Raw genomic sequence first — 72,089 nt, 5'->3', positions numbered from 1 at the left:
CGCACTCTATGCAGAGTACGTGGGGGCTTCTATCGTGCACATGTGCACGTTATGCAGAGTATGCGTGTGCTTATATCAGGTGTGCTTTACACAGACTACGTGGGGGCTTTTAACATGTGTTCTTTGCACAGAGTTTGTGGGTGCTTTAAACATGCACTTTATGCAGAGTATGCAGGCACTTTTAAATATGTCTGCTTTGTACAGAGTACGTGGGCGTTCTTAACATTGTGCACTTTGTGCAAAGTACGCATGTGCTTTGCACAAAGTATGTGGGTGTTTTTAATATGTCCACTTTGTGCAGAGAATGTGTGCAATTTATACAGGGTACGCACAGAGGTGCTTTTAACACATGCATGTTAAACAGAGTGTTTTTAACATGGGTGCTTTGCACAGAATACGGGTGCTGTTAACATGTGCACTTTACACACAGTTTGCGGATGCCTTTAATATGTGTATTTTACACAGTGTACAAGGGCACTTTAAGGTTTATGATTTACACAGAGCATGCAGTTGCTTTTAACGTGTGTACGTTATGCAGAATACATGGACACTTTTAATGTGTGCTTTATGAAGATCATATGGGTGCTTTTCATGTGTGCACTTTACACAGTATACACAGGTACGTTTAAGCTATGCCTACTGCAGAGAACGTGAACGCTTTTATGTGTGTACTTTACACAGAGTACATAGCCACTTTTAACGTGTGTACGTTATGCAGAATACATGGACACTTTTAATGTGTGCTTTATGAAGATCATATGGGTGCTTTTCATGTGTGCACTTTACACAGTATACACAGGTACTTTTAAGCTATGCTTACTGCAGAGAATGTGAACGCTTTTATGTGTGTACTTTACACAGAGTACATAGCCACTTTTAACGTGTGCACTTTATGCAGAGAACATGGGTGCTTTTAACATGTGCTTTACACTGAAAATGCAGGTGCTTTTTAACATGTGACTTTACACAGATTTTCAAAGTTTCTCTTTAAAAATGAGCAAATGCAAAGTGCAAGTGCTGAAATGTCCTTGTACTTTGAATCTGCTATTTGTGTGAGCAGTGGTGGGTGAGAGCAAAATAGCAAAATTGAATGCGTGTGCTCTGTTTTTTCCCTCTGACCCAATCATAGCACCAGAGAGATGTCTCCTTTTTCCTTAGATAAAAGTATGTGCAGTCAGGCCATTTTACTCTGGTAGATACCAAATTTAGAAGGCTAAGTTCCTTTGAATTTTGCCCTCATAGTAGTTTGGGCAATATTATTGTCTCTGTAGGGTTTTCTCACCTAATTATTTCTACTCACCATGTTAGATTTTCAATAGACTGAGACTGAAAACAGAGATCTGAAAGCATTAAATCAGTGCACTATTGTTTGCAAAGATGTATGAAATCAAAACCAGAAAAGATAATTAAAAGGATTTGAGTGAATTTAATCCTGATCCTCTGCTGGATGTTTATGAATTCCTTGGCAAATGCTTAGTCAAGCTAAGACACAGACTCCTCCAAGATATAGCACTTGGGAATATGATATTTCCTGATCTACAAATATATCGCCATGAAGTCTCCCAGCCTCCATTTCAACAGAGGAAGTTATCTGTTATCTAGGGCAGGTATGTGCGCCCTCACACAATTGCCCTGCTGTTTGGGAAGACGTTTAAACAGGAATCTCCTAAGCGGATCCCATGAAGCTGTCAAAAAGAGCTCAGCACTCTTTTCTAACTAAGCCTGCGATAATATACCTGATACGCTTCTCTCGTAACTAAAGGTACATTTTGTGTTTGAAGCGAACGTTTGCTTTTACTTTTTCCTGATCTGATTCATCCCTAAACAGCTTGCTCTTTCCTACCCCAAATGTGGAACAGAGATCATGCCAAAAGATTGGAAGAATAACGTGCACCTCTATTATCATAAAGAGCGAGAGAAGACTATAACAAAACATCATGGTTTTGAGAACAATGTTAGTGACTGGAAAACAGAATTTTGGGAATGGGTGATATGAGGTGCTGGTGGTGATGACACCAGAACACCCATTACCATAGATGGAAACATTTGTATTATGTATTATATAGCCACTTGATGACCCTCTGAACTGTATAGAGGACCTAACACCACATGCCTCGGGTGGCAGAAGTCACTTAGCTTTTAAGATCACAGACTGCAATGGTAAATAAGGACCATAATGCCCATCCAGTCTGTCTAGTTTCCTTCCCGTTGCACTGCCATAGATAGGGGTGTGCATTCGGATTGACCGCATTAGTAAAACGCAACTCATATTTTTTTTTTACTTAAAAAATTGATTCGACATAAACGATCGGATTTCCCACATATCGAACATAGATATGTTCGATATGTGGGAAATCGCGATTGTTGAGTCAAAATAAAAATATAAACCCCCTCACCCTCCTTAATCCCCCCCCCCCCCCCGACTTACCACAACTCCCTGGTGATGGAGCGAGGAGTGAGGACGCCATTTCTGCAATCCTTGGCGAGAAGCATGTGACGTCGGCGGCACGTCGAGTGACGCCGGCGTCACGTGATTCCCGGCTCGTTCGCGCCGGACGGCTCGTTCGGCCCAAAAAGAACTTTTGGCCAGCTTGGGGGGGCCTCCTGACCCCCCCAAGCTGGCCAAAAGTTCTTTTTGGGCCGAACGAGCCGGGAATCACGTGGCGCCGCGTCACTCAGACGCGACGTCACGTGATTCCCGGCAAGTTCGCGCCGGACGGCTCGTTCGGCCCAAAAAGAACTTTTGGCCAGCTTGAGGGGGTCAGGAGGCCCCCCCAAGCTGGCCAAAAGTTCTTTTTGGGCCGAACGAGCCGTCCGGCGCGAACTTGCCGGGAATCACGTGACGTCGCGTCTGAGTGACGCGGCGCCACGTGATTCCCGGCTCGTTCGCGCCGGACGGCTCGTTCGGCCCAAAAAGAACTTTTGGCCAGCTTGGGGGGGTCAGGAGGCCCCCCCAAGCTGGCCAAAAGTTCTTTTTGGGCCGAATGAGCCGTCCGGCGCGAACGAGCCGGGAATCACGTGACGCCGCGTCACTCGACGTGCCACCGACGTCACATGCTTCTCGCCAAGGATTGCAGAAATGACGTCCTCACTCCTCGCTCGATCACCAGGGAGTTGTGGTAAGTCTGGGGGGGGATTAAGGAGGGTGAGGGGGTTTAATTTTTTTTTTGCACATATGTACATATACCCAACTCATTGGATTTTTTTTATGTCCATATTGGCCGCAAGTGGGACCCCCTTTCGGACATAAAAAATATGAACATAAAATTTTGCTCTGCACATCCCTAGCCATAGACCCTACCTGAACTCCAGATTTATATTCATGTTCTTCCAATTAAGGAACCGCGTGCTTATCCCAGGCTTTCTTGAATTCTGGGACTGTTTTTACCTGCACAGTCTCAACTGTAAATAAAAGAACTAAACCCAGCATCCCAAATAATGCAGACTAGTGGTGCCAAGAAAATGTTATATAGTGTTACATCCTCTTCGGAAGCCCGCCTGAGCTGGATCCAAGATTTCCTCCTTTTCTATAAAGGTTGAGATTTGTCTCATCACTACCTTCTCCAAAATCTTGGCCAGGAAAGATACATTAGACAGGTCGATAGTTGTTACATAACCTAGAGTCCAGACCCATCTTCTTCAGGAGTCACCACAGCTCTTTTACAATTTTCCTGTACCTTTCCATTCTCCAAAGAAGAGTTAATAACCTGTTGCAAAAACTTTAAAACTTATCAAAGCAACCTTTAATCAGCCACGATGGACAAGGGTCCAAAGGATAGCTTGAAGACTTGACCTGAGACAAACATTGTTTCAGTTCTATCAAAGATATAGATTCAAATTCTTTCATTAATACATAAAGCCTATTCGCCTGCTCGGAGGTTAAGCCATCACTCTTTTCCCACAAACTGATTGGCACCAATTATTCCACCTTTTAGGTCAATTTCATCCTCGTTCTCTATCCCATTTACAGATCCTTCCAAATTAAGTTATAGACTCTTAACCACTGTTTCCATTTTATTTCCAAGAAAAAAGAAGACAGTGTGTGTCTATCAGTAACCACTTGCACCCATTCACCTACCCCCAATGTATTAAAAAAAAAATTTTAATCCCATCCCCAACCCTTGATTAGAATGCATGTTAAAATCGCCCAGAACTAAAAAATAAGGATATTTGGAAGCTTGACTTAAAAGAACTTCCAGTACCTCTTCCACTTGTGTACCATGAGACCTGGTGGACAATACCAAAGTGAATAAAGAATTGGAATGGCAAAATCAAGTTTTGCCATTCCAATTCATATCCTAACAGTGGGTCCACAAACAATTGCTTAAGAGAAAGAGAGATTCGGAAAATAATAGCCACTCCCCCTTCTCACTTACGTTTCCTATCACAAATAATCAACTCATATCCTTAAAGACAAATAAGTGATCTAACAACACCACCATAACTTGATAACCATGTCTCTGTAATTAAAACCAAGTCTAGATTTAAATAAAAAATAAGATCATGAACACTAAGCTAATTCTTTTGAATTGACTTAGTGTTTATCAATATACAAGACAGTTCCCCACAGATCCAAATTTATCCTCCCTCACTTTAAAAATCTTTTCATATCTTTATAACCTCCTCTAAAGTTCATCCTATTACTCCCCTCTGATATATTTATATATTTATTTATTTACAATCACACTTAAACCGCAAAATCATAGCATGTCAATGCTGTTTACAAATTTAAAATACAGGCATAAAATCTAAAACATAAAAAAACAAAATAAAAAGACAAACATTTCAAAATGCCATTCTGAGATCAACTGTTCAATTGTGCCCAAGAATCACATTTATTCGCTACCTCTGCCTAAGATACTACTATCCCAAAATGTCTCTGGAATAGCCAGGTCTTTAAGTTTTTTTTGAACTTAGGAGTTGATAGTTCACCTCTCAGTGATTCTGGCATGTTACTCCATAGAATAGGACCACCTATGGAGAAAGTTCGATCTCTGACCTCGCCTATATGTGCTGTTTTTATTGATGGAATTTCCAGCAGTCCTTTGTTCATTGATTGAAATGTTGGTGAGGGATATACATTCTCAAGGCTGCACCAAGCCATGGGGGTGCTTGCCTGATTAATTAATTTATTAATTAGCATAATCATTTTATATTCAATTCTTAAAGATATAGGCAGCCAATATAATTTCATAAGGACCAGAGTATTATGATCAAATCTTATGTTTCCAGATAGTAAACGGGCTGTTGAAATTTGTAAGAGATGTAATTGGTGTGTTGTTGAATCAGGGAGGCCAAGCAAAAGGGAATTGCAATAATCTAAATATGCCAGAACCAAAGATTGCACAACGAGCCTAAAGTCTGAGGGTTCACTTCTAACAGGGGTTTCAACCTCTTCAACACATGCATTTTAAAAAATCCGGTTCAAATCACTTGTTTAATATGAGCAGACATTGAGAGCCCAAAGTCTAGCATGACTCCTCTTACTACTGATGCAATCTTAATTGTATGACTTTTTAAGAGAAACTCAAGCTTTGCAGGGTCATCTCTAGCCCTAGACAGAAACAATATCTTTGATTTGGATGATTCAAAAGCAAATGGAACAGATTTTCAAATAATCCATTGCAGAGGGAATTGTACCCTTTATGGGAACCAAAAATTAAATATCATCTGCATAAATAAAAAAAGAAAGTCCTAGACCCACCAAAAGTTTACACGGTGGAATTAGATATATTAAATAAGGTTGCCGAAAGGGCAGAGCCCTGTGGAACCCCAATAGGAACTTTGATCCAGCTCGATGAGTGGTTCCCAATAGTAATTTGTTGGAATCTATCGTTAAGGTAAGATGCAAACCATTTTAATAGATAATCACCAATATCAAGTGCTTTTAAATGGTCAATTAGAATATTATGATCTAACATGTCAAATGCAGCTGATGTTCAACAGTATTAACAAAATAATCCTGACCACCATCAAAGCCACACAGCTCAGTACCGGTAATAGAGAACAATAAAGTCTCAGTGCTGCTATGTTTCCTAAAACTGAATTGGTTTGGGAACTATAATGAATTATCATCCAAGAAGTTTGATAATTGTGAAAAAATCGAGATTTTTTAACACTTTGGCAATAAATGAAAGGGATGAAATTGGTCTATGGTTATTGGGAGAGCATGGATCAAGATTCCCATTTTTAAATAAAGGCCTGACAATTGCTTGTCGGTCCTCATTTGACAAGGAGAGATTGGGAAGAGATGTTAAAAATGGCGCTATAACCTCTCTCACCATCTTTAGATGGCCAACAGAGATGGGATATCTACCCCAACCCCAAACAACATCAATAAATTCTCCCATAAGTTCCAGGAATATCTCTCAACTCATCTCCTAATGAGGATCCCCAAGAGGTGACCCACAGCAGTGGCTCTTCTTCAGCAATTAAAAATGCTCCTGCAGATGACATGGGCAGGAGAAGAGAGGCAGGTCAAGCGGGGCAGGGCTATCGGGTCTGAGTGACTGTGGCTTCCGCTTCCCTCAAGGGCCAATTTTAATGACAGCCGGGAGCCCTCTCACTCTTCCCCAAGAAGAGTTTCAGATGTCAGTTACCTTCCCTTCCCTCTCCCCTCCCTCCCCCAAGCATAATCATCTTCTCTTCCCTCTCCCTTCTCCCCTGCCTCTTCCATGCTATAATCATCTTGCTTCTCCCCCCCCCCCCCCACCAACTCCCGGTGCAGTTATCTGTCCCTCCCCTTGGCACATCCAATTTCTCCTCCTTCCCAATAATCTGTCTTTCCTCACCATTTGGCACAATCATAAATGTTTCTCCACATCCCACTTGCAGCCCAACTATCTGTCTCCCTCTTCCTACTTCCCGCTTCACAGTCATCAATTTTGTTCTCTTACCCTCTGCCCTCCCTCCTCCCCCCCCCCTCGCGCACCCCACGCTAAGCTATAGCACATAAGGTCCTTAACAACAGACTACACCTGGGCCCCTGGATAGCAAGGAACAAAGCAAGCCAATGCCCTGTGGCCACTTTTTCCAGACAATGCAGCTGCAGTTTGCACTCCCTTTGGGCTCCAGCACTTCCATCTCTGCTTGTTGAAGTTTTGACAATATATTTTTAGCACGTTTTCGAAAGTTACACCCCCTTCATCAGGCCCCCAGCATAATGCAAGGGATGGATGTCTTTGCTCAGTCCAAGGAAAAGGCCTCACCTGCAGCTTATTGGTTGACCCGTCTTTTCCTCCATATTTAGGTGACCACACTGGGTTCATTTCATGACAAAATTGTGAAAGGTGCTATTTTCTTTATGCATTTCTAAATTAAAGTGGGATAGTGGGTGAAACTTTGATTTTAAGTGCTGATTCCGTGCTAGCTCGTTACAACGAGGGAGGCCTCATTACAGCACCGTTGTTTGCTCCACTGAAATTCAATTGAAGGAAAAGGGGGCCAAGCCAGTGTTCACTATAATATAGCTTATTATTAGAGGGTTTTGCCCTATAGATATGAATCCAGCCTGGCTGTATCAGCTTTTCTTATTACTGAAAAATCACTGCTGCGCTACCTGGTCACACTTCCTATGGGAAAGGCTGTGTGGTTAAAGGGTGGAAGGAGACTTATCTTTTTCCTGTATTTTAATGCCACCGAAGTCAAATGAGAACATCTAAATTCAGACCCGGAGTGCGTTAAACTGTGTGACCAAAGAGGAATATGAAGAGAGTGGCAGGAAAGGCCAAGGCCACACACTGCACGTCTACTCATGAGTGGGGATCACTCACCAGTCCTCTTTGGCCTGTCTGGATGGCTGACCCCAGGGTCACAGAGGCAGCCACAGTCCATTCATGGGCAGCAGCCTTATTCAGCACACAGGGCAATGCTAAGGCAGCATTCTGCAGAGAACTGCAGGCCCGAGACCTTGCACTTCCACTGAATGCTTGGCAAGCACGTTCCATGCTTTCCTTCCATATTCTTGGTACCCACCTCATCAAGCCATGCCGGGGTTAGAGATATATGTTCTTATATGTTCTACTGCCGTGTGCTGTATTGGTTTAATAACCAATGTATGGATGCCCCATTCCTGGTAATTCCAGAAACCACTCAGCTTCAGTCAGATCCAGGGTTTGCTCTGGCCCCTTCACTACAGTGCCTGTATCCAAATGTCCAAATGTCCATCTGTAAGGGTTACAGAGCACACAGCTTAGCCCGCCTCTTACAGTACTGACTTACAAAATGATGGGGGGCTCGAGAGCAAAGGAGCCATTGTTCCTCCACCTCCCGGATTTTAATAACTAATTGTTTCTGTATCTGTACCTCTCTCCAAGATTTTGTGTTTTGACATCCCTGATTCTTTTGTTTTGCCCTCCTCCTGAAACGTTTTCCTGTGGACACTGATGCATGGAGGACCCATGTTGCTTAAACTCACCCCCCACCACACACACGCACCCACCGCAGACCACCTTCACCGCTCATTTTGGGACCTGGACCCTGTCACTTGCTCTCCCCGTTCTCAAATGTAGATTGAAGCTCTGTGGGGCAGGAATGCGAGAGCCATGTGGAGTCTCTTGCATAGACACATGAGGGGCAACCCGTCTAGCCCTGCACCTTTATCTGGGCTCGGGGGCCGGATGGTTGCTTTTCAAAGGAGGGCTGCCAGCTGGAGCGAAACGTAATTATCCGCTGCCAGCTCTTGCAGGCTTTGAATTTGGAGCCTTGCTTTCATGGTATTTTGCCTGCTTAAAAGACTTTGGTGAAAGTCCCTCTGCCGATAATCTGTGCCACCTTTTAATGAAATGTTAATATAACAAACCCATTTGTGTGTTTATGCACCAAAGTCACTACCTTTCCATTGAGGAGCACATGAGCTGGCATCGGCAAGGTCCCGCGCCAGGCAGGGGGAATTCTTGAACAACGAACAGAGCGAAAGCTGTTGCATGGTCTGCGTCTTGCCACAGTTGCAGCTGTTGGGCCTGCTAGAGAATCCCTGTGCTGGCTGGTGACCTGCCGAGGGGTATGGAGGCAGTTTATGGTCTTTCAGATGGACCATCCATCCTCAGCCCTTACAGAAAGCTGCTTAGTCACCCCAATGCTTACTGTGCCAAGATCTCCAATACCTTAATAATGAGAATTATTGAAAAACAACCCCTCCTCCCCAAAAAACAAAAAAAATAGATATACAGTATATATATATATATATATATATATATATAAAAACAAGGAAATGTGTAAACATCTCATGCTACCCAGGTTCCTTCTTTAGTATAGAAGTTTGCACATGGACATGACAATATTCGTTACGTGATTTTCTGTGTAATACGTACATTTTTAAACATTACAGATAGCTCATCCTGGTAGGCAAGAAATGGAATTAGCTGGTGATCACAGGCACTAACAAGTTGCAATCTTTAAACATTCTTGATGTCAGCCAATGTCAGGACAACTTTAAAAGTGCTCGATGAACATCACAATGTGCTCTGACCTCGCTAAGATTGCAGAACCAAACTCTTTCCCTATAGGAAATAAATAGAAGAGAGGCCTCTAAGCCTTAGTGGTGGCAGAGGCACATGAAAAAGTGTGAGCCTGGGTGCTTTATTATGTGGCAGAAATCTGAATGGAATTGGATGAACAGCTCAAAACAAGAAAAATAAAACACTTTAGTGGGGACAGACACACAAACGCAATGATCCCATAAAGCCACCTTCGCCATAGGAAACTAGGCTAACAATATTACACAAACATGGCTTTCCCGCTGAAGGACACCCTGGTCGGATCCCCCATCACTGGTTTTGAGTCCCTTTGTTCGTGTCTCCTATTCAGAAGCAGATGAAACCATAGCTGCGCATTAATGTTAATGTGTGTATTGTGCCTGACTTATACCTACAGCTGTTCTGCATATCATCTGTCAGCAAGTGCATTTGGAAATGTCATTTGGACTTGTGGGAAAGTTATGAGCTGAATACGAAACTGGGTGCCCGGCATGTGCTCTTGCTCAGCGGCAGTGGGAAAAATCAGAAGAGCCCTGTCCCGTGCCTCATAGAGAGGTCATGGAGAGAGAGTCGAGGCAGAGACAGTGAGCTTCGTGTGAGCAAGCGGAATGTGGGAACTGCAGAACTGAAAACATGCGTGGGCACCTGAGGACCGAGCAGTGAGTCAGCACAGAAAAAGTTTCAAATTCCTTTATTTCCTCACATTCAGGTGGACTGACATGGCAAGCACTCTACTTTCTCTCAAATATATAATATTAACATGGCAAGTGAGAAATAGTGTAAAGGATCGAGACTACCTGGAGTGAAAGCATCTGTGGAGGTGGCCAACGGGGGACTGTGAAAATCCAAGACATGAGTTAAAAGCTGGAGTGATTAGAGACAGGGAGCCATTCCATGGAGGGACATATATATATATATATATATATATATATATATATATATATATATATATATATATATATATATATATATATACATGGGAAGAAATGGGCCTCTGTTGGAAACAGGATGCTGGGCTTGGTGGACCCTTAGTCTGATCCAGCATGGCAATTTCTTATGTTCTTTTGTTCTTATGAGGAGAAGACACCAGTGATGAGGCTAAAGTCTCATTAACATAAGATTGGCACTAGGCAGATAGGAGATGCCAGGTGACCAGAGGTAAGGAAGTTGGAGAGAGATAAAATGGGATTATTGTTGGGAAACAATGTTTCCCCATGGTTCTCAGGGGAAGTGCGATTAGAAAGACACTGGCAACATTCTGGGCACAAAGATGATAGGCAGTTATGGCATGATAAAAATGTTGAATATTTTAGACAGATAGTTTTGAAGAAGAAACTGTATTTTACAGGTTTGATTGAAGCCACTCAGATGAGCCCTAATGTTCTTTTTGGGGTTGTGAATTCTATGTTGGGAGTTAAACCTAGGAAAATCCTGTTATATGAAGATCTACTTGATTCTGAAATACGGTCTTCTTATTTCTTCAAAATAAGGTGGAAACAGTGGTTAAGAGTCTAGAACTTAATTTGGAAGGACCCGTAAATGGGATAGAGAACGAGGATGAAATTGACCTAAAAGCTGGAATAATTGGTGCCAACCGACCCTCCCTTCTTCCTGTCCTCTCATCGACCTTCCCCTGGTTAATTCCCCCCCCCCCCCCTCAGCTTCACCACTTTCCTTTCTGCTGTGACTTGGTAAGCCAGATGCCATTTTTGACTCTCTTCCCTTCTTTATAACCTCACATTTTGACTCCTTGTGAAACCCAGCAGATTCTTTCTGTGAAGTGTTTAGACTGTCCAGGCTAAGTTCTCCAGCCTTTTTTTTTTGTTATTGTTTTTTTTTAGGTTTGGGGGGAAGGGTTCACTGTGATTGTCCGGTAGTATTTGTTTCTATGTAGAATATGTTGTTAGTATGTTGAAGTGTTTTATGTTTGTACATGTTTTTATTGTAATTCACTCTGGACTGGTGGAATATAAGATATTTTTGTAAATAAATAAATGAGTCTGCATGTTTTGCTCAACACATGAGCTTTATTCCTCTTTGGGGGAGGCAGATTAATGTGATAAAACACGTAAATCTCTTTGAAATGCACCCTTGAATATGTGCTGTCTTCTTTCATGTAGTAGGATAAAAAGTTGCCTTGCCGTGGTAAATCTTATTCACGTGTAGACAACATTGACAGAACTTTCCCAGCAAACAATGCGATTCCTACACATAACTGTCACATTTTACAGGCCACAGCTTCCCCCAAGCCCCCTCTCCTTGAAATCTCCATTGGACCTTCAAGTATAACCGGGAAGGGAAATCAGTTTGGGCGATGGGTTTATTTCTTCTAACTACAACTAAAGGTTTTTTTTTAAACTCTTGGAAATGCTTCACACCCAAGAAGAGTTTTTTAGAGCTGGGAAAGAAAGAGGTAAAAAATGTAGAGGAAATCAGTAAGTTTGTGACTGAATCTCTCATCACAATGCATTAAAAAAAAAAAAGACCCTCCAACTGGGAGGGTCTCGTTTACAACAGAGGAGCTGGAAGCTTGTCCTTTAAAGATCTTCAAGCTACGGATTTATTGGAATAAACTCATGAAAGCTTCTGGACAATATATGTGGGCATTAATAATGAAGGTGGATGGGAAAGCTGATTGATGAGGAGTCCCAGTCTGGTACTGCAATTGTCCTGCCATGTATCTTGATAAAAGACTTGAGTCATGAAGCCTATTTTCCATAGACCCAGAATGGGAGAAAAACCTTAGTAAATCTGGTCCAAAGTGAGCTACAGTAGACCATATGATCATCTTTCATTTACAGTAAATATATTTTGTTGCATGCTGTGGTTTTGTGTTGCAGGGGAGTAACATTTTTCAATGGACACTTGTGTATTTTTTTTTCTTTGTGAGTATTTGGACTTTTGCCAACTTAGAAGCCAAAGTTAACAAAAAAAGAAAAAAAAAGAAAAAATCCTGAATCTTTGAAGGCAGATATTCTTAGTAAATGAAACCTTTATTTGGCGTGGTTGCTTTTGTAATGACAGTCCTCTTATTGCTGGATATTCCTGTAACATAAGAAGAAAAGATATGTTAGAGCCCTCTGGTAGAATGACTGAAAATTAAAGGCATACCTGTGAGTGCCCTAAGCATTTCAGGCCATGGGAAAGTGAAGCTTCTGCACCCCTCACTCTGCTTTCCATATTTCAGTGCAAGTTCTTTGGAGGAAGGTGTGTAAAAACTAGGTGAGATAATTACTCCTGATGACCGAACAAGATATCCACCTGGTAGCTGATAACTGCGGAACCTGCCTATCTATGTTTTTACAGAGGACATTTTGGGATTAACTAGCTGTGGGCATGTTACTGTCTGCTTCATTCTTATTTCCATTTCTCTCTACAGACTGGAAAAACATATAAAAAAAAAATTGCTCCTTATTTCCCCTGCTCTTATACAAAACACCAGGAGCCCTCTTCATACAAGTTGCTTTCCCCTGGACACAGTATTGAAAAATGTGGACCCAGGGCTCACATTTTTACTCCAGCCTAGTTCTCAGAGCTCCCTCTTGGGAAGTTTGGCAGCTCAGGATTGGTTGGCTGCCACATCTACCATTCATTGCGTGACCTTAAGTAAATCATCCAGTAATCTCCCCTGTGGTCAAGTTTATTGTAAGAGCACTTTGGTGCAAGGAGTTTATCAATCTGGGAATTATTTTGTATAGCCCGTTATGCACATATAGTGCCATGGAAAGAGGGAATTGAATAATCATCAAAATGACTGGGAAGGTCATGCGTAGAACCAAGTGCTGTTATGTTTAACAATTATTTATCCGATGTAGCCATAACCCACAGCTTCTACTTATGGGCTGAAATCAGCAAAACACACACACACACACACACACATGCCCATACCTTATCTGCAGATGCATGTCATGGTGTTGTCTCCACAGACCAGCAATAGCCTCGTTCATCACTGCAGTCTTAAAAAGGAACAACAACCATGGGTCACAGTCAAATTTTAGTCTTTATAATGCTACTACCCTTAGTTAGCTACTGATGGGTGAGCATCTCTATTCACTCTACATAAATATGAAACTTTGTAATATGTTTTCTATAAAGAATTAGCCACCCACTCCTATATCATGTCCCATACCATGACCCAAACTGAAACATTCTCAGGAACCTCAGAAGAATGGGATAAGTGTCTACACTTCCAGGTCTGAAGGAAGATGAGGCAGTGACCACTGACACGAAAGCTTGCGAAAACAAGAGAGTCTTCTGGTAGTCAAAGTGGATGCTAGAACATCTTCTGAATGCTGCAAGAGTATTAGCAGGAAATATTACCCACAGATAAAGGAGGTTTCATCTCCCAGGTCCCTTCCTATTAGATTCACTCATTTGTTTTCATGACAAAAAAATTGCAGTTCAAAGTCTCTGTAAATGGCAGAATGTAAGTAAGCAAAGAAAAACTCTGCATCATATTTTTAGTGCAGAACTGCCCGGGGGAAATACTTCTTCTTTAAAGTGTACACCAATGGAAAAAAGTACAAAGTTTCAGTGTATCTTTGTAATACAGTAAACTCCCACGCTGTAGCTTTCAACCTTAATGGCCTATGAAACTTATTATTATATGTTTTGAGCATTGAATTTCACTCTGACAAGAGTTTATGATGTGAATTACAGAACAATGCTGCTAACCTAATCATATTAATACAGCAACTTTGCAATTTAATAGCTTCAAATATTGTGAGCAAGGCGGAGCTTGACGTTTGCTAAGAACTGCAGTAAAGAATAGACCCTCTTATTCACATTATTTTGTGATGTCCCCCCTTCCCTCCCCCCCTCCCAGTTGTGTGATAAGTTTGGAAGTTCTCACTGTGTAGGTTACAGATCCTTAGGGTTCTCTTTTCAAAAGTTAACAATGGGGCAGGTACTCGTTGGTATAAAAAAACCCAGCATCATTATTCTTAAAGGTACAGTACTGGCTATTCCCCTCAAAACACTACCTTTCCTGATTTCTTGGCTGCAGTGTGTTCCTTTTGGCCTTATTCCTATGGCTTCTTTCTGTATTTTATAGTAGCGAAACATTTTGTTAAGCAGCAGGGATTTTAAATTGTGCCTGAGCCAGTCTGACTGTACTCTTAAGATGCTTTGGATGTCTGGCCCAAATGGAACCTGGACGCATGAGCACCAGGGGCTCCCCGAGGTTTCTCCTGACCACATCAGTTTTAACTCTTTTCTCCCTGCCATCTAGCCATTGTAAGAGCCGCCTTTGGCCAGAGGCACAAAGCAAAGCTTGGCTCAGGAGCCCGGTATGCAAAGACTCCCTGAGCTTCACCAGTGGATGTCATAGCAGTGCAAGGGCTGCAGCATCCAGAGGAGCAGGCATCAAGCTTGAGACTCAAACTCAGCTCTTCAGCAAGGCAGCACACAGTACCACCACTGGGCCAGTAGGGAATGCCTATATTTTGGGAAAGAAACCCAGCTCCTGTCTGGCATGCTTTAACAGCCAACTGAATAATATACAACTATTGTACTAGCAGCCCTGTTTTATCTCTGAGTTTCATGACTGCTAAGCATAAGCACAGATCATGTCTATCAAGGCACATATATTAGCATGCACTGTGATAGAAGGCAGTTATAAAGAGAGCATCTGGACCTAAGTTTTTATTTTGGTCTTATAAATTATGCTAAATTAATTGGAAGAAGGAAAAACAGCTCCACACTGGAGGAAAATGTGTACAATTTATTTTATGATATTCTCGGCTGCCCTTTAACGCAGGATCTCACAGAGAGACTTGATTCTCTCTGACCATTTCTTCTTTCTCGGTTTTGGTCTTGATCCACACGTTTTTGTTTTTTGTTTGTTTGTTGTTTTTTTGGTTTTGTTTTTTTAAATGATGAAAGTAAACACTACAATCTAAAATAAGCTGGCCCCCACTCTGCTCTAGGTCGCATCTGTCAGCGGCATCATGGCCTCCCCAATGTACTGCATCACTGCACATCTTCCCAGTATCCTCCCCCTGATGGAAAGGAGAGCCAGCCAGGCAGGCCAGTAAAAGACCAGTTTTACTATTCCAAGGTATCTGTGGAATTGTCTGACTCTCATTACTCCATGACAATTACATAATAACTATTCAACGCATTTCTTAACCACTAATCTGTAGTCAAGCGGAATTGTACCAGACTAGAGGGGTAGCTACTCTAACGGGTTAACATAGTAACGGATGGCAGAAGGAGAAACAAATGGTCCATCCAGTCTGCCCAGCAAGCTTTTTCTTTTCTGTTTAGGGTAGTAACGGCCACTCTGAGAAGGTTACCCCATACTTCTGTTAAGGGTAGTAACTGCCACTCCGCCGCTCCGTGCAAATTGCCTCCGTGTCTTTTGTTAAGCGTAGGCGGTCCCATATTATGGAACTCCATGCCCCTTGACTCCAGAGCAATCATAAACTTTTCAAAACACATCTCAAAACCTGGCTTTTCATACAAGCCTTCAAGAAAGAAAATTGATGCAGGCAATTAATCAAGGATATGCGGCATAAAGCACCGAATGCCTAATTTAATGCTCCTTACTGAACTAGTTCAACCTATTTTTAACTGTAGTCAACCATCAGGACATATTACCATGAAACACTCAATCCCCCAATTAAATGCATTTTTTGTTACCGAAAACTAACGGCACCCCCTATGTAACGTACGACCCATATTTTTTTGATACAGGTGCCCTATTGTAAACCGAATAACTTAATGACGGTATATAAAAACTCCTAAATAAATAAATTAATAAAATACTGCCACTCTGTGCAAGTTACCCCCCCCCCCCCCCCCATGCTTTGTGTTAAGGGTTACCCCTTTTCTTCATGTCCATCCTTTAGTTTCGCCACTAGGGATCCTCTGTGTTTATCCCACGCCCATTTTAATTCTATTACCATTCTTGTCTTCACTACCTCTTCTGGTAGGTTCTCTGTATCTATCATAGCTTTGGTCTGCACTAGTTCTAGGGTGCGGTGGGGGGGGGGGGCAGAGGGTAGGGTCCTCCCACTGACACCAATGCACATATAATTCTAGTTTATACTATCAAGAACCAGCACACAGAAATGCTTCAGAAGCTGCGGCTTATCTGTGGGCCAGGGACAACCACAAAAATATGGCCAGCAAAGCTGTTGGATCCAACCCAATTGCGCCCTATATCCTTGCCTGCGTCGTCATCCTTTCTCCTTCTAGTCCCCCACTTCCTTGCCTCATAGGGAAACCGGAACATATTCACACTGTCAGACAGAAGCATTGTCTGCAGAAGCCTCTCAAGCACACGTGCGGTCTCTCATCCCTTATGCACACTCACATGCACGTTTTGAGATTATTAAGCATTCTGAAGGGCTGAAGTCAAACATCTTTTCTCTGAATCTGACTTAAAACCCCCAGGATCTGAACCACTTATACCTTTTTCACCTGCACCCCTAGTAAAGTATAAGATTAGGAACCAGGGTCACGCCCAGAGGGCAAAAAAATGGATGTAGGTCACAGTGCATCTAATTCTGCAGAACTGATAAAAGTGGCTGCTTTGCAAGAAAGGTGACTGAATACTTCCAAGGGTGGCAAGAGAGGTTCCCCTGCCCCCATCATCGCCCTGCCTTTGAAGTGCTGCTAAGTATAAAAGCACAGGCAGAGCCCTCCAGTTATAAGTGGTTGGAAAAGTTTCCATCTCAGCAGAAGCTCAGTTATACTATGGACTGCAGAACGAGTACGGCACTGGCAGACCTTAACTTTTTGACAATGGAAAAGTATACATTTGTTCCAAAAAAGGGGGGAGGCATAGGTACCCATTTTGTGGGTGCTTGGGCACTCCTATTATTGAGGAAACTCCTTCACTGTGTTCAGGGAGGGGTCATTTGTCTTGAGTTTAGCAACCCCAATCATTTTGAAAAGTTGGCTTCTTGAGGATGGGGTAGCTACAATACTATATACACTGACGGATTTTTTTCTATGGAGTTACTAGAGAATTAGACCAAAAGTGTGTGCCAGACGTGGTTTACTTGGATTGCAGAAAGGCTTTTGATATTGTCCCCACACAGCAGACTCATGAATAAAATGAGCAACCTGGGATGGGTCCCAAGGTGGCGGGCTGGGTTAGAAACTGACTGAATGATAAAGATAATGGGAAATAGAAGGAAGAGAAGCCTCAGGGTTTGGTCCTGAGGCCAGCTCTATTCAACATCTTTCTGGGTTAGAAGGACACAAAGACGTGCAACAGAATGGCCACCCCTGAGGAGCAGACAGTGTGAGATGCGATCTAAAGAGGGGGTCGAACACTTTAGGCTTGAGGATGCTGAGCATCAGAGGAGTGATAGGATCATGTCTGGAATCAAAAGGAGAAGCTAGAGCAGGAAGCAGGCTGAATACAATCATATTTTGTCCCAAAAATGCAGGGTATGTGTGTGTGTGTGTTGGGGTGTCGGACATAGTGGTAGTCCAAAGCAGTGCTCTCAGGACCAGAGGGCAGAGTCACATGGCAAGGTTTTTAATTGTAAGGTCAAAACCCCACCCTAGAGTTCTGTGTGTGGGTTAACACTCATCTGGTTTCTAGTGTAGCAAATTTTAATGACCTGCACCTCTCTAATTGCAGCTTTACTGGAAAAGAATCCTCCAGGGGAAAGTACCGGCTAAGGGTAGGCAAGAAATTTGTAGAATTCACCAATGTTATAGCATCATACTGCTGAGACAGATTACTGAGAAATGGGTGCCTTAGATGTATTAGTAGATGAAGATCAAATTGCATTGGTATAATTATGCATTGCTAGAATTTAAGTAGAATGTCTGTGGGCATATTAGGTTTGATGTGCAGACAATTTACTTGTTCTTTCATTGTTAAGACATAAACAGACAAAATTTGTGTCAGACACACTAAACACATATACAAAAAGACAGTGCACCAAAGCTTTATGGTGGTGCCATTAATGCAATGCAGCAAGACACAACCTTCCTAAAATCTATAGGCAGAATTAATTGGAAGATGATTGGAACGCAAGCAATTCTACAGCTTCCTGTCACTATTCTTCCAGGGTGGTGAGGCTGTTCCTGTACTGAGGAGTTCTGATCTGACAGTGAAGCATGAAAAATGATTTTTGTTGAATCAAGGACCGGACCTTGTGGAGACCTGGAAACACTGGTGATGAAGGTGGATTTTGTACTTGGCCAACATGTCAACTATATAGTAGCTATAACACTCAGAAATAGGACTTATTTTCAAATATTTTGAACTAAATAAAAGTGGCTGCACAAAAACAGGCTTATAAGAACATAAGAAGTTGCCATACTGGGTCAGAATGGGTCTGATTGATGGGATGAGTGACAGGTTAGGTGTAATCTGGTGAAATTGAAATATGATTAGAAAAAGATATAGTTGAATATACATATGTGACCTGTTATTTGATACATGTACTCTATGATAGCTCATAGTTTTTTGTAAAGATTAAAAAAATGTTTGTAATAAAAACTATCTGTAAGGATTTTTTATGTAATTTGATTACCCCATGTGTTTTGGTTTTTTTTTTGCTATTACTGTTTAATTCAATGTCATGGAGTGACAACATCTGGTTATTATGTCTTATTTATTTATTTATTTGATTGGTTGGAATATTTACATTCCGCTTCTTCCAAATTGAATATTTGTCAGGACATATTACAGTAAAAAAACACTCATAAAACAATTACAAAACTAAATTACAGCAAACATAGGATATATATACCTTATAATAACACTAAAACTTTACTTATTTTAAATACTGCATACATAATATGACTGACTTACTGTGAAATGTAAAAGCTTACATGGAAGAGGAGTGATGTTGGAATGCAGCCTATTGATTTGAATGCTGCCATTGTTAATAATTAAGAACGGCTGCCTAAGCCTTCACATTTGCCACCATTTCATGGTTAGGGTTTTTTATTTTTTTTTACTTTAAGGATTAACCCCATTGCATCTGCCAAGGGTAGAGCAGAATGGGAGAGAAAGAGTTGTGGCAGTTTGGAGAGGGCAGAAGAGGGGGTATGGAATATAAAACCAAATCTGCTAGCACTATTCTGATTGAGGGATACGGTGATGGGAAGTGGACTCCCCGCTCCTAATTTTGTTGCACCGGTTCCCAATTTCTCAGTGCCTGAACTTTAAAAATCTTTCCTTTGCATTCAAAGGGCTGAAGGGCTTCAGTTCCACCTTCTTGAGGAAGTTTCATTCCAGCCAAAACATAAGATCAACCTAAAAGCAATATCTGAGCATCCCTACCCTGAAGATCTTGCCTCCTGCTCCCCAACTGAAAAATAATTAGATCCAGCACCTGACCTGTGGCCCTCTCTCCTACCCAGTCTGCAAGCCATTAACGACTCCATACATGGTTCGTATGCCAGCAAAGTCTCAAACCTAACAGCCTTGCCCCATGACCCCAGCTGTCGGCAGACAGCCCTAAAGACATACTTCTACTGCCAATGTTAAATGACTATGCATGCTATACCTTAACCCTTCAATTTCATTGTAATATACCAAATCCCTGCCTTCAAAGACTATATAATGTAATGTAATATCTTGACCCTAATCCTATTGTAATCTCACTGTGATTCATCATATAGCAGCAACCCCCCCCCCCCCCCTAAATACATTATAATTAGCTTTGAAGCACCAGTCAGCCTAAAAAAATGAGAATACATAAAGTAGATTAGATTTAAGGTAGCTCCTGTTCTGGACCTTGTGAAACAGTGGCAGGAAAATCGGAGAGATGCTACGAGTTTAGACAAGAATCGGATTCTCGACCACCTCTTGGGTGGCTCAGTGTTCCAGAAGGCGTTTACCACTCTGGACCTGAGGGGTCAAAAAGGTTTCTTCCTATCTCTTTCTCTCTAAACGTGAGGGAAGTGCATCGTTTGAAATGACGTAATGAACGTTAACAACACTTCCTATTTTATTTCATTTTAGAAATGAAACACAAGAAAAAGAAACAAAATCTCATGTGATTTTTTTTTTTTTTTTTTTACTCTTGTGCCTCAGCACTCAACCTACAATATATGCCACCATTTTAAAAATTCCAAGCCATCTCATTTTAAAAATGCACCTTGGGCAATTTCCTTTCCCCCCAGAATATCCTCTAACTTATCCAAAAAAGAGCAGGAGCCCACCAACTTCATATTTTAAGATGGCATCGGTTGACTGAGGTTAGTGCCATTTTGAAATACGGAGCCAGCAGGGCAAGAACCACTGAGGATCGTTCCTGCCACTCTTTGGATCCTGGACATTGTGACTAAGCTATGGGGAGGGCACAGTGGTATCCAGGTAGATAGAAGAGAGCCTGGGAGTGGAGTGGGGTTTATTTAAAATCAGACTGACATTTTTAAAATGGTGGCATATTTTGTGGATTGGGAAATGCAACACATCCCTACTAAAAGTCAACATCCTGTAGCAAGATTATGTTATGTTTTACCCCTCAGCTCCTGATACACGACCAAAAAACTATAATCAAATTAATCACCCCATGAGTGTAAATATCCAGATTAGACCTTCAAAACGTACCAGATTATGACACCATAAGAATGACATCTGGTAAATGTGAGATATCTCTTAGAATGCTAAGAGTACATTACAGCTGAAAGGGTACCACCAATATAGTACAGTTAATATAAAATTCACCCATTCATGCTTTTATTGGTTTAAGAAAGCACATGTACAGACATTTATCTTTTGAATCAACAGCACTGACAGCCAATGCACTGAAGCTCCTCAACTGAATTGTACTTCGATGAGAAAGTCTCAGAGTTTAAAGTTGTAAATCCATACAACTTAGGGGGTCATTTTCAAAAGCGATCGCACGCGAAAAGGGACTTTTCGCATGCGATCACTAAATGGGGGTGGAGTCGGGGCGGAATCAGCCCTGGAAGAGGAGGCGTTGGGGCTGCACCAGGGCTGACGCTGCGCGGACATCGCTGGCGGCGAAAGGTAAGGACCTTTATCACCGCCAGTTTTGCAGTGGTGCGAAGGCTGCTGGCTTTCGCAGGCAGCCAGTCTGTGACCTTAGAAAATCCAGCTCTTAGTCACCAATTGCAAGTGGATGAACCAGAGAAAAGAAATTCAATGAAGTTAAGGAGGATTCTTTTAATATGTCTGAGAGGATCTGCTGTCACTAATCACAGCACCATCAGGTCAGTGATAGTTACCTCTCCCCTGAGTGCAGCTGATCTTATCAGGAAAGAGAAAATCACAGCAAACAATCCCAGCATCATAAGGTGTGCACGATCTTGCACACATCTTTTCTGAATACAGTTTTACTTCTGATTTAACAAAGAGTTTATCTCAGAGAACATGTTTTGTGCACAAATCATGTTTCATGCACCCCAAAACAAGATGTGTTCAGAAAACATGGGTTATGTATTTAAATCATGTTTTACGTGTGCTAAGCATGTTTTTTCAGGTTAGCCTGCTTTTATAAACTGCTGATGCCCTGGCATGCCATTAGCTTACTGCAGCGCGTGAGTAAAGAAAATGTGCACTGAAGTTCAGAGCACTTTTTGTACTCACATCTTAATACGTTGGGGCCACTGTGAGTGAGCACAAAACATAGTGCACTGATGGACTGTGACCCTCAGTCCACTTTCATCAAAACAATAGCAAACACATAGCGTAGCACCATGCTTTTGCCTCCAAATGTAACTTCCTCACAGCACAGAGAGATAGATAGATAGAGAGCTAGAGAGATAAATAGATATAGGGCCTCATTTTCTTTAGAAGATGAGGGGCGGGGGGGCGCCAAAACAGGGGGCGAGCCTGCGCTAGCCGGCAGCGATTGTACCGTTGCGGTGCGATCGCTGCCGGTTTCGCACCCAATAGCGCCACCATAGGAGGTGTAGCTATTGGGAGCGAAATAGGCAGCGAAAAGGCACCTACCTTTTCGCTGTCCACGGCGTCGGCGCAGAGTCGGCCCCGGTGATGCCCGACTCCTCCTCTTCCAGGGCCGACTCCGCCCCGACTCCGCCCCATCCTGGTATTGCACGCGATAAGGGACTTTTCGCGTGCGAAAGGTCCCTTATCGCGTGCGAGCGGCTTGGAAAATGAGGCCCATAGAGAGAGAACGATAGATAAAGCAAGAGAGAGCAAGAGAGTTAGAGATATATATAGAGAGAACAATAGATAGAGTGAGAGAGAGCAAGAGAGATAGAGATATATATAGAGCGAGCAAGAGTGAAAGAGAGATATATACAGAGAGAGAGAGATACAGAGAGCGTGAGCGAGAGAGAGCAAGAGAGCCATTCTTCAGTCCTGGAATATACAGGGTACATGTACATATTAAAGGTAAAACAATAGAACAGTTACATTATAACAATTACAAAAATTACTATTCAGAGCATTTAATTTCATTTAATTTATTTGTATACCCAGGTTCTATATAAAAATACAAACACAGCAGTTCACAGAGATTAAAAACATTCATAAATTTAAAAAACAATACAAATACATAAATAAAAAAACCCCAGAAAAAATATAAAAACCATTGTTAGCAGGATATTTTCTATTTGCTATTATTTCTGCATTCTCCTTCCATAAGACCCCCAACTTAATCTTTCTCAAAAGCAACCCTGAAAACTTTGAAGTCCTTTTGTATCCTTAAATTTCCAGGTAACGAGCTCTTTATCTAACTTCAGATAAATATGCACTCTGTATTGATGGAATAGTAAGAAATCCGTTCTCTGCAGACCTCAGGTTTCTTTGTGGCGTGTTGAAATGTAGTGCTGCTCCTAACCATTCAGAATTGTCATTGTGTTTTTTTTTGTGTTCTTATTGTGTAGCTACTACTAATAGTTGAATATTTCTGCAGGTTTGTTCCATACAGGGCCAGTACCGGGAAAGGACTTCTCACCCAATTCTAAATTTCTCCTCGGTTAACAGTGATCAGTTTCCACCGAGGAGGTGGATATCTCCCATTTGGATATGAGAAGTTATTTGCCAAACTGCAGACATTCAGTGGCAGTGTAAAAGCAGGGCAGGCCTGGTAGCTCCGTGGCGGTGCTGCACCTGTTCGCTGCCATGCGGGTGGACCTGCCTGCTCCCTGGGCCAGTCGGGGCTGAGGACGCTGCAGAGGGGAGTCCCAGGCATCACGCAGTGGCGACACCTAGTGGCTGGATTTAGGGCCCGTGATTGCAGAGTCCTGGGAGAAGCCCGCTGTGTGATCCCAGGCTGAGGACCGGACTACATAAAGAGGGAATAAACGTGAACGCTCGCGGTGCCGGATTCCATTCCTGGTTCCGACTGACCTGGGAGCTCAAAAAGGAGCGGGAGGACGTTACTGAGTCCCCCTCCCCTCCCCCCCCCCCCCAATAAAAAAAAAAATCACAAAGGCAAATACCGATAAAAGCAGAAACAGAGCACAAATGGTGGGGGAAACATCTGACATTTTTCCCGGACAACACAACTGTTTTGAAGATTAGAGACAAGCTGTGCCATCAAACTATTTTGTAACTTCCCCCAGTATTTCACAAGGGACCGGAGGTGGCTCAATGACAGCGCTGGGAGACCTGTTAGTGCTTTGGCTCGGTTTAAGCTCCCCCAGGCCGGCTGGGGCAGGGACCGGGGGCAGAGGAAGCATTCATAACCCCGAGAGGGGTGCAGCTCAGGGTTCCTGCCTCCCAGTTCTAGGAGGGCCCTGCCCCAGGACTGTGGCTGTCATGGCTGTGCTAGGTGGGAAACTGTAGGGGGCACCAGTTTGGGCTTTTATTTGGGGTTTATTTGTATGTATTTTTTTTTGCCTCGTTTGTTTCATTTTTTTTTACCCTTAAAAATGAAATAAATAAAAAAAACAAAATGACAAAAGTGGCGGATCCACCCTGGAGGGAGGAAACACCCGCCAGGGTGGTTAAGTAGGGTCTGGGGGGGTTGTCATAAAAACAACTTATTTCAGTCGATTAAGTGTGCACTTGGCCCGTCAGCCATCACCTGGTCGAAGTGGGTGACCTCCTGCAATAAAACCATCCTCACAGGTGAGATAGGACAAAGAGGTGAGCTAATAACACCCTCTATTAGCCATAACCTTCCTAACGGGGCCAATGCCTGTCCTTCTTCTTTCGTGCTGATACCTCCGTAGCTACAGCAGCATTAACCTCCTCATGACACATGGCACTTCCCCATTATCCATTGTCCAGTCAGGCAGCAGCAGTCTTCCTTCCAGATCATTAGACGGATGCCATGCACAGAAAATAAAATCTAGCATTATGGATTATAAAAATGAAGGGTTCTTAGAATAATGAATGCTATTAAAGCTTTTCGAGAGAGTCAGGTGAGTACAGCGCTCATCGTAGCCGGCGGGATGAAAAGCCAACAGTGAAGTCAGGGACGTCAGCAAAACTCTGGCCAATGCAGAGAATGTCCGAGCCCAGCTTCCCCTCTGGAGGGCGACTAAGGCTGGGGAAGCTTTGGAGACCACCGTGCTCACAGCTCGGGCAGGGGGGAGACGAAGAGCCAGTGAGTGCTCATTAGCAACAAGCAATGGACACTCAGGATGCACTCGTGCTGCTGGGTTCTGGAAGTGGATGAAGAAGTGATTTTGCAATGAAGGCTGATGGGCTTTCTTGGGATCCCTCGATTGCTGTCATATACATCTCACAGCACTTTTGTACTAAATTAGCATCATACCAAAGGTGCCATTTTAAGTCCCCTGGCAGAAGCCCGTCCCTTGCTGGCTCAGCTTTAGTACTGGTGCAGCCCTATTCAGATAAGAGGAACAGCGCCCTCCATGGTGGGGCACATAGTCAGCCCCCTCTCTCGTCCCTGCCCTTTCTGTAGTACTGCAGGTGGCAGGCATTGTTTTACAACCACCGCAGCAGCCCTGAAGCAGTGGCGCCCTGTGCAGCTACACAGGTTGCACACCCTTAAAACCAGCCCAGGCTAGATGGGAAGGAAAAAAAAGGGGGGGAAAATGGGGGAAAAGTATCAAGGAGTTGTGAGTGAAAGTTAATGGTGCTCAGTTCTAAATGAGCTGCAAGACCACAACCAACTCCAATGCAAACACCCAACTGCAGTTCCCACCTCTAAATATGCAACATTAACTGTGAGATTAACCCGTAACAGCATAAAATCCAACCAAATGCCAGGGGTATAGCAACAATTACATTTTTAACAGGAAAGTACAGGCTTACATTTATGTTTCCAATCCCAAAATCCTCTTTATTGTGGAGGAAAAATGAATAAAATCTGAAGAACTGTGCATTACAGCACTGCCGGGTTACTGGGAAAGTCAGATAAGTGTCCTGCTTCAGACTGGAGCCTTTTAAACAATACTGAATTAATTCATGTTCGTAAAAATGAAAGCTCTCTTTTTGGGGGGAAGGGAACATTACTTTTACATCATAATATTGTTCAGTTGAGCTATTTTATTGATGTGACACTTAATTTTAGAACACTTCCCAAATGCATTTTCATTTGTAAAGTTTAATTTCATTTTAAATATGAAGCCTGCAGTTCACTAAAAGGTGAATACTAAGAGTTGCGTGCGTAAAAATTAGTGCATGTGTGCGTATGTAGCACATATTCATGCAAGTGCTATTTAATAAGCCTTAAACATACAAGCACACGAAATTGGGCATGAATAAATTTGCTTGTATAAAAAATGGTCGGGCCAGGAGCATTCCAGAGCATTCTAGGGTGGGGCTATTTTATAACTGGCGAAAACGATGCATGCACAGCTGTTACCTGCGCATATTTATACCTGCTAATTATCAGGTGTAAGTCAGAATAGAATTCTTTATAGGCAAATACTGACTGGGTGAGGGGTCTGGGTAAACTGGAGGGAGTGCAGGCTGAAGAACCAGGGAGGATCTGGATGACCTAGAGCTAGACTGGGCAAACTGGTGGACTCATTTGTTTAACTGGTAATTTCCTTCACACATGCATGTTATAAAATTTGATAATTTACATGTGTAAAAGCTGACAAGTGCTACAGAAAATAGGCTAGTTAAATTTCCTGGAGTAAATGATTGAAAATTAGGAGCATGAATGCGCGTGCAGAGCAGATGTGTACCGCTTATCCGGATAATTCTTACTATCCAACTAAGTGGCAGCAAAGTTGCCAATTATTCAGATAAGTCTGAAAAAATGCTACATAGCTGCATAAGTAAGATAGTCTTCAAGTGCTAGTGTTTTATCTTACTTCTCTGGCTAAGTGGTGCTTTTCTTCTACTTATCCAGCTATCTTACTTGGCTGGATAAGTCTTAAACACCTGTACTTAGCTGAATAACTTGCCACAGGGCTACTGAGCCCGATATTGGTTGCCACTTAGCCGATAAGTCAACATTTATGCAGCTATGTTTAAAATACACACTGCGTTCTTGACAAGTGAACATGTTGTTGAGTAGATTTATTTTATATAATTTGTGTGCATGATATAAAATCTATGTGTATGTGCACGCTCGGCCATTGCTTTGTACATGTTTTAAAGTTAGCCTCCCAGTTTTTATCCCATAGATGCAGAATGGGAGAAAAGCCTTCATGAATAGTGAACGAGATCCCTCTGTTTAGATGAATGTGGTATGCTTTTGTAACAAATCTGTAAAATGTTTACAAAATATAGGCTATACATGCACCTGATTGTTTTTTTAAAGTCATTGCTTATTTCCCAGTGTTTCAAATAAAACAGGGCTTCAAGTCTGACCTGAGGGAAGAGAAATAGCGCCTAAAGCTAGACAAAGCAGGTATCGAATTAGTCCAATCAAACGAGATCGCTTTTCTTTTATTAACTTTGATGTCCGTGTATTCAAATAGAAGAAGGAGGACAGTCACACTACTTTCTAAAGGTTTCCTTAGATCGCTTTCACGTCTAAAAAAGGCTGACGCCTTTTCTCTCTAGGCCAGATGGTGCACTTGTTATCATAATTAAAACATTCATTTCATTTTTGCAGTCTTCATTGAAAAAATAAATAAATAAACAAACAAATAAATAAATAAATAAAAAAAACCGAAACGAAATGCGCGCCTTCCCACGCCGGTTACAGGAACTGTGCAAGCTGCACCTGCGCTGAAGCTGCCGACTGGCGGCGAGAGCAAGGCTGGGCAGCAGGAGGGAGGGAGCACGTGGGCTCGTTCGAACGGGCCCGCGCTCAGGAATGCCAGGAATGCGCGGCAGCTCCCTGTGAAGCCCGGGCTCCTCCGAACGAAAAGCCGCTCTCCCCCCCCCCCCCCCCCCCCAGGGACCTGCACATTCTCCGTGAATCAAGAGGGCACTGACGCATGCGGAAAGTCGTGCCAGGGCGATGCCGCGTGGCCAGGGCAGCTGCTGGTTCTGAGCCCGAGCCTACCGAGGAAGCAGCTACCGGGGTGGGGGGCAATAAGACAAACGCCCCTCCCCGGAAACTTGAAGCGGCTGCCCTCCAGCCTGTCGTTCCGGGTACGGAGCTCCACGTGCTCGGGACGGGGGGGGCGCCCCCTCCCTCCCATACTAATGCCCACGCCCCCTGAACGAATGAAACGAAAAGGTTGCCCAGGCTGGGGAAGCCGGCGCTTGCTGTGGTCCCGGGGGTGGGGGGCGAGGATCGGCCCGGCCTGGGAGGCAGCCGCTCTCGCGGCAGATAAGGCTGCCCTGGGAAACGTTATTCACTCCGAAAGCAAAGGTCCAACAATGGAAAACATTGACGGGAAAAGCGTTTCAAGTCGCCGCTCAGGTATCTGGCTCAAGGTGATTCCGCCCACGCAGGGGGGAAGTTTGTTTAATTTATGGCAACCTTACAAACAAAGGAGGGCTAGGGACGGGGGCGAAACATCAAGCGGAATAACTCCGGCCCCGGCGCCCTTTATCCTCACCGACAAATCCGGCCCTTTCTTTCCTTAATCCAATGAATGGCTCCTGCAGTCCGCATTCCCTTTTAAATGTAAAATCTATTCGGAAAGCACCCAAATCTGGCCTCAAAATGAGCTCCCCCCCCACCCTTATTATTTTAGCTGTAGTTTCACTCTGCATTATTATTATTATTTTTTTTAATCGTAACTCCTTAATTATCCTTCATCTCGATTTATAAAACTCCGTGCTGATTCTTTTCCAAATGTATTCCCTATCCCTCTTTCTAACTTGCCCCCCCCCCTCCCCCTCCTTTCCGAAAAAAAAACCAAACCCCAGGGTAAAGTTTGGGTTCTGCTGCAAGGTTTTCACGTTTTGTGCAAACTGCTGAACTTTGGAGCCGGCCCCTTGGGCTTTGTCAGGAACCTCATCAATGAGCTCCCAGTGCAGATCTGCCCGATCCGCCTGGTAACAGATCGACCGCCCCTATTGGTTTATGCAAATCCCGCTTTTCTCTTCCATTTCAGCCCAGGCTGGGGGGAGTTCCTCTCTCGGAATTAGAGACAATCCCAGTGGGCTGCTTTTTTTTTTTTTTTCCTTTTTTTAAGTGGGCGATCTGGTATTGTGAGAGGTCGCCACACGCAGACCCCCCCCTCCCCCCAGCTCTTATTAGATCAGGCCCCTATCCTTCAGGCTACCATGCTCGGGAGATTTTATGAATGAGTGCACAGGTAGCAGGGAGCAAAGGGAAATGTTCCCGACCCTCAGGGCAGAGTTTAAGAGAAAAATGGAGGTGCAGCGTGGGGCACAAAATAACACTCGCGGGGTTATTTCCTCTTAGCTATTTAGACCCGCAGACTTTTCTTGCCTGTTTGTTTGTCTTTTTTTTCTTTTTTTTTAAGGCAGATCAATGTACCAGTTTGGAGGAAGTCAGAATACGACAATGTAGAACGTTATAATGTAACAAATACAACGCTACCAAGTAGCCCCACTTTCATTCATGAAGACCCACGGCCATCTGGAGAGGACTTCCGACCAATCAGATCGCTTGTCTCATCGGAGACTTTCTGAATCCTAAAGCATAACTTGAAAATTAAAAAAATGTGCAGGTTATGGGGCTGCAATTCCTGGTTAAAAAGTACAATTGTCGGGCTGAGAATGACGCAAGAATGCAGCTGCTCCACGTAAAATGATATGTGTTTAGCGTTGTACTTATTTATTTGTATTTATTTACAACTTTTCTATACCGACATTCATGGGAATATCACATCCGTTTACATTTAACAGGGGTACCCATTAACTTTGGAATATAGATAATATATATATGGTAACTGTATATTCAGCGCTGTACTTTCATATTTGTTCACACAATAAAGTTTACAGTGTAAGTCAGAGCTGAGATGGTGTGAGGTAAACAGGCACTCTGTGCCCGACTGTTGTTTGAAACACAGTAACAAAAATAGCACAGGAAGGGGATTTTTTTTTTCTTTTTGTTTTATCACATCCACTTCTGGATGAAATCAGCGTATTTACAATATTTAAATTGAAAAAATAGGAATCTTTATCTTGTAAAAAATCCCTTAAACTTCTAAAATCACCAGGTTTAACTTTTTTTTTTTTTTTTCCAGATAAGGCAATTGATCTAAAATTCTAGGAAGAAAGCAGTCACCAGGAATATTGGATGGAACCAGCAATGCTGATTATTTGTGCCAAATTCAATGAACTGTCAGACGATGATCAGCTTTTTTTTTTTTTTAAAGAAATATTCTGCCTGATATATATATAAATTCTAAAAGAGGAGGGGTGATAGAATTGTTTCTTTTTTCTTTATAAAAGTCCTCCACATGTCACGATGGCAGGCTGATCCTGATCTACCCCTGGGCACCACTGCATATTTAATTTATAACATCTTCATAGTCCTGGGTCCTAGAACTGAAGATGGGTTCATTTTTGCTTTCTTTTCTGGTGCAGTGACCTGTCACCTTAGCTTTGAGAAAACTATATTAAACATTATTGCATGCTTAGCCCTGTTCCATAAGGAATTTCGCATGACACATCCTAAGCAACTAACAGTAACTTATTAAACTATATCAGATTGCAAAATAAATATTACAGTAATGATTTCAAGGGAATAGATAGGAAAATGGAGAAAGGACTTCTACCTTTAAAAAAAAGTGTCCCCCTTTCCCCAGGTCCTCTGTGCTGGGCATTTATATATCAGCATAACATAAGACTTGCCATATTGGGTGAGACCAAAGGTCCATCAAGCCCAGTATTCTGTTTCCAACAGTGGTCAAGCCAGGTCAGGAGTACCTGGCAGGATCCCAAACTGCTTATCCCAAGAATAAGCAGAGGATTTCCCCAAGTCCACCTTAGTAATTGTTTATGGATTTTTCCTTCATAAACTTGTCCAAACCTTTTTTTTAAACCCAGCTTTTACCACATCCTCCAGCAAGGAATTCCAGAGTTTAATTATGCTATGAGTAAAACAATAGTTTCTCCTATTTGTCTTAAATGTATCACTTAGTAACTTCATGGTGTGTCCCCCCCTAGTCATTGTACCAATTCCACTTGTTCCACTCGGCTCATTATGTTATAAACCTCTCTCATATCTCCCCCTCTTCTGCAAGGGGAAGAGGCCTAACCTCTTTAGCCTTTCTTCATAAGGGGGGGGCTGTTCCATCCCCTTTTATTATTTTGGCCGCCCTTCTCTGTACCGTTTCTAATTCTCTTTTGTGAGAAGGGAACCAGAACTGCACACACTAGCCTGGAGCAATAACGTGGCATTAGGATATTCTCCCTTCCTTTCCTAATAATTCCTAGCATTCTGTTTGCGTTCTTGACCAGGGCTGCCTCCTGGGCAGCGGATTTCGGCTTCCCATGTGCTCTGCAGCTAGGTCCATTTCCCGGTCTCATTCATGGGGCAGGCTGTGCATTCTTTTCTCTTCGGGGTACTTCGGGCTCTCCGCGCCCTGGCCCATCCCCTTGCAGCCTGATTTGCCTGGCTCTTGAAACTGGGCTTCTGTTGCAGTTTAACGAGGAGGAAGGGGAGGGGGGCCGGCTTTAAAGCTCGGCCCCCTTGCTCCGAGCCGCCTCCTCTGGCTCTTCCCCTCCTCGGGCTTTGATCTCGGCTTCACAACAGTCGCGTCATCGCGGGCTCAGCAGCAGCGGCAGCGGCGACTCTCGCCCCAAGTCCTCGCGGCTGCCTCTTCCGCCGGGCTCGCAGGCTCCGAGTGCAGATCGAGCTCCCGGGGAGGGGAGAGCGACGCCGGCCATGGAACCCCAGCTGCTGTGCTGCGAGGTGGAGACGGTGCGGAGGGGCTACTTGGACGGCAACCTCCTGACCGAGCGGGTGCTGCAGAAAATGCTGCGCGCGGAGGAGAACTACGCGCCCTCCGTGTCCTACTTCAAGTGCGTGCAGCGGGAGATCTTGCCCTGCATGCGTAAAATTGTGGCCACCTGGATGCTGGAGGTTTGTCTGGGGACTCCTCATTAATTAATAACTGCCCCCCCCCCCCCTACTCGCCATTCATGAATGACCCTCCTCGGGCCCCGGTGCTGCTTCTTGGCAGGCGACAACGTGGCTTTGGAAAGCCCCTAGAATTTGAAGAACAACCCCCCCCCCCGGCCCGGTAATGAGGGGGGTGCCCCCCCCCCCTAGAACGCGAATGCGCCCTCTCTCTGCAGAGGGGGCTCCCCTTGGAATGAACGGCTGCGCCGCCCCGGCCCCCGGGGGGCTTTCCCCCCCCCGGTGCCGGCCATGTACACGTATGCAGCGCCGCTCGTGCCAGTGTCAAACGCCATCTTTGTTCTTAATGTGCAGGGAAAAGGGTTTATTAAGAAGTCTGCAATGAGTCACGGGGGCTTCCCGGGGTGGGGGAGGGGGGGCACCGGTCCGGGGTGGGGGCGGCAGGGATGCTTTCGCCCAGCGCTGGATTACCCCCTCCCCCAAGGAAAGTGCAAAATTCGGCTCCGATCTCCCGGGGAGGGGGGATGGGAGGGGGCACCGGGGGCCCGGGGAGGGGGGGGGGTGCCCGTCGCCCCGGGCTTGGATGGGTCCTGATGCTTTTCAGACTTTTGGGGGGAAGCGTCCCCTCGCTCCCTGCCGGTTTCCCCAGGGCTGGAAGGGGAGCGGGGGAAATCGCCCTGATTTCGGCCCCCTCCTCGGCCCCAAAGTGGCCCCCGACCCCGGCAGCGGACGGGGCACCGTCCGGGGCTCCCCGTCCCCCGCTTCGCAGCGCCCGGCGCCCTCGCCTCGATTTTTGCTCGATTTTTTCGCGATTTTTGGAAAAGATGACGTCGGGGAAATGCGGCCGCCGGAGCTGCCGTGGACGCCACCTTTTGTGTCTCGAAAAAAAAAAAAAAATAAGATCGGAAGCAAAAAAAAAAAAAAATCGGATGGGAAACGGGATCCTGCCTTTTTCTGTGAACCGGATCCCCGGCGGTGGGGGGATAATTAGCGATCGCTAATGAAAGAAAGATTTACAGTCGCATGCGGCTCGGGTTTTATTCGGGATTCTTTTCGTTTCGCTGATAACGTTTTGGGCTTTTTTTTTTTTCGTTCTGCTGCCGCCTTCTTTCCCCCTGGATCTCTCTCTCTCTTTTTTTTTTAATGTCCAGATGTTCTCTTGCAGGTTTGTGAGGAACAGAAGTGCGAAGAGGAGGTCTTCCCGCTGGCCATGAACTATCTGGACCGCTTTCTGACCGTGGAGCCCCTGAAGAAGAGCAGGCTGCAGCTGCTGGGGGCCACCTGCATGTTCGTGGCGTCCAAGATGAAGGAGACCATTCCCCTGACCGCCGAGAAGCTTTGCATTTACACCGATAATTCCGTCCGAGCCGGCGAGCTGCTGGTAATTGGCCCCTTTGACCTCCCCCCTCCGCATCCCAATTTACCTCTTGGTACCAATTGGTGGGTCCCAGATGCAAACTGGGCAGATGTGGCCATTTCACACGCACCTACAGGTGTTGAGGGAGGGTTTGGGGGGTTATTCTTGAATGATATCGTTATCCGCACAAAACGTCATTAGGAGACTTACTGCATGTATAACATCTCATAGCCTGCCCCGAATAAGGATCCCGGGTTATTACATAGGGCCTATTGTTAGTCTTCTGACACAACGTGCCCGCGTTATACAAAAACGGGCCTGGGGCGCCCTCTTCAGGCGAGCCACCCTCAGTGGAAGAAACCCTAGCAACTGTTAGTTGGAAATTAAGCGTTCAATGTGTTAAAACTCAGATAAAAAAAGTTCCTGTCTACTAATAACCCATTCCTTTTTATTTTCGTTTCTCTCGTCTCCCCCCCCCCCCCCCCCCCTAGCAAATGGAGTTGTTGGTTCTCAATAAACTGAAATGGGATCTGGCTTCGGTGACCCCTCACGATTTCATTGAACATTTCCTACGCAAAATGCCTCTCAGCCAGGATACGAAGCAGATCATCCGCAAACACGCCCAGACTTTTGTGGCTCTCTGCGCTACAGGTACCGTGGCGATCTGAGTCCTGTGGGGACCTCCCCTTTTCCTATTACATTCCCAGTATATGCAAAGCACTTACTCTAGGTAGTAGGTGTAACCTTTGTTTGCATGAAGTGGATTATTGACCTTGCTGCTATTCATACTCCAAGAGAGGTAAGTTTTTTTTTTTCTGCCCAAGGCCAAGAAAGCTCCTTTTATACATTATAAAAAAAAAAAAAAAAGCAACTGAAGTTGAACAAACATTTGCTTTAATTCATTCACATCAGCACGTGGAGATAGATGAAAATGTATAGAATGAAAAAAAATATATATTTGTGGAGAGCAAGAGCGATTTTAGGAGTCAAGTAAACGACTTAGGAAAAAATGTCTTCACAGAAAGGGTGGTGGCAGAATTTGGGAAAGCCTGGGGCTGAAAAGAGGAGAGTGAATGGCTGAGGTCACAGTACATGATGATGTCACAAAGCAGGGTGACATCACTGTGCTCTCTTGTTGCTGGTGCAGAATGGCTACTCCTGGAACCTAGAAGCCTGCAATATGACCCTGGTCCTCATGGGCTCAGTTTATTATTATTATTATTATTTAACATTTTTCTATACCGGCATTCGTAGGACACATCATGTCGGTTTACAAGTAACTGAGAAAGGAAATTACAATGAACGAGGAAGGGGGCTAACTGGATAATATATAAAAGTACAGGTGAAGAGAGCTAACGAGCAGAGTTACAACTTTTGCATTCATGCTAGGGTTAGATATGCAAGTGAACTATAAACAATGCTAAGGAGGCATGTGCACTTAAGAACTTAGCATATAGAACTTATTTACAGTATGAAGGAGGCAAGTGCACGTATGTACAGATAAATGCTGGTGCAGGGGGGAGGAAGAGAGGGAGGGAGCGGGAAGGGAGAGGAGAAAGGAAAAGGTGCAGAGGGGTGTGGAGTTTACTTCCTGTTACAGTGCCAGGGACCCCAGCTGGTCTTTGGGGTTTACATCTTTGCAACTAGGGATCCCTCAGTGCACATCCTAGGCTTTCTTGAATTCTGTTACTGTTTTGGTCTTCCCTGCTCTCTGGGAGGCTGTTCCTTGTACCCTCCACACTTTCTGTGAAGAAATACTTTCTGATGTGGCTCTCAAGTGAAAAACCATCTTTCTACTAGGGGTTATTTTCTTCAGGTTGCATAAAAAGTGCCTGCAGCAGGTCTGTTATGAGGTTCTGCCCCTGGTATCCAGCAATAAATACAAATGGAGGCACCCAAACAGTATTGCAGGCGTGCCAAAGGTACTGTTGGCTCTTCTGGTGCAGCTCGCTGCTCCCAGGAGCCGGAATTGTACTCCTTGAGATTACAGTGCATTGCTCTGCGGCCACTGCTGAATGTTCAGCTGCTATACCTCGCTGACTTTTGGAAACCAACGGGGATGCACTGCTGCTAGAAGCCAAAGGGGTTCAAAGGTTGGAGATGTGTGGGGAGTTGAGTACTTTGATCTTCTCCTGATGGGCTGCTGCTTTCAGCTTACCCTACCCTGCACAGAAAAAAAAAAAATGTGCCCAGCCAAAGGTTAATATTGCTGTGACCTTTCTATTTGGTATCTGCAGGGGGATGTTGAGGTCAGCAAGAAGGAACTTTTTTTTCTTTGTTAATTGTGGGAGATGTTGTGTAGATTTATCAGTCTTCGGACAAGGCTCAGGGCTTAAAACTGTAAGGAAGGTATTGGGAGGTCCTGGGGAAGGAAGGGACTTGATTGATGGAGTTGCTGCATTATGGACGCTCGCTGGTGTTGGCTTTTGCTGATGTGAATGCGTTCTGGAGGGTCTCAGAGGAAGAAAGGAGCTAGTCCCCCACTCTGGGTGGGTCTCTTTCTGGGCTCCATTGCTTCGTTGCTTGATCTTATTCCTTCAGTGGTTCTCCTAGCTTTTTGTCCCAGTAGGTTTCATTCCTTATTTTTCTACCCATTATTGTAATAAATGACGAGCAGCATTCCTTATGTAACTTGGCTGTCTGTGATTACAACCTCTCTGAGTTCATGCTCTGCTGTAGTCAATCTTTGCAGAAACCTGTGTGAGGCCTGCATGGGGTTCTGATGAGAAGCAGCACTGCAGCACCCCCTTCACATTAGATTTATTGAAGGTCTGATTTTTCTCCCATTCTTCGTCTATGGGGGGGGGGGGGGGGTAAAACTTATAAATCAGAACTTAATCAAAGGTGAAGGGACTGAGTACAGTAGAAGGAGACACTCAACACCACTATCATATTAGGAATGAAATGGAAAGCAGATCCAGCGGGGGGGGGCATTGCCAAGCAAATTATTTAAGGTGGTTTGCTGTTTTGCTAGGGCTGTATAGGCAGGAAAGGAATGGTGCCAGCAGGAAATCCTTGCTTTTTTTTTTTTTACTTTAGTTGGTGATCTCCCTGGATTTGACTGCACAAGCTGTGGTCGGAGCACTTAATGAAGGCAGTTACACTCCTTTTTAAAGAGGAAGGGCTGCTAGGGTTTGGAGCCTTTCCCTGTCCAGAGAGAAAGGGTTGCATTTAAAGGTGATGTTCAGAGGCGTTTCTGTCCTCTTCATCGGAGCTGGGATTTACACGTGGGTTTGTGGGGGGGTTGCTTTTTACCAAAGCACTGCATTATGTTGTGGTGGGTTAGGAATAAAATTAAGCATTTGATGCTGACAACTGTAATTAAGCTTAATAAATGGGCCTGGGCATAGGTGAGCAAGCCGGGGAGAGCTGGGAATAAAATGCCAGTGAGGGGATAAAAGAAGCCCTCCTTACACCCCCCACCACCACAGACATGGAACACACATTGCTGCCGTGGCATTTAATGCTGCCCCTCGTGCTGTCTAAACATTCCGGGGGCTTGCAGCCCCCTGCCCGTGGAAAACCCCCACGAGAAGCCTTTGGAACAGGACCTTCATTCTCTTCCTAATATAAGTCTTAAAATTGACTCCAGGAATGTGACCAGTTGGGACCTGTTGTGCCTTCCAGAGGTGATTTATGCATGCAGTTTTGATTTGCCTGAATGAAAAGGTTTTCATTCATAGCCTGCGGCTCTCAGACGCATGGAACTGCTCCATTTAAAAACGAAAAGAAGTGACTCGCCTTGTTAGGAATTTTTTTTTTTTTAAAGCGCTTCAGCGCCTGGATGCTGGCTTTGTCTTCCCTTCAGGGTGGCTGCTATTCTTCTTTGCCTTCCCCTCCCCTCCCCCCCCTCCTGCTCTCTTTCTTGCTTTTTTTTTCTCCCTCCCTCCCCCCCCCCCCCTTGACTATGCTGAAGTTGTTTATTCCTTTTGGATGAAGTCTGAGATAGGCTGCCGGGGCTGTGCGCTTCAAACGCCGGAGGCCTCTCTCTATTGTGGCCGTGTCAGGTCTGATTCATCTCGCCAGTGGTGCCTTGTTCCTGAGCACTCAATAGCACAAGATGAGGAGATGGGGGCTGACAATGATGCCACACTCTCCGCTCTTGGAGGGAGGGGGAGAATACAATTACAAGTGAGAGCACCTCCTTCCCATCCCGGCTAATAAGCTGAAATTACTGGCCCCCTTACTTGGTTCCCTGAGTGCGAGTTCATGTTTGTTAAGGATTGCTAATTTGAATAAACTCATTGGTCTAATACCTTTGGCCAAAATGACCGTTTTTGTGCTAATTGTATCAGAAACAAACCTATGCCACCCCCCCCCCCCCCCCCTTGGCTGACCGAGTTGGGCTGATGAATGTCTGGTTGTCTGGCTGGCAGTGCCATCTGGATCCTTCTCACCTTTCCCTGAAATGACACCGTGTCCCCAGAGGGCACAGGTGAGGGGTGGGGGGGAAGGAAGGCTGATGAGATGGTTTGGGATTGGAAAGCAGTAATGGCAAGTGCATTTAAAATCAGGAAGCCCGGTTTGCTGCTTTGGCCTGCCGTAGAAGGCGCTCACTCGGGAGTTGGCACTGCCTCCTAGCCCTCCCCGGTCATTGGATTTTGTCACAGCAGGGAGCTTGATGCTATACACGGTGCGCGCCCGCTGTATTCTCTTCACATCGAATCCTCAACGTCTAGATGCTGAAATCAGCTGGGCCAAGGAAGAGAGAAGATTTGGCATTTAAGTGGGGTTGGAAAGTTGCCCGTTTTTTGTCTGGCATGATCCAGGGGTAGGCAGACGAGAGGTGATCAGTTAATAACCCAGCGAGGAACTGACACTTAGCTGATGTTGTTCTGCACTGTTGTGGTTTTGGTTGGCTACCCCTTGCCCAAGTTGAGTTGAGCCATTGCGAAAGCTCTCTGCCCAGCTGCTCTCCCTGCGTGGCATTCTTCAGCCCCGGGCGCACGCTCGGGAGAGAGAACCTTGCTATTAAGATGTGGATTATTCCTCGCAGAAAGGAGGGAGACATTGAATGGCGGGGCCTTTCAAGGCATCCTGGGAGGGGCTGCGGGGAGACCTACAGCAATGCCGTCTGGAAGCGGGGCTCAGCCCTCTGTCAGCAGGGTGTCACAGCAGAATGTAGCTGATTGTCCTCCAGTTCTCGGGACCCCCCTCACTTGGTTATGCCACATTACGTGAAGTCCTTGTTGCCAGGATGGAGAGCAGCCAGTGACAAGCCACTTGGCTGACCCAAAGAAGTTTTCAGATGTAACCTTCATTTAAATACGGATTAGCCTGTTGCTGATTGGCCGGGCCACCTCTTATGTTTGAGAGAGTTAAAGTCTGCAAAGTCCGAGAAATGTTGCAGCATCGAAGCTGAGTTAGAACTTTAATTAAAGTAAAGAGGCACGAGGAGGCACTCACCCAAGAATACAAAAAGGGGAAACAGAAGAAAGCATTTTTAGCAATGGTGTCCCAATAGCCAGCAGAGAGAGGATTTCTAACAGGCTCTGATATGTTAGATTTTTTTTTTTTTAAATCAAATTATGCTTTTATCTTTTTTATCATTAACATTTTTTGAATGTCAGAATATAATAATGCTTCACAGGTGTTTCCAAGTAGGTCATAAGTATATGGACACAAAGTACAGAAAATGCCCATAGCACATTCGCTATGGGCATTATTTCTACCCTTACATTATCCCTAATGCCCTCCTATCCCTTTCTGTGGGTAAAATACGAGATAAGATAAAATAAATTTTCAATGTACACCAGAGAACATCCAGTTGAGTGGGACTCAACCCGAATCATGGGTCTCCTTTGCCTCACCAACCCATAGCGAATATGAGTTCCAAATTTTTCTCAAATCTTAACAGTGAGTTTCTCCATAGAATATACCCTCTCCAGTTCCTAAAGAAGGGGCATCTGGTTTATGCTACCACCTAGCTGTGGCAAGCTGCTGCAGAAATTGACAATGTGCATCTGTCAATTGTGAGTCAAAAATATTTTAGGATCTCTAAGAACAATTGAATCATGGTGTCCCACATTTTCATCTGCAGGCATGTCCACCACAGATGGGGAAAAGTGCCCCCTCCTTCACACCCCCTCCAACGTTGGTTGTGCAACCGTACAGGAGTATTATCTATAGAACACCTTATAACCATTCTCAATAACCTGAGAGGATATCAAGCTCTCTTATTTTGGGCCAAAAAACTTCCCTCTCCCAAGCTCATAAGTGGAGTCTGTTTAGTTTTCCCATCTACATTCAATAATGCATACATTTTCGAGATGGACCTCGCCAGTTTATCTGCTTGATCACAAAATCCTTCAAACAAATTATGCTTTTTTTTTATATGCAATCATGTATCCTGTAAAAGCTCTCAATTATTCAAGTCAAAAAATATAAAGATATTTTATTCCACATCCATAAATGCAAAGATGTTCTAAAAAGGAAAAAAAAAAAACCCTCCTCTGTTCCAAGTCATTCTTAAAAGAGAATGGAAAATACAAAACCCATGCCCAACGGCGCCCGACTCATCTTGGGTCCATCTTACACAACCATCACGCATATAAAGTGCCGTGTTGGCCTCTATCGAGGGCAGACCTGGGCAGTGCTGCCTCTCATCCATAAATTAACTGAATGTGTGATGGTGGTGGAAGGCCTCACGGGATCTGAAGACTAGCCCCAAAATCACAACAGCCACTGCTGGCTTCTGCATCCTCTTTCTATTTTCCATTCCCTTTTCAGAATGACTAGGACTTTAACGATTTATCTTTTATTTATCTTTGAGTAATCAAGGTCTTTTAAGGGCATACGCAGTTAGCTAGTTGGAACTGAGCTTTTATATTGTTACATCTGTTAGATAAAATACCCCATTACAAAATCACACGCCAGATTTTATTTTCCATCCTCTATATTGAATGTTGTGATACCCATCATTAAGAAATGCTCCTTCTGATTGTCTTCTGCTCCTCTCAACACCCCCTTCCTGTTTTTATGGTTGAGTTACAGCCATGGAAGAGACAGTGAAGAGCTTGCAATAACTCGGGTTATTTTCCTGTCTAAAAACTGCAGTGGCCATGGAGAGGGCTGACCTCGTTGCAGGTTGTGGCACATTTCATTGGCCTAGTCTCCGGATTGGGTCATGTCTGAGGAAGGAAGCCTCACGCTGGAAAGTGAAAGGTGTCATAGCCTGCAACATTTGCATAGTGAAACATGACTCTCAAGAATATCCCACCCATTCTTAACCGTCATCACGCAGCTCGCTCTGGCCACACAATTCTGAAAGTTTGCGCAGAATCAAGGTTTTATGTCTTGCAAGTTGAGCTGATTTACTTCATATTAAATTGTGAAATGTTTTGCTGGACTTGTCCTAAATGCTGCTTTGTTTTTTTGTCTTTTCTCTCTTTTTTTTTTTTTTTTCACTCCCGAGTAGACGTGAAATTCATTTCCAACCCTCCCTCCATGATCGCAGCAGGGAGTGTGGCTGCGGCAGTGCAGGGTCTTCACCTGGGCAACGTCAACTCGTTACTCTCCTGTCAGCGCCTCATGTGCTTCCTCTCGCAAGTCATCAAGTGCGACCCAGTAAGTAAGCCGTGGTTGGCCCGACACCAGCATCCACTGAAAAGCTGCTGGGCGAGCCGGCCCCCTCTTTCATGTACCTTGAGAATCCTTAGAGATTAAATAATCGAAGTTTGTAGGCCTGTCCTTTTTTTTTTGTTGCTGCCAGTGGCACAATCGGAAGGTGTTTTCTTGAAAGGAATAATCACAAGGGCAAAAATCGAGAGAGACAAAGGGGAGCTCTTTACTCAGAGTTGCTCCAACACAAAGGACGTGTTTGGTTTCTAGGTAATTAAACCTTCATTCTGTGTTGAACAAAGCCTAAAAGGAAAAAGGAAATAGTTGGTATGATTGCAATAAATAGGTCCCATGGTATCTCTGACCGTATCTTTGACTACTAGTCCGATCTTGTATTGTGCTGAGCGGTGTGAACGAGTCCCTCTGAAAAGCCTTTAATTGTCTTATTTTGTTTATGTGCTGACCGGCACCGTGGCTGGTATTGGATTCCCTTTGGAACAAATGCTTGTCCCCCCTGGAAGGTGGATAGCCATTGCTGGCCTCTTTGGCCTGCCCTGCGGCCTTCAAGAAAATGCCCATTAGTAACGAGTAAGCCATAAAGCTTTCATGAGTGAATGGGCCAGGAAGAGAGCTTACAAGGAAGACCTTGGGTCAATGGTCCCTGGCAATAATGCAATGTGAAGTTGGGGCTGAGTCTCAGCTTTGTTTTACAACAATGTGGAAGACCAATAAAAAAGCTAATGTTAAAATGGTTTCTTGTGAGGTCTCCAACTGCTGGATAAGGTATTGGATGAAGACAAGGCTTTGATTTCTTGTGCAATCTCTGAGGTATCTGAAAGGGTGTTTTTTGTTTGGTTTTTTTTTACCATAGAACATTACCGGCATATGATGTGTTTTCCAAACTGTAGGTCAGAGCGTAGTATTTGAACAGCAGACCATACATTGATTAATTAGCAACAAGATATTTGTAGTGATATAGTGAAGTTCCTTATGTGTCACAGTTCATTGGTGGGGGACATGTTCATGGTTTTTTGCATGCAAGAGAAAATGGCCCAAGAACAATTTTTTAATGAAATACTTATTGCTAGGTAACCTGACAGAAGCATAGTCAGTTGGGAGTCTTATGCAGCAGTATGAAGAGGCTGGAATATAATTTGTACATCCATAAATAAACATGTACATAAAACAAAATCAAGATGTACCAATATCTCTTTATACATGTGGGTACCAACGACATAGGAAAGTACAGGAGGGAGGTTCTGGAAACCAAATTTAGGATTTTAGGTAGAAAGTTGAAATCCAGAAACTCGCTTTGGGTGATAATTTTATCTGGAAAGCAATTAATGAATGCCCATAAATAAATAAATCTAGAAACTCCAGGGTAGCATTCTTAGAAATGCTTACACACACAGGACCCCAGAGTCTCAATGCATGGCTGAGACAATGGTGCAAGGAAGAGGATTTTAGGTTTGTTAGGAATTGGGCATCATTTTGGGAAAGGTTGGGAGGGGGCTTTAACTAGAGTGGATCCAGGTTGCTGGTGCTGAGCTTTAAAAAGGAGATAGTGCAGCTTTTAAACTAGAACAAGGGGGAAAGCCAATACTCGGAAGCATATGGCTCGAAATGATTGAAGGACACTAAGAGAACAAGGAAATTATGGCATCCCAGAAGAGGTTGCAATAAATGCCAAAGTGGACCAGGTGCCTTTAAATAAAGTGCAGACAGAGCAAAAAGATTTCAAATTACCCCAGTTGACTTATAAGCAGGTTATTAATACAAACAAAAACATACTTTGAAATGTCTATATACAAATGCTAGAAGTCTAAAAAGTGTATAGCACTGGATGAAAAAGTAGATATCATTGGCATCTCAGAGACCTGGTGGAAGGAGGATAACCAATCTGACATTGTGATACCAGGGTACAAATTATATCAAAATGATACAAAGCATCAAATGTGTGGAGGAGTGGCACTATATGTTAGAGAGCATTGAGTCAAACAGGATAAAAGTTCTGCAGGAAACAAAATGCAATATTGAATCTTTCTGGATAGTAATTCCAGGTGAAAAGGGGAATAAAACAACAGCAGTGGGGATGTATTACCATCCATGTGGCCACAATGAAATGCTAAAAGAAATTAGGGAAGCTAACAAAATCAAGAGCGGAATAATAATGGGTGACTTCAGTTACCCCAGTATTGACGGGTGAATGTTACATCAGGACATTCTAGAGAAGTAAAGTTCCTAGATGAAATAAATGACTGCTTCATGGAGCAGCAGGTACAAGAACCAGCAAGAGGGGAAACTATTTTAGTGCAAGAGATAAGTGTTTGATCCCCTTAGCAATAATGATTACAACCTGATCAAATCTGACTTAACTGGAGGAAGGACACCAAGGAAATCTACTGCAACAGCACAACATTCAAAAAGGTAACTGATGATAACTTGAGGAAAATGGTTAGGAAAAAGTTAAAGGGAGCAACTGCCAAAGTTCAGAGTTTACATCAGACATGGGTCTTGTTAAAAAAAACCAAAACAACAAACCATGTTGGAATCCCAGACCAGATGTATTCCATGCATTAGAAAAAAGCTGGAAGGAAGGCTAAATGACTACCAGCATAGTTAAAAGGTGAGGTGAGAGAGGCTATATCAGCTAAAAGAACATCTTTCAGGAAATGGAAAAGAGATCCAAATGAAGAAAACAGGAACAGCATAAGCACTGGCAAAGCATTGATAAGGAAGGCAAAGAGAATTTGAAAAGAAGCTTGCCGTGTAAGCAAAAACTCATAATAAAACCTTTTTCAGGTACATTTGAAGTAAAAAGCCTGTGAGGGAGTCAGTTGGACCATTAGATGATCAAGGGGTAAAAGGGGTGTTAAGGAATGACAAAGCCTCAACAGAGAGACTAAATGAATTTTTTGCTCTAATAGTCACTGAGGAACATGTAAAAGATATACCCTTGCCAGAAATTATATTCAGAGGTGATGATTCAGAAGAGCTGAAACTTCAATGAACCTGGAAGATGTACTAGGGCAAACTGACAAACTAAAGAGTAGTAAATCACCTGGATCAGATGGTATACTTCCCATAATTGAGAAATGAAATTACAGACCTGCTATTAGACATTTGTAAACTCATTAAAATCGTTTATGGCACTGCAGACTGGAGGGTTGCCAATACATTGACAATTTTTAAAAAGGGATCAAGGGGTGATCCAGGAATCTACAGATCAGCAAGTCTGACATCTGTGCCATGCAGAATGGTAGAGACTATCATAAAGAACAAAATTGCTGAACATATAGATAAGCATAGTTTAATGGGACAAACTCTACATGGATTTAGCCAAGGGAAGTCTTGCCTCACTGGTCTGTTGCATTTTTTTGAGGGCGTAAATAAACATATGGACAAAGGTGGGCCAGTTAATATAGAGTACCTGGATTTCCAGAAAGCATTTGACAAAATCCCTCGTGAGTGACCTCTTAGAAAATTAAAAAGTCTTGGGATGGGGCAGTGTCCTGGATTGGGAACTGGTTAAAAGCCAGAAAACAGAGAGTAGGTCTAAATGGTAAATTTTCCCAGTGGAGAAAGGTGAATAGTGGAGGGCCCCAGGGATCTGTTCTGGGTCCGGTGATTTTTAATATATTTATAGATGACCTGGAAATGGGAACAACTAGTGAGGTGATCAGATTTGTTGATGACACAAAATTATTTAAAGTTGTTAAATCACAAGAGGATTGTGAGAAATTGCAAGAAGACCTGGCAAAACTGGGAGACTGTGCATGCCAATGGCAAATGAAATTTAATATGGACAAGTGCAAAGTGCTGCACTTAGGGAAGAGTAACCCAAATTACAGCTACATAATGCACGGTTCCACATTAGGAGTCACCATTCAGGAAAAGGATCCAGGCTTCATCACTGAAAATACATTTGAAATCTTCTGCTTGGTGTGCAGCAGCAGCCAAGAAAGCAAACAGAATGCTAGGGATTATTAGGAAGGGAATGGAGAATAAAACAGAGAATATCATAATGTCTCTGTATCACTCCATGGTGCGACCTCATCTCGAGTATTGTATGCAGTTCTGGTCACCAAATCTCAAGAAAGATATAGCAAGGTTAGAAAAGGTACAGAGATGGAAAGGCTAAAGAGGTTAGGACTCTTCAGCTTGGAGAAGAGACGGCTGAGGGGGGGATGTGATAGAGGTTTATAAAATAATGAGTGCAGTGGAATGAGTAAATGTTAATTGGTTATTTACTCTTTGAAATAATACAAGGACTAGAAAACACACAATTAAGTTACTAGGTAATACATTTAAAACTAATAAGAGAAAATATTTTTCTATTCAGTGCATAACTGGAATTGATTATCGCGTAACACATGCGATCACAGCCTATTGCAGCTTGATGAATGACCCTGAAAGACTGCAACAGTAATCACATTGAATCTTTAAAGATAATTTAATGATCAGTAAAACTCAAGCAGTCACAATCATCACTTGCCGTCTGTAAGTTACTCAAAATGACAAGCCCATAAAGATGAATCTTCACAGCAGCTCCTTTTAAAATTAGGAGGCAGGTTTCAGTGCGATGTACAGTGATGTCAGCAATTTGCACAATGTATTCAACACCAGCTCCTACTGATAGACAAGTAAAATAGCTCAGCAGATTTCAACATGGAAACCTGCATTTCTACTGTTGCTTGACATGTTTTGCCATATGGCTTCTTTAGGGGCAAATATATCACTGTCTGCCCCCTACTTCCCAACACCATCACTCTGCTTATTCAATTCCCCATTAAAGAAAATAATTCTCTGTAAGAGAAGGTCCACTAGGAGACTGACCTGTTTGGGAGGAGGAGTGGAAAGGTCTCTTCTCAAGGGAGACATCGCCCTGCAAAATTGAAGTTCAACTACATCGGACTCGTTGGGCCCTGGTGAGGAGACAGAGGCGTGTGACGTTACATCTGCCCGACGCTGGGAGCAGCCTTTAAGATCGAGCTTGCAGCGGCGCACTGCCTAAGTCGCGCGCATGGCTTTGCAAAGAAATTGTGGAAAAGTTTTTTTTTTCTTGTTTAAGAAGACCATCCGGACTTCCTCAATGATTCAGCCTCCACAAGGGAATTAGGTAAATTAAATTTTGGTACTATAATACTCGGAATCGTTGGCCTAAACATCAGGTACTTTTCTTTAGTAGTATTGTTTATATATAAAGTTCATGCCACACAAACGGAAGGGCAAAGTGAGGATTTTCCCCTCAGAATCCTCACTTCCGTTAGACCAACTGGTCATCACCAATTTCGCAGTTTCAACTCCCGACCCTTTGCGGGTAAGCCTCATTGGCGAAATAGGTAAAGGAGCACCATTTTCGCCCGAGGATGTATCACTTATGCTGCCAGAGCCTAGAACACCAGTGCTAAAATTCCCTGGGGATGAGGCTACTACTTGGGTGATAGCTAATAAAGCTGCTAGTCTCCCGGTTGAGGGATATAGGGCATCATACCAGGTTGGAGGATCCAATGAGAGGAGTTCACAAATGACATCTGAGAATGAAGGAGCTGTAGGTGGAATACAGAGTCCAGCTCCTTTGGGAGACAAAGACCATCCTTTGGGAATTGTATTTCCAGGGACTACAACTATTTCAGATCCTCCTGAGATTATGTTAAGGCCAGAAGTAGTGACATTAGATTCACTATGGGACTTGACTGCTGGGCTTATGAGAGTTTTTAAGGATCAATCTCAGCGTCTGGAAGCTATATCAACTAAATTGGATGTTGTGGCTACAGACCACCAACAAATTCTTTCAGATCACTCTCTCACTATGCAGGTGATGGGCTCTGATATAAAACATTTACAAAGTGTAAATGCCTCAATAATTTGAGAGCGTTTAAATACAGTGAGGAGAATTGAATCCTTAGAAAACTATTCATGTCGTTTAAATTTAAGAATTACTAATTTCCCCAAAGTAGTTGGTGCACCTATATCTGTTATAGTGAAAACAATTTGTAGAAAATTTAAAAATTCCTATGCATAAAATACCTACTTTAAGTAAAAGTAATTTTATACCTTTTCAACAGAAACAAGGTGCAATGTTGATCCGTACTATTTCTTCAGATTTAAAAAGTTTAACAGCTTTCTTAGAGGCTTCATCAGAAGAAGTTCTCGAGAGAGCAACTCTTTTGATGACATTTCTTTCCTTTCAGGATCTTAATTTAGTAATGCGGCACTATTTTTAAAACTTCAATACTTCCTTCTATTGTGGACAAGTTCGTATCTTCCATGATTTCGCTAAAGCCACACAAGATCACCGCAAGGCTTTCTTAAATATGAAAAAAGAAGTATTAGATAGTGGTGCATCATTTCTTTTATGATACCCTTAAGAACCAAAAGAGCCCTCAGACTTAAATAACACCCAATGAACTAGGTATGTATTAAATTTAAGGGAGTTGTGTACCAGTATTTTTCTTCTTTTATATTTTGAAATTGTGTAAGAATCTCCACATTACAAGAAATTCCCTTGTTTAAATGATAATGTATCAAAATTGAGATGGACATGTTGCTAGTATTATGATTTTTCTTTTTTCTTTTTCCTATGTAAGGATCTCATATCTTGCTGTACAAAGATAATTTTTGCTTTGTATTTTATTTTGAAAAATTAATAAATAAAAAATTAGAAAAAGAGAAGGTCCACTAAAAAAAAAATAGACTCTAGCTGACAAGTCACATTGATGCAAACACTGCTGTACTACTAATAAAGCTTCCTGTTGGATATTTGAATTATAAAGATTCAATATCCAAACCCACAAGCCACAACTCATGGAAAGTCCAATTCATATCTTGTAATAGTTCAATAAACTGAGCTGAGTCACGTACAAATAAAAAAACTTTAAGGACAAAAAGGCTGTAAAAACTTAGCCAGGGTTCCAACACTAAACCCAAGCCATATACTATAAGTCTAGCAGATGGCACTGTTAAACTGGTAATAAAACCAAGGTATTTGAGAGTGCTTCTTTTACAGTGATATAGTCCTTAGAAAGGGCATCTTCAATCAGTGTAGATACTTCATCTTTTAATCGCAAAGTAGGATCAGATGATAAATTCTCATAATAGGTAGAATCAGACAGTTGTCTGTAAGCCTCATGCTGATAGTCCTCCTTATTTAAAATCACAACATAACTGCCTTATCAGCAGGTTATATTGCTGTACTTGTCTCTTGCTAAATCATTCAGTGCTAGATGTTTAATTTTTGATAAATTCATATGATGGAAAATTTTAGAAGATTCCAAAGCCTGAAATTCCTTCTGTCATCTGTTCAAAAGTTAGGACTATAGGATCACTCAGACTAGGGGGACACCAAAAAAGGTCTAAAAACAGCAGAGGAATCAACATATGAAGACTCTTTTTATCGGGAAAAACCAATTTAAGATTTTAAGATCTAAAGAACTTAAACAAGTACATAAAAGGGTCATGAAACGATGTAGGTACAAACGACAGCCTGTTTCCAAATTCATAGATTCTGTTTGAGAAATACTTCAAGAAGAGAAGTTAATTAATAAAAGATCCAAAACCTAATTTACCTACTGAGGGCATGTTCACATTTATATAGAACTGCGAACCCTCTATCCTTGTGGATGTCCTCTGTGATTCCATTGAACCCTACAAACTGATGTATTTCTATTTGTGTAAGGGCTAGTCTGATGTGTCCTTATAGTGTCATAGCATTGAGGTATTTGTTTTCTTATGTATTACATATCATGAAAGTACTCTGTCCTTAATAGTACAACAGCACAGGTTAGTTCATTTGTGTTTCCTGAAATGAATAATGTAGAATTTGGCCAGCTTAGCAAGTTCATGTCTTTCCTGTAGAATCTCAGCCTCATCACCCCTGTGATAGCTGAAAGATGCTTAGCTCCATTGGCAGTATTACTGTAATCAGTACCATCAGTTGTTAATATTCACAAAAAGTGTGTGAGTGGTCTGTGTACCTTGATGCAGGGCTTTTCTAAACTTGGTCCCACGTGACACACAGCCACGTCTGTCTTGCTTATCTAAACCTGAATTCACTGTATTAGTTAGTGTGTGAGTGACTGCTCCTACGTGCACGCCTCTTTCTCTCTTGATTTGCGGTAGGTTCTGTAACAGGCGCACGGACGTGATTTTTTTTTTTTCCTGTGGAAATGCATTGTCCTGAGAATTTGAGCATCTCGTAAAGGAATCCTCAGGAGAACAGTTTCTTGGAAATTTTGTTCTTTGTTTGATGGGGCATTAATTTTGCTAAGCCTCAGCCTGCAGAAGGACACAGTGTCATGGTCTCCAGATCACCTAGAAAGCAGAAATTGCAGCAGAGGCAGAGTGTGAATGCTTCCGCTTCTGTTAATTAGACGTTTGATAACCTCACTTCACCCCCTTAGGGGTGCTCTTCAGTCAGTCTTTGGATACAGCAAGTGTAATTTGTATGATGAGCATTTTCAGGCTGAATAGGACTGAGTTTTCCAGGATGACCCCTAGCAAGTCAATATCTAAATAACAGAGCACCTGCGGCAGGTAACTTTTTTTCTAGTGGTTGTCAGGAGTGCGCCACATGGCAAATGGAAAACCTAAGAATCTCTCAAATCCTCTCCTTTCTGCTGCTTTTCCTCTCTCTCTCGTTACGCCCACAACACTTCACCCTTTCACTTGCTATATGGTGGATGGTAAAATTCATCCCTGAGCTTGCGGGCCTTTTCTTTTCCACTGTGACTGTGAGCAAGCTGCGAGCAGTGACAATTTTGGGTAGTGAAGGAGAAGAGCTGAGAAGGGAAGCTTTCCAACCAGCACACAGATGTTCTGTTGGCTCCTGGCATTTGGGGGGGTCTTGCTGTAGGATCACGCCAGTCTGCAAAAACAATTTGATCCAAATGGAGAGCAGGTATAACAGGTGATTGGTTTAACGCTAGTGCAGAATTTGTGCTGGGCTTTTGCATGGACTAGGCACTACTCATAGCTGAACAGTGACTGCAGACTCTAGTGTTGTGAAATGTGAGAGACACTGAGATGTCCTCAAAGGTTTCCATGCATAGGAGGGATCATGAGATAAGGGTGAAAGGTGTAATCTTGGGAAATATTTCTTTACAGAGAGGGAGGTGGATGTGTGGATCAGCCATTGGAGCTGGTGGAGACAAAAACAGTATCTGAATTCAAGAGAGCCTGGGATAAATACAGGGGATCTCTAAGGAAGTGATGGGAATTGTAATGCTGAATGAATTGGATGGATGTCTTTTTCTGCCGTCATGTTTCTATGTTTATTTGCTAGTGCTGTCCTACCAGACTCCTGCACTGATGGACAATAACTTTGGTGTAAGCTCTTGGAACCCGTAAGATGTGGGCTAGACATCTTCTCGTGAAGCTCTTCCTTCATAGCTCTCTTGTTTTGGAAGTGCAAGCTCCGTGTTGTCTGTGGGTTTGCTATGGTCAGGGGAAGGTTTAGAAGAAGGACACCCCACTGTGAAGGATGCTGATAGGTGCATTCCAGAAATGTTTGTGCTCGTAGAGACCCCCTCTCCCCCAGAAACACAAAACCTCTGTATGTGCACTTATAAACAAAAGGTCGTAGGTTATGGGTTTCCAGTGGCCTGATCTGCATAAAGCCAGGATTAGCCTCCTCCCATCTCAGAATGGACTTGCGGAGAATTTTGTTTGTTGTGTTCCTTATCTTACTTTTACCTCCAGATGCCCCTGTGTGCTACGTGGTGGCAAGAGAAGAGCCACCACGTAGCACACGGGGGGCAGAAATAGCTGGCGGATCACACAAGAAGCACCTTCTGAATGGAAACAGAATTGAAACTGGGAAAGAAAGGAAGCAGCAGGCAGGTCACCCTCTGAAGGAAGGCCCATTCATTCTCAGTCGTGCGTGGCCTAACACTTTTGACAGCAGTTTATCACGGAAGACTAGGTTCACACCAGGGCTAGTGCATGTCCCAGGCAGGGGACATTGGAAGCTGCCTGGGATGGTTTACTAAAAAAAAAAAAAAAAAAATCACAAAAAATTGCAAAGAACTTATAGCCGCTTTGCTTTTGCAGAGGAATTATAGACTTTTTTTTTTTACAGGGGTTTGTCCATTGGGAAATGGATGCTTCCCATTTCTTCCTGTCCTGATATGGAAATGCTGGCCAGAACCTAGAGCCTGGGCTCTTGCATGGAGAAAAGGGTGGGCAGAAGTTGTCCTAGCAGAAGCAGCTTAAGCCCTCACTCCAGAGGGAGGCTGCGGTCTGCTCTTTGCGCTTCCAGCGCAGTCAGAACCAGGGCTGAATGAGCCTCCATTCACAAGTATCTGGGGATTTCCCCCCCCCCCCCCCCCACTCCCACTATTTTATATCCTCAGTGACGCTCCCGGGCTGGGGGCCATGCACTATGGCTCCTTCAAGAACCTTGCAGTCATGGGCCATGAATCCGGCCACTAGGATGATGAAAGTGACTTCCTCTGTCCCTCCCTCCCATGACCCTGGTTGACCTGGGGAGCCTAGAATCAAAAGGGAATAAAGCATGAACGCAAATAGTCAGCCAGCTTGCTTCCACTTCTCCGCCATTGGCATGCTGATTATTTGTTTAAGTGCCCAATTTAATATGTGCACTGATGTGTTTACATTTCTAAGTTACTGGATTCATTATAGGTTGGAATATCTTGGATTTGCACTAGACTAACTCTTGAGTTGGTAATAGCATGTAAGCTATCAACACTGCTTTCAGATGTGATGAAGAAAAGGCTGATGTAGTCTTAATTTTGCCATCTTTGGTTGATTCTTGATTTGGAGCAGTCCAAGTACTAGAACTGTGTGCTACAGTTAGAAGATACATACGTGTGAAAGATTCAGTTTGTAGATGACCATGATAAATGCAAAGACAGGCGAGATGTTAGAGCCCAGAGAATTTGTCTGTTGGCCTGCTATTTCCGTGGAAAGTGGAGAGCTGGAAGCGCTTCCTGCAGGCCATGGTGGTAACAGAACCTTTTGGTGGTCACTTCTGTAGGCTGGAGCCCCTGATTCTTCTACTCCATAGGCTGGAGTGAAAGCTACTGGTAACCTTAGGGCAGCACTGGATGAAGATCCAGATGGGGAAAAAAGAGGTAACACTAACTGATTGGCTGTTGAAGAGCCAAAACTCCATGATCTCAAAGGATGCAGCCATTCCTTGCAGGCTTTTAGTCAGAAACTGAAATCCAACCCATACAGTCATAACCTAATATGTTTCTAAGGGCAAATGTAAACTATTATTGGGTGCACTTGTAGGAAGGCGCTTAGCAAGGTAAACTTGTATTTTACTTTAAGGAGGATCCAAGGTAGTATTTCTTTTGAAATATTTGGAATAAAAATGTCTTGTTTTATTTGCTGGTTGGCAGCACCTCCAGTAGGGCTTTCAGAGTCATTAATCAGAGGTTAAAAGTACTAGAGAAAGGTGGATGGCAAAACCGGGAGATACGCGCACCGTTCGGGCCGGCCCGCAGCGAGGGGATTTTTAAAACCACCCACCTGCGCGGATTTCTCCCGCTGCACGCACACATGAAAAAGGGCGGGGGCGCGGGCATTCCTGGATTTCACCTTGAAATTTTGTGCGCGCCAGGGTCCCCCGCCGCAAAACTTTTACTTCTGCTGTGGATGGCGCGGGCTTAATACACATTGGCGGCGTTTTAAGGGTCGGTGCCAACAGAGGAGAAGGGAGGCTATTGAAATAGGGGGGGTTTGGATGTCTTACCTGGGTGAACTGGGAAAAATGGAACTAGCTTTGGTGTGCGTGGCTACCAAAATCGCCCTCCCCCATTTATGCGGTAGAAGCGGCATTTGCGTGCGGTAGAAGCGGCATTTGTGTGCACGTGCATGCGGTCAGGCTGTTTTGTAACATGCACACATAGGCACGTATGTTATAAAATGGCCTCGTCCTCCGGTGCAGGCAAAGGAACGCACGCATACGTGCGCCCGTTTAAAAGTTACCTTCCTAGGGTCTATTTAAAGGGAGTCGGATGCATCCTGAAAAGTTTGTGCTAGTTTTGTATTTGGATCTGGGTAAATAAAGTGCCAAGGTTTTTTTGTGATCCTTGGGTTATGTGCTTAGAAAACAGCCTTTTTATCATTACAAGGGCACAGGGATGGAGGAACCTGCCTCGCTGGTTTTTGTTAATTGTTTGCCTGATTTATCACCACCCGTAGAATATGGACTCCTGTAAACACCGTGAGGTAGATTTTAAAAGCCTTGTGAGCACAAAAACAGCCACATACGTGCGTAAGTGGGCCATGCGGGAGCTACGCAAATTTTAAATAGCCGGGAAGTACGCGTGCCCAGAAATGATAGGCAGAAAAGGGGCAGGACATGGGCGATCCAGAGGCGGGGCCAGTACTGACACATTTAACCCCTTATTTTCCTCAGCCAGCGCGCGTATGTTACGCACGTAACTTTACTACAGCTCCTTGGTAGGCATAGGGGTCTGGGGAGGGAAGGGGATAGAGAGAGAGAGAGAGACTTTTTTTTTTTTTTTTTATAAGGCTCAACCTGACACAATATATGGGCCATTGTAAGGGGGCACTTTGATTCTGGGTGAGTTTTCAGAAGGCGGTGTTACAGACACATTCAGAGGTATCCATTGTAAAATTGACAGCATTAAAGAATTTTAGACCTTATAAGTGATGTTTTATTATGGACAAATGCAAAGCGATAAACATAGGGAAAAATAATCCTAACAAAGGATGTGCAGCTCTTTCTGTAGTAAGAGTCACCATCCAGGAATAGGATCCTAAGAACATAAGCGTCCTTGTGGACAGTACTTTGAAATCTCTGCTCGGTGTGCAGTGGTGGCACTCAAAATAGCAAATAGAATGTGAGAATGATCAGAAAAGGAATGGAGAATAAAACAAACTTTTATAAGTTGACTTGGGGAATGGCCTCTGCTATTACCGGCATCGGTAGCATGGGATCTTGGGTACTTGCCAGGTTCTTGTGGCCTGGATTGGCCACTGTTGGAAACAGGATGCTGGGCTTGATGGACCCTTGCTCTGACCCAGCATGGCAATTTCTTATGTTCTTATATTGCCTCCGTATCGGTCCATAGTGCGACCACACTTTGAGTGTTGTGTGCAGTTCTGATCATCCCACGTTAAGATGTTGCAGAAGGGCAACAAAAATAATAAAGGGGATGAAACCTTATGAAGAAAGGTTAGGGCTCTTCAGCTGGGAGAAGAGATGGCTGAGAAGGGGATAGCATAGAGGCTTATAAAATCATGAGTGGTGTGGAATAAGTAAAGGGATGACTAGGGAACACGTAATGAAACAAACAGGTAGCAGATTTAAAACAAATTGGGAGTCTTTTTTTTTTCACTCACACACAATCAAGCCATAGAATTTGTTGCTGGAGGATGTGGTCAAGGCATGTAGCAAAGCTGGGTTTAAAAGATCATAAAACTATTATTAGCCAGGTAGACTTGGAAAAGCCAATGCAATAAGGGTTCTGAGCCCCATCTTGGGTTATTGATCCCTGGGGACAGTAAGTAGCAGGGGAGCCTTGCCTGGAGTAATGTGTTCGGTCACTTCCTTCCCTTGTGATGCCGCCCACTCCCCCGGTTGGTTTCTAAACTTCTGTCTCCCTCTCCTCCACAGGACTGTTTACGAGCCTGCCAGGAGCAGATCGAATCCCTTCTAGAATCCAGTTTGCGTCAGGCACAGCAGCACATCTCCTCCTCAGAAAGCAAGACCGTGGAGCACGAGGCAGGTCTGTCCTGCACGCCCGCAGACCTGTCCTGCACGCCCACCGACGTGCGAGATGTGAACATTTAAGAGCTCTCCCATGGAGCAGGATGCTTAGCAGTGGAAGAAGTGGGGTGCAAAGAGGAAGCAGGGCTGGAGGTGGGAGTGGTGCCTGGGCAGGACCATGCATCGGATCGCTCCCCCCTCTCCTCCTTTTTTTTTTTTTTTTCCCCCTCCAGGACATTTTATATAAGAAGAGAAGGGGGGGGAGGGTTGTATCACTCTTTGTTTCCTTGTTCTGTCTCCTTCCCTCTGTGACGTTAAACAACAAAGAAAAGTTCTCCTCCCTCCCACTAAACATGAAAAAGCTGTCTTAAAAAACAATTAAAAAAAAGAAAAAGAAAAATAACATTTGTATGACCCCGAGCGGTTCGTGCTACAAAAATGAGAGGATTTTATATAAGACAATAATCAACTAGATTTTATATTAAGTGTACATGTCTGTATATTCTAAGACTAGGATTTAACACAAGAACTGGGTCTCCAGGGGAGGCAGCAGCTCTGGTAAAACCATTTTTAAAGTAGAAGAGGGTTTTTAGATAGACAAAACATTATTCTTTATTTTGGTTTTCTTTAAAAAGCATGGCTTTAATGCAATCTAGGCTTTCCTGTATCTTGCTTGCTTTGGCATTTAGTCACTTTAAAAATTTTTATCTGTTGAATTTTTATTTTATTTCTTAGGTTTTATCCTCTTCCCCTTTATAAATGGTTTAATATAACCCATACGTTAGTGTATTTTAGTCTACGTCATTATAATATGTTAATCTTTTGTGCCTGTGGATTGGCCTGTGCCAAGAGGCTAGTAGGGAACCAGCTGGGCATCACCTGAAGAGATCCCTCCCTTCCCCCTTGATGTGATACTCTGTTATTAAGAGAATTCAACATAGTGAACATAATATATTATATTTTTGTAATTTTCATATTTTTGTAGTTGCCTGTGTTTTTTTTAAACAGCTGGTATGACCCCCACCGAGTCTGGGCCCAGGTGCCTGTTCAGGCTTAATCCACGGCTAACTTTGGCTCTCTGTTCTTAAACCATTCCATTTCAAAGCACTTTCAGCCCAGTAGATAGCGCGAATATGTCCTTTTGTTTGTTTGGGGGTTTTCTTTTTATATTATGTGGGGAAATGTATGACACGAGTACATTTTAAAAATGGAATGGTTAGAAATATAGGAGTGCTTCGCAAAATTTGGAATTGCTAAGCAAGTGCATTTTAAGTGTGGTGTCAGAAGTGGGGCATCTTATTTTGTGGAAGGTTGTGTTCAGGTGATAGACTGCATCCATGCATTGCCAGGGTATAACCTTCAGATCCTTTTCTATAGAAAAGTCAACGCTGGGGGATCAGTTTGGTGCCAATTAATAGATGTGTAATGTTAGGATCTTAAAGGTGCAGTGATAGTTCATGTAGTTTGAGGATTCTCTCTAGTTTGTCAACAGAAGCTTTTTGAACACTAAAAAAATTATATAATTTATAGTTAAGGCTAAAAAAAAAATATTTATTGCAAAAGGTTTTCACAAGGCCAGTATAAATTGTAGAAAGAGAGAAATGCAATTTTCCCCCGTGATTCTTTTGGAATATCTTTTCATCCTTGATGATGCAGTTCCAACACAACTTATAAAACTGAGAGAGACTTGTTTTTGTTCTTTTAGCAGACATAATTTTAAGTGGTCCAGAGATGAAAAATAAAATTCACGTATAAAAAAAGCACCATAGTTATAAACAAGAGGTGAAGTGGTGTACTTGAAACATGCTCATTTTCCAGGTATATCTCCCAGTTCTGTTTAGTTACAGATAGAAACTTTGCACAGCTTGGCTATGTATCTGTAATTTTTTTTGTTAAAATTTTGAAAGTAGTTTGAAGGGCGAGGTGAATATAAAAGTTGAAGTTTAGTGGGTGAGGAGAATGTGATGATGAATTGTGGGAATTTGTAAGTGAGGAACTGCCATTATGGTGTTTGATTGTAAAATTTATTAAGAAAAAAGAGAGTGAAAAAAAAGGGGGTATTTGTACTCCAGATTTGAGCTGCTACCGATAAATTCCCAGCATGTTTAAAAAAAAAAAAATTGAGTGCTTTTCTGTATCTTTTGTTTATTGTGTTTTGCTGCTATTATGTGGATCAGTTTTTTTTTTTTTTTGTTATACAATGTCACATACTGCCATTTTATAGGTTTTAATTTTCTCATAGAAAATTATATTATTGTCATTTTTTTTAGGTTTTTTTATGTGATCAATTTTTACTTAATGTGATTTACTGCTCTATTCCAAAAAAAAAAAAAAGTTTTCACGTTTCACAATACCTCATGCAACAGTTCACCATTTTAGTCTGGATTTAATGTTGTACACAGCACCTCAGATGATTTCACTGCAAACTGAAATGCATTGAAATGAGGATTTCTTTTCAGTTTGTTTGTTTGTTTTTTTTTTTTTTTCTGACTGGGTCTAGCGATTTTTTTGCAACGAGGTTGCAATAATTTAATAATAGTTAAAACTTAAGGCCACCATTTCAGAAGATCACGTAACGTTCTCGGTTTGTGTTATTTTTTTCTTACTGTAGTGTGATTCTAAAGCTGGATCTGCCCGTCTGGGCTGGAATTGATCAGCACCGTAACTGCTAAAGCTGTTAGTCACAGTGATTATGAAATGTTATTGTTAAGTGTCCTGTCTGCCACTGGCTGCATCATGGGGCAATGCAGGATTGCTTTCTGAAGCTCGAGTATGTTGTGTGTTAATCTGTTATGAATTCAGTATATATATATATTATTTTTTTTTTTAACTAAAGCATAATGCTAATTTTTTTTTTTTTAAGACCTGTAGGTCTTGTAATCAAGCCAGCTAACAGAGTTGTGTGCTGAAAAATAATCTAGCTCTTGCCTTGTATGCTGCTAAAACCAAAACCAGAATTAGAATTAATTTTGAGGGCAAACGCAGTTAAGATCCTACACAGTGTAATAATGTAAACGATAACCAGACAGTCGCAGGACCCAGGAGGACCGGATATATGCATTCTGTCCACTTTTTCAGGAACCTTTCTTACTGCTTACCTCAAACTCCTCTGTGTGCGGCGTCTCTGTTTCTCTGAACCAAATGTGAGAAAGTTTAGCAATTTGTGTTCTGTGCATACTGCAAGTTTGTTTAGATATTGTGTGTGTGTACCAAGAGGCCAAAGGCAGGTAAGGCGGTTCAGACGCCAACAGAGATGCTTTATTTGTCACATTATTTTCCAATTGTAAAGCCAGAAAATTCAGATTTGTACTTTTGATGTTGTTCTTATTGGAATTACTGGTCTGAAATGCACATTTTCACAAACAGACCTGTAACAGACTCGTTTCCAGCAAAAACAAACAAAAAAAATTCCCCTGAAGACTAGAAATAAAAATTTTGTAAAACCCAGCTGATTGCGTTCCATGTCTTTTTTTTTTTTTCTTTTAATTATGTCCAGTTAACAGGTTTTACTGTATATCAGCATTCTTGAGGCATAATCAGCAATATCAGAAGTGGAGAAAAATCCAAGGTATAGAGAATGATGGTCTCTCTTTTCCGTCTGGCTGGGCATTATCGCAGGAACAGCTGTATGGACCTCCTATAACCTGTAGTGTAGAGGCCCTAGAGGGATTGACTGGATTAGAAGCTTGTTGAGTGGCAGGTGCCAAAGGGTAGTGAAAAATGGAGATGAAGCTGAGGCATTGGTTCTTTTTTCAACATTCTCATAAATGGTATTGCAGAAAGACGGTCAGGAAAGTGTTGGTCTTTTTGCAGATAATACCAAAACCTGCAACAGGGTAGGCAACCAGGAAGGGGTGGAAAATAGGAGAGATTGTGCAAAGCTTGAGGAACGGTCTAGAGTCTGGCAGCTGAGATTTAATGCTAAAAAAACACAGTCATGAATTTGGGCTGAAAAAAAAAAAACCAAGAGGGTGAAATTCCAAGCATGAAACAAGAGCAGGATGTGAGGGTGCTCATATCTGATCTTAAAGTGGCCAAACCGGTGGGTAAAGCCATGGCAAAAGTGCATAGGGAGATGAATGGTCAACAGATAGGAGGTGGTCATTTAGACGTAAAACAGTTGTGACAGTCCAAGAGAGAATCTAAGAAGAAGCTTGCTATAGAGGGGGGAAAAAACTAATAAAAACTTTTCAAAGTTCTTTCAAAGCAAAAAGCTTGTGAGTTGTTAAAGCAGCAGCAAATAGTGAGGTACTTCAGGCTCGGGGACTGGGCATCTGAAAGGCAGATGAAATTTAATGTGGAAAAGTGCAAAGTGACGCAGAGAGGGAAAAATAATCCCAGCTCCAGGTACACGACGCTGGCTTCAGTATTAGACACTACATTGAAATCCTCAGCTTTGGTGCCCGTTTGGTGGTCATAAAAGCAAACGGAACATTAGGAATGATCCAAAAAGGGACGGAGAATACTGCGTTGTGTGACTGCAGCCTGCGAATGTGCAGTGCTGGCTGCCCCATCTCAGATAAAGCAGAGCTAAAAACAGGTACAGAGAAGGGCGTCAAAGATGGTAAAAGGAAATGGAACGGCTCCCCTATGAGGAGAGGCCTCGTGGATTAGGAGACGGCTGAGGGGACATGATATAAGTTTATAGAAGGTTTGGGGTTGTGGGCGCAGGGGTGCACTGAGCACCGATGACTTTTTCATTCATTGGGGGATGGGGAGGGCGAGAGGTATGGTGGGCACTGTTTGGGGGTGGGCCAGTGACAGTCCTTATTTCAATGGGAAGGAGGAGTGGGGGGACTTCTTATTTATTGAAGATAGGGTTGGGGGGACATTGTGCTATGAATGCTTCATTCAATTTTTAACTTTTGGGAGTCGGGGTCACCCTGAGTGGCAGCCCAAGGTGATTTTACTTGGCATGGATGGTATTAATTTATTTGCATGGCCCTTTAAATCTATTGCGGCAGCCTCAGGACCGGAGTTAGGGTCCTGAGCCTTCCACGGTAGATTACTGATTCCCCAGGAGGTATTGTTAATTTATCGTGGCTGACCACTTTCTAGGTTGGCCGTGCTGAATGATTAACATAGAATTGCCTATTAATGAGCTGCTTTGCAGAGTAGTTGGAGCAGGGGCTATGAACCAGGGAAACCAGCATTCAAATGCCACTGCTGCTCCTTGTGACCTGGGGCAAATCACGTCACCCCCCCAATTGCCTCAGACACAAACATAGACGGTAACTTTCAAACCAGTGCACGGCTGTGTGCATGTCGGCATGCGCCCAGGGACGCAGCCGTTTCATAACTTCTGCACACGTATGTTGGAAAAGTAGCCTGGGCACACGCCTAGCCATGAAAATGAGGTTTCTCCTGTGTAAGTTAGGGTAGTTTAGAACCAGTTTGCATCCATGCCATTGCCAGTTTCACCAGTTCACCAGTTAGGTCCTTGAACACTGCACCCCAGTTAACCCAGACCTTTTAAACCTGTCAGAAATGCCTGGTTTTTTTAAGTTATACTTCATAGCAGAAGTAAACTGGACTGGACCCATCTCAGCCCTGCCTGGAATGTCCCCCGTCCCCCCCCCCCCCCCCCAAACCATGCCCGTTTTATAAATCAAGTGAGATTTGAACAGCTTTCAAACTTTGCTTGGCATGCGCGTCCCTGTGCTCACATCCCACCAATTTAAAGGCTCGCCAGGCTATTACAATCTTCCTCTTAGATTGTGAGCCCCCTGGGAATAGGAAAATAACGACGGTACCTGAATGTAATCCGCTTTGAGGTGGCAAAAAGCAGAAAACAAAATATTAGGGGAAATGTTAAATAATTATTAGGGATTTGCAAGATTCATTCGTGCAAACTAGCTCATTGGATTTGGGGAGGGAATCTGGGCAGGGCCATGCAAAGAATGACGTATAGTGCGCATTAGAGCCTTATTGTGGCTTGATCTCCCAGGTAGTTTGTACCAGAGACAGTGACGGGTGAAGTGACTCCCCAAGGCCTCAGCCTAGGCTCTCACCACTCAGCCCACTCCCCATCTTGCTAGTCCATTGCAAGAGTTTACCGTGTTGCATGGGTTATGTTTATGTATTTATTTATTTGATTTCTATTCCGCCTCTCGTCACATTCAGGCACTGCAGGGACGTTCCCAGAGGGCGAAAAGCTCTGAGGCAGCCCCCACATTTTCTAACTGGTTTTACGATGTGATTACTTAGGGGTTTCATACGTAAAAGTAGCATATTTACCCCTAAGTAGCATGTACTTGTATATATCCTATTTTATAAATGTCAAGAGCTTGCTCGTCATTTTCCATTTCTCATATATGCATTTTACTGGTGGAAAAAAGGGCATTCAGAGATGGGGATCGCGAGTATGCCTGGAAGTTGCTATTTAGTAAGAGATGTTCTGTATATGCAGACATTACCGAACTTATTCAGGTACTTTTACACCTGCTAGTTGACTGGCGCAAGTGAAACCAGAAGTGTCTTTGGCTTGCAATCGTTGGGTGGGAGGTCTGGGTGAACCGGCAGACAAATCGGCAAACTAGTGCTTCCAAGTATTTTCAAAACGGTCTATGGGCTCTACTTTATAAAAAATCCCTGCCTTTCCGTATAAATCAGGGTTATGTTTTTGAAGCACCTAAATCTCTGTGCGTATATTTGTAAAACAGGTAGAGGAAACATGAGCTTTCTTGCAGTGGAAATATTTAGGCGTACTGAAAGGGACACAGCTCCACACATCCATTTGCACACGTAAATGCTGTACCAGTGATGGCTTCCTTGGTACTTCCATTTTATAATTTCTCCAATTAAAGATCTTAAATTTCCATCACTTGCCTTTTGCAACTTTTTCTTTGATATTTTTGCCTTTTCTTAGCCGGCTCTCTTTGCATACCCTGTAGCTTTAAATAGGTGGGAGGTGCAAGTTCAGTATGCCAGCGAGCAGACAAGTTATCTGGATAAAGTCGGTCAGATGTTCTGTGCTATAAACGTCCTGCTGAATATACTCATTCAAAGCAGGCTACATGTAGCCAGACAACGTCAAAACCTAACCGGCTCTATTTACACATACTGTGGCAGGTTAGGTTTTTAAGCCATCTTGGCCTGGTGTAGTCGAACAACCCAAGACTCAGCTGGCCACACTCAAAAGAATACAACCAACCAAGTGACGTTGCATTAAAAAAGATAACTTGGGCTGCAGGCCAGCATATTAATACAAGACTCTGTGAAAGGCCCCAAGGAACTGGATCTTATGAAGTTCAGCGTGCATCTACCCAATCCAGTGCAATGTCATTTGGCCAAACTTGCTTTTAACCTAATGATGGCAATGCCTTGTGCTAATTAATACCATCAAATGAAGTTCCATGTTGCTCATTCATTGCAAAGATCTAAGCACTCAGCACTGTCAAGTAACTGGCCCACCAGGCATATGCCACAATGGGAAAACCTCCTTCTTGGTTAGGGACTTGAATTGGTAATTATTACGCTGTGACAAATTAATGGAAGCTAAGAATTGGCTGGAGGCTTTGTGCTCCTTTTCCACTACATGGCCATGGCCTTGAGTTCCCGGATTAAACCATTCCTGAGAGGCTTAGCCAGTTTGACTGAATTAGCATAATAGCAATGAATTGAAACGGCGGAGGGGAGCGAAATGCAACAATCTAATATTAGATTTTATTGTTGGGCAGGAACTCTCCGCGAGGAAGTGTTAGGGTTAGCAGCTAATGAATCTGAAGGGGCTTCCGGTTCGTTTGCAGCCATGTACTAAAGCAATCTAATTGGGGAGCAGGAAAGACAAACACCACCCATCAGGGTGAACTAAAAGGAGTGAGTTGTGTTTTTAAGTTAACCTTGCAAAAATATAAATGGAGTTCATTTTGTTTTACAAAACTAAAAGTTGTTTAAAATACAATATTAAGGCTCACAGATAGCTTAAGCTTGTAACACTATTCATAAACCCATCCGTGTGCTTAATCTGAGCGGCCATCCAAATCTTGAACTTAAAGCCATGAAGAATCAGAAAAAATAATAATTGTCAAAATGCTAAAGGTGAAATGTTGTAACAGGTAGTGGATTTAATCTGATCTTGGTGAGGGCTTGACTGTCATTGGGTGTAGTGGCTTAGTCCCTGCAGGCACTGGGTGGGGACTCGGGTCTCGCTCAGGGAAGAGCCATCATGTTCTCGTACTTCTGGGTTATAGCTTCTCCTAAGTTATTCAGCTCTGCTTTCAAGTTCTGGGCATGTCAGACTCACAGAAAAACCTTCATTTTGTCCAATAAACTAACAGCCCTAGTCTCTGCATGGTCACACAGTCTTGTTCATGCTTCTTGTGTGGGCATACAAAAAGCACAAACAAATTACTTACTTTGGTTTAATGTAATAAAGGATTATTTTATTTTGTGTGTTTAAGTTCCAGATGCTATCTCAAAACAACTGCGCACACATTAAAAGTTCACACACTAGTAAATATTATTCCCAATTTTCTAATGTTTTGTAAAAGGAATAAATGTGAAAATGAACTTGGATCAGGACGTAACTCTAATGCTATGCATAAAAGGCAGTTTGGTGTGGTTTTGTGCGTTTGTACTGGTGGCTGCTCTGAACAGTTAGTGTGGTTATTGCATGCGCTCTGAGGCATTTAGGGTCCACCCAAGGTCCTCCAGGCCTTCGTCCCCCTCCACCTTCCCTTACCCCTAGACATGCCGAGGTTTTCGGGGGCAGGCGTGATGCCCAGTTGTGACTGTTCTGCTGGCGCCAAGATTCAAAATGGCACCAACTGACCCCCAGTTCTTTTTGTTTGCCCCTCAGGAGAGTGCTGCTCAGCTGGAGCCACCTTGCATTTTGGTGCTGGAAGGACAGGAGCAATTGACACTGCTTCTAGTTGTGTAGACCCTACCGTGCCCTGGGTTATGGGAAAGGGGGGGGGGGAGGGGCAGGGCATAATTTTTTCTCAAAGTCAGCTGGGAGCGGTGCATTTTTATATTTTGGGGGAGAGAGACAGGAAGGATGAAATGTTCCCCCCTCATCTTTTTTATGAGCTGTCCCACTAATGTACATATTATTTACAATTTACGGGGGCTTTTCTATAATATACTGTGTAAAAGTTGTAAATAGTTGGTATAACCACTTAAAACATGTTAAGTGTCCTTTAGGGGGGGTCATGTTTGTGGTCAAGATTATAGAGCTTTCACCTAATGCATATTACAGATTGCTTTAAGTCACCAAACAGAAAGCCTGGACTTAAATCACTTGATTTTTCCATTTATATTTAATAATTTAAAAAAAAAAAAGCTTACTGTTGTTGCTGTTCCTGGGGATAATGGCAGCTAACCTCACTTAAACTCAAACAGTTGCAGGTAAAACATGCCTAGGCCTGCTCACGCCTTTCCAAGCTCTTACTCTTTTGCTGAACACATAGTCTGGGTGGACCGTTACTTTCTCCCAGCGCCTTTAACTCATGTGGTGGAGGTGTGCCTGACTGCAACTCGCCTCGCAGGAAGAAGGCACGAGCCAAATATTAATAAATAAATAAATGAATGCACAAGAGACAGTCAGCAAAGGCTTCACGCATTCTATACCCACCCACATAGCAAAGCCAAGGCTGTCTAACTCCAACCAGAACTCTCTTTTAGGAGAGAAGCCCACATTAATTTGCAACTGCAAAATGTTTTTAAGAGTGGAACTCACTTAAGGACAAGTAGAGACCTCAGAAGAAATACATTAAAATCCCCTTTAATCCTTGAGGAGTAATCCAACTCAAAAAAAGAGAGTGTGCACTAATATAAGGGGCGGGAATACCAGGCTGGCCCATACTGTCAGCTGAATCTATTTCTGCTGCCTCATGCTAGCTCGGGTTGGCCTATGCTGTCAGCTTCACATATTCCTGCTAGCCCCTGCCGTCAGTGGGGTATACTCCTGAACTTTAAATGACATTTTTCATATTGCTCTTAAAAGTCCTTATTGTATGGTACTTAGAAACCGCTCTCATAACACTTAGCTTTTAAACTTGGATATCCCTGCAATTTATCTGGAACATTTTCACCATAAAAGCTCCACACCTGTTTGGAAAACTTCAAAGGCAAAAAAACCCAACAACAACAACAACAAATCATGGTGTAGAACACCCCAGCAGAAATCACCAAATCTTCTGACACCGCTGATGTTTAGGCATCACAAATAATGTCCATTGAAAGTGTCGGGAGATTTGGTGATTTCTGCTGGGGTGTTCTACACCATGATTTGTTTTTTGCCTTTGAAGCATTCCAAGCAAGAGCATTTTCTAAATAGCGTGCAATAAGGACTTTTAAGTGCAATATGAAAAAATTTCATTTAAAGTTCTGCATGATTATATGATTACATTATAGTGGCCAATTTGACAACTTAAGAGCCTCCTTGTTGATGGTACCATGTGGACATAATTTTAATATTGATTTATGTGTTTTACATTTTTTCTTCACTTCTATGTGTTTTTATATTCCTGCTGGCCCATGCTGTGAGTCCATATCAGCAATTGGGTATACTTCTGCTGGCCCATGCTGGGAGTCCATATCAGCAACTGGGTATACTCCTGCTGGCCCATGCTGTCCATGGAGCATTCTTTTAACCCTTGGCTTACAATCTGCAGCTTTATGTCCTTTTGCAATTAAGTGCACCTTCCTTTGTTCCGCTATTTGATGTGATTTGCTATAAAAACATGATTAACGATGAAGAACAAGCAGTAAAATGCAAGTCTGCCACCAGTACAGAGATTAACCCTGTTTCAGACAAAAACTTCCAGTGCATCATGAAACACAGGGAATAATAAACCAGAACTGTTAAAAGACCAGAAGGCAGATTTTAAAAGCCTTGCACGCACAAAAAAGGCCAGCTACGTGTGTAAGTGGGCCGCTCAGGAACTACACGAATTTTAAATAGCCAGGAAGGGCACGAGTGCCCAGAAAAAGTGTGCAGAAAAGGGGTAGGATAACAACGCGGGGGGAGAGAGACAGAGTCTCTTTATAGGGCTGAGCCTAATACTTGTATGTGCGTACAGCCGCAGACACGCGTACGTGGAGCGTATTTTATTATCTACGCACGTAGGTTATAAAATAGCGCATATTTTTGTGCACGATGAAATATGCGCGTTTATAGGCACGCGCGCAGCCCTTTTAAAATCTACCTTTTAATTTTTCTTTATGAGAAAAAACAGATCTGTGTCCTTAAACCAATGCTGCTGCTGCTGATAAAATGTTTACTCGTGTACCTCAGACATCTGGGTTTAAGAGAAATTCACCTCTCCAAAGAGCAGTTCCATATTCCATATTTCAAAACAAGAAATTCACATCTGTTCTCTGCTTTACACTAAAGTAACACTCGTTCAATTTACTATGAACATTTTTTGGATGGGACAGTACGAATAGTAACATTAAAAGTAAATCAGTATCTTTGCAATTAGCTTGCAAAAAAAAAAATACAGGTTAAAGAACAATGCGGGCATGTGTTTTTAAACTCCTGTTCATGCTGCCGGGTGACACAGTATACAGTGTTTTGTCATCCAAGGAATGTCTTTGATCAAGAGTTTATGCACGGAGGGAAGGGAAAAGAAAAAAAAAAAGCCATGAAACCCTAATCCGTTCCCACAGTGCACTGAACGTGCTGGACAAACAGGGCACAATGGCAGTAAAGCTTGTGGCTGGAACAATAGCAGCAGCAGAAAAATTAAAAGGACTGCTGGCTACAGGCCCCTCCAGTCCATGCAAGATTCAGCATTCCCTGCTCCTCTCAAGAACCCGAAGCTTAACCCTTTGATTCTTTATAGTGCTGGGGGAGCAGTATCTTACGTTTCCTACTGAATACACTCGCCAAGCCCGGTTAGCGGAGAGATATTGAAACAGTTGCATGCCGGCGACTTGCAATCCCCTTTCTCCGAGGCCAAATTATTTTGATTTTTAAAAATGCAGAAAGCAACCGGGTGGGAAATACTCTGACAAAGAAGATTGTGGCTGTGAGATAGGTAGGGGGGGCTCATTGTCAAAGCCATGCAAAATCGGCTGGGCCTCTGTTCATGTACAAGTCTGTGCGTGATGCGGCATCATGTGTACAGAGGTGAGCCAGGGGGCGGAGCTAGGGTGGAGTCGGCACTTACGTACACAAACTGGGATTATAAAATGTGTGTGCACCCAAGTTACGCCCTCCGAAGAGGAGGTGTAGCTTTACATGAGTGAACTCACAGTGCGTCACAAAAATCTTTAACTTATGTTCAACTAAGCAACCTGCTCACCTGTTGCCTCAGTTTTCAGAGCAGTCTGTTCACTGGTTTATCTGTTGAAATTTTATTTTTTATTTGCACATATGGACATAGACTCAACTTATGGAATTCTCCATATGTCCATATTGACCGCAAATGACCCCCCCTTTCGACTTATGGACTTATGAACTTAAACGTTTGGTCTGCACATCCCTACTGCTTTCTACATTAATGGTGGGGGTGGAAGGGAAATAGAACCAAGAGCTAAGAGAAACAGATAAGTATGAGAGAAAAAAGTGTGTGAAGCTTGCTGGGCAGACTGGATGGGCCATTTGGTCTTCTTCTGCCGTCATTTCTATGTTTCATTTCATTTCTATGAAATGACATCACGAACAGAGGAACATGATCTCCCCTTTAAGTTTCTTTTTTTCATTTTGTAAATGAATGCCAAAATAAAAATGGCCAGAGCAATAGCTCAGATGTCTAAAGTATCCCCAGAGCGCTCAGCATGACACAGCAAGCCACCCTACTGGCTGCTCTTTGCATGCCAGGCCACACTGTGTTAGAGCTGCCAAGCTCCACTTTTCCCTCATAGGGAGGGTAGTTTCATAATTGCCTGCAGAGTGGTACTCTGTGTACAGGCAAACAAGTTTGCTTTGAAAAACCCGGGGAAAGAACATAAGAACATAAGAAAATGCCATACTGGGTCAGACCAAGGGTCAATCAAGCCCAGCATCCTGTTTCCAACAGTGGCCAATCCAGGCCATAAGAACCTGGCAAGTACCCAAAAACTAAGTCTATTCCATGTAACCATTGCTAATGGCAGTGGCTATTCTCTAAGTGAACTTAATAGCAGGTAATGGACTTCTCCTCCAAGAACTTATCCAATCCTTTTTTAAACACAGCTATACTAACTGCACTAACCACATTCTCTGGCAACAAATTCCAGAGTTTAATTGTGCGTTGAGTAAAAAAGAACTTTCTCTGATTAGTTTTAAATGTGCCCCATGCTAACTTCATGGAGTGCCCTCTAGTCTTTCTACTATCCGAAAGAGTAAATAACTGATTCACATCTACCCGTTCTAGACCTCTCATGATTTTAAACACCTCTATCATATCCCCCCTCAGTCGTCTCTTCTCCAAGCTGAAAAGTCCTAACCTCTTTAGTCTTCCTCATAGGGGAGTTGTTCCATTCCTCTTATCATTTTGGTAGCCCTTCTCTGTACCTTCTTCATCGCAATTATATCTTTTTTGAGATGCGGCAACCAGAATTGTACACAGTATTCAAGGTGCGGTCTCACCATGGAGCGATACAGAGGCATTATGACATTTTCCGTTTTATTCACCATTCCTTTTCTAATAATTCCCAACATTCTGTTTGCTTTTTTGACTGCCGCAGCACACTGAACCGACGATTTCAATGTGTTATCCACTATGACACCTAGATCTCTTTCTTGGGTTGTAGCACCTAATATGGAACCCAACATTGTGTAATTATAGCACGGGTTATTTTTCCCTATATGCATCACCTTGCACTTATCCACATTAAATTTCATCTGCCATTTGGATGCCCAATTTTCCAGTCTCACAAGGTCTTCCTGCAATTTATCACAATCTGCTTGTGATTTAACTACTCTGAACAATTTTGTGTCATCTGCAAATTTGATTATCTCACTCGTCGTATTCCTTTCCAGATCATTTATAAATATATTGAACAGTAAGGGTCCCAATACAGATCCCTGAGGCACTCCACTGTCCACTCCCTTCCACTGAGAAAATTGCCCATTCAATCCTACTCTCTGTTTCCTGTCTTTTAACCAGTTTGCAATCCACGAAAGGACATCGCCACCTATCCCATGACTTTTTACTTTTCCTAGAAGCCTCTCATGAGGAACTTTGTCAAACACCTTCTGAAAACCCAAGTATACTTGTGATGGGGTCTATGTCCCAACACAGAAACGGCATCTAAAAGCCCAGGAACTAAAGATGCAGGAGAAAGGGGGAAAGGAAATAAGGCAACTCCCAGCTGAAGACGTCCCTTGGTTCCTCCCACCAGAGGCTATAAGTGTAGAGGAGCCGCAGGTGTGGGAGATGGAGGGTGGAGCTGCTGAGCCCAATCCCTGGGTCCAAGGGGAGGTGACAAATGAGGAGGGGCCGTACAGAGCCAACCAGCTACATGTGGAGGAGGAGTCTAGGGAGGATAAAAAGGTCACACCAGGAGAGCAGTCTCAGTCTCCAGCCGGGGACTGAGGGAGGAAGGAAGGTCGGAATACCAGGCTGCTGTAAGGACGCTTTGATACCAGACAACCCGACCGTGTGGAGGACGACCAACCCCATCACAAGGAAGGTGAGAAAGGGGACTTTGTTGGTCTGGACTTACAATATAGACACGTTTGCTGCGAGAACGGCCAGCGGGTGGTTGTATCCTTGGGGAGAGAAATACCCAACCCGAAGGATACGGTGGGTGGTGGCAGTTAGGCCCAACAGGGCCAGACTCTGGAACATTGAATATTGAACTGGATTTTGGTTAAAGCTGAACTTTTACACCAAACTTTAGGAACTGAGCGGTGGCTCAGTAGAGAAGGCATCTGCCTTCTAGTCAGGTGGAACAGGGTTCAAATCCCACCTGAGGACTTACTGGATAAATGCTAATAAACTGTTATTTGGAATTGTGGAGTATCCAGAGACGTTTGCAGACCGGTGCAAAGCATCACAATACTATATCTACCGGTTCACCTTTTGTGAGGCAAGACTTGCCCTGGGTAAAGCCATGCTGACTTTGTTCCATTAAACCATGTCTTTCTATATGTTCTGTGATTTTGATGTTTAGAACACTTTCCACTATTTTTCCTGGCACTGACGTCAGGCTAACTGGTCTGTAGTTTCCTGGATCACCCCTGGAGCCCTTTTTAAATATCGGGGCTACATTTGGTAACTGGCCAGGCACACGCACAAATAACCTCGCATAAACTCATACCTCCTCTTCGGAGGACATAACTCGCGCATACTTCCAAAATAGTATTTAACCCTTGGATCTTTACGTCTCAACTGTGTGGCTTTGCATGATTTTGGATTTAAAAAAAGCAATTTCCAAACCCTTAACCATTGTAATTCTTTTTAAGTCATCTTTCATCTTATCTCTCTCATTTTGGCATGTCTACCCTGTAATGGATTTTCATATCATCTGCAAACAGGCCCACTTTTCCTACCAGCACTGCTACAATGTAAGAAATCTAAGTTATTAAATAATGCCATCTATAAAGATATTAGAGAGGACTGGGCCTAGCCCTAATTCTTAGGGCATAAGTTCTAAATCCGGTTCTCCCCTCCCCCCATCTCGGAACACCTCCCTGCAGTACTCATACAAGTACTGTCATAACAGGATTATGCGCATACGTTTGCATGCACACAGGTTCAGGCCATTTTAATGCAGCCATTTACGCACAAAGCTGGAAATGGCTCCCCCCTCCCCAAAACATTAGCAGGCCTGGGAAGCTAATGTTGGGGGCTTAATTCATCGGACCGTTCTGGGCATTTCGGTTGAATGCTTTTGTTCTTCGAGGTGCTATTCATCTAACTGTATAAAGAAATGCTCCATGCTGGGCACCCTGAAGCCACAGGTTCACACCTCACGGTCTGGCCTGGAACAGAGACATAACTCTGCTGTCCGGCAGACCATTTCCACGACTGTGTCACGCACTTGCCTGGATTTTCAACATGCTCCTTCCAGAATTGACTTTGAAGCTGTGTACCATGTAGGAGAACAGCAGACCTTTCCCCCACTATCCTCCCCTAAGTTAGGACCTGAGTGGTGCAGATTAGTGGAAGCTATGGTGCCTCTGGAGAGATGGAGGAATCAAACTAGCATGTAAGCACTAAGTATCGACATGGCTTGAAAACTGCTAAAAATAATTCAAAGCGCACCAATGACAAAGTAGCAAAACTAAAACTTTATTTCCTAAAGTGTATGCACATACAAATATACAAGTTTCATCCCGATACGTTACGACGGATGTCAGCTCCTAAAAGAGCACATTTAGTATTTTACTGACATATTTTGCAATGTTAGGCTTGCATACAGTTCAAACCAGTCAGAAACACTGTCATTCTAGGCAGGCCAGCTCGCTGACATTTAAACAAAGTATCTGCATGTATTTTAAATACTGAAACAGTGTTGGCAGTGTCGGGCGACATTTTGAGAGAGACATTTTTGGACTATCGTGACTATCATCTGAAGTTGTTTCTACTTGCAATTTTTTAAAAAGTTCTCAGAAAATAATAATATATACATGAGCAATGATTATAATTCAAGACGTGGTCTAGGATAGACCTACCATTGATTCCATAAACAAATGGATTCCAACGTCTCGTATATGATGGTCATACATACAGTTTGTGATATCATTGTATCTGCTGACATTTAGGCGATACTGTGGATACCGTTTTATTATTCACCATACGGTTTCTTCATTTAGTATTGCATAGTTTAGGCAGCAGAAATGTAATATTCTGCACATGTCCAGTGAGCACATATTGCAAAAACCGACTCCTGCTCTTTTGGGCTAACAGATCAATTGAAAGCAGGCTCAGTTGCTCATTCACAACTATGCATGGAATTTTCTTTTCCCCTCCCCACTCAGTTCCATCACTGCAGTGACAGTTAGGGGCCGGAGGCCATGCACCAGGGCTCTAGAGCCCTGCAATCACGGCTCACTCTGTAATTAGCCCCTCAAGGGCGGTGAACGCTGCCTGCACAACCTCAGCCAACCTGAGGAGCAAAAGAGCCAGGTCCTCTGCAGAGCAGTGGCCACGACTGGGTATGTCATCCTGCAAGGCTACAATTCATGCAAATGACCCGCGGACTGGATCAGCAGTCATCTCATGCCTCTGGTAGGAAGAGGTGTCCTTAAGACACACACACACACAGGTACTCTTTACAGTCTGTTTCCTTGCAAAGACAAGCTACTTTGACAAACAGTAGGTATGATGAGGTGTGACTAACTGCAATCCTGATTTAACACGAAATGCAGATGTTCCTCTAGCAGCTATAAAATGAGAATTCCCAGAAAGGATGACGGGTGAAAAGCTCGTACAGAACTTGCTGTGTTACCTGTCACTTACAGGGGACAACCTGATTACCCAAACTGCTGTATTCTGTCCAAGCCTGCAGCACTCCCCAATCAGAAAATAAAATAATGCAAACAGAGAAAAGTAAGTTACAAAAATGAAGGCTCCTGGGGCCCTCTTCATCAAGGTATTTCTCCTTAGTGAATCAGGCAAATAAGGATGATTTTAGGCCAAAGAATAGCTGGTCACTCTTAACATACAACACAGAGCTATTGTTCCTTTGTGCTTGTCTGCATGTAGTCTTCGAGACGTCTCTTTATCCATTCAGGTCAAAATGCAAGTCCAGAGTCTTTATCGCACAATCCAAAATCGGGATGAACACAAAGCAGTGAGCACAGCTGTAAATCACACATAAAACAGAGTCAGTACAAACAAAAATGCTCTCTGCATTAAACGTCTTAG

The 72,089-nt window shown here is 43.2% G+C and overlaps 2 protein-coding genes across 2 annotated transcripts in view; one reads left to right on the top strand and one right to left on the bottom strand.

The window, feature by feature from the left end:
• The first annotated feature begins 30,786 nt into the window (after positions 1–30,786).
• Positions 30,787–57,789, top strand: CCND1 (cyclin D1). The gene is made up of 5 exons (XM_029582506.1): positions 30,787–31,723; positions 32,886–33,101; positions 33,569–33,728; positions 40,495–40,643; positions 54,250–57,789. Exons 1-5 carry the CDS (start codon positions 31,526–31,528, stop codon positions 54,424–54,426), a joined length of 900 nt encoding a protein of 299 aa, XP_029438366.1. The 5' UTR covers positions 30,787–31,525; the 3' UTR covers positions 54,427–57,789.
• Positions 57,790–70,492: 12,703 nt separating this feature from the next.
• The window catches only part of LTO1 (LTO1 maturation factor of ABCE1), a 7,355-nt gene continuing 5,758 nt past the window's right edge, over positions 70,493–72,089 (bottom strand). The window contains exon 5 of the mRNA XM_029582969.1: positions 70,493–72,025. Within this exon, the coding sequence (XP_029438829.1) occupies positions 71,957–72,025 (69 nt within the window). The 3' untranslated portion in view covers positions 70,493–71,956. The remainder of the gene's footprint in view (positions 72,026–72,089) is intronic.

Source organism: Rhinatrema bivittatum, chromosome 17, assembly GCF_901001135.1.
Source record: "Rhinatrema bivittatum chromosome 17, aRhiBiv1.1, whole genome shotgun sequence".
NCBI lineage: Eukaryota > Metazoa > Chordata > Amphibia > Gymnophiona > Rhinatrematidae > Rhinatrema > Rhinatrema bivittatum.
Note: the sequence above shows the minus strand (reverse complement) of the source record. Positions and strands in the feature narration are given on the sequence as shown.

What these genes read in the sequence shown, in the direction of transcription:
- CCND1 (XM_029582506.1), top strand. Translation starts at nt 31,526, where the DNA reads ATGGAACCCCAGCTGCTGTGCTGCGAGGTGGAGACGGTGCGGAGGGGC. An exon ending in TCCGAGCCGGCGAGCTGCTG is followed by an intron (nt 33,102 to 33,568) that starts GTAATTGGCCCC and finishes CCCCCCCCCTAG; the next exon opens with CAAATGGAGTTGTTGGTTCT. An exon ending in AAGTCATCAAGTGCGACCCA is followed by an intron (nt 40,644 to 54,249) that starts GTAAGTAAGCCG and finishes TCTCCTCCACAG; the next exon opens with GACTGTTTACGAGCCTGCCA.